General features: G+C 44.3%; 1 protein-coding gene across 2 annotated transcripts; it reads left to right on the forward strand.

Annotated features, from left to right (window-relative positions):
* The first annotated feature begins 9,453 nt into the window (after positions 1-9,453).
* SLC1A4 (solute carrier family 1 member 4) lies at positions 9,454-45,522 on the forward strand. 2 transcript variants are annotated; one of them, XM_034764217.1, is made up of 8 exons: positions 9,454-9,983; positions 23,942-23,984; positions 25,779-25,841; positions 32,386-32,552; positions 36,481-36,714; positions 37,397-37,591; positions 39,249-39,383; positions 42,273-45,522. In XM_034764217.1, exons 1-8 carry the CDS (start codon positions 9,454-9,456, stop codon positions 42,505-42,507), a joined length of 1,602 nt encoding a protein of 533 aa, XP_034620108.1. In that variant the 3' UTR covers positions 42,508-45,522. The 2 variants fall into 2 exon arrangements, with proteins under 2 accessions (XP_034620108.1, XP_034620110.1); XM_034764219.1 differs by lacking the exon at positions 23,942-23,984 and having other exon boundaries at positions 9,514-9,983.
* The last annotated feature ends 26,567 nt before the right edge of the window (positions 45,523-72,089 follow it).

The raw sequence follows: 72,089 nt of genomic DNA on the forward strand, positions 1-72,089 counted from the left end.
GTCCACCTGCTTACCAGCTTCTTTGCAATCCATCCCTCACTTCCTCAGCGTTCCTTAGGGTCTCTTTCCTATCACTGTCCCCTGCCATGCTGCCCTCACCAGGTACCTTTGTTTATCGTCTGCGTGTGTCCAAACCTGCCAAGTCGCACTCCCGGGAGTTTGTCAGCAAGTTTACAAGGTTTGAAAATGAAAGTGGCCGTTTGTTTACTGTGACCTAAACATTGCACTGGAAAGCGAGGCAGAGTGACATTGGCTCCTATGTGACATTTTGTTGTAATTATCTATTGCCTTCCAATGGTTCATAGGTTACTTTGACATTGTGCCGCATTCATGTTTCACCTGGCTTGCGTATCAGTGTTTTCACTTTCCCCCATATTTAGCTCTGTTTCTGTGCCAAGGGGAGGCAGCAAACAATTGTTTGCCCTTCTTCATCCATGCAAACAGATTTTTGTATCTCCCATTAAAGCGATTCATCCTGCATGTAACTTTCATTGCATAAAAGACAATAAGCCGTAAAAACACACTCTGGCATTGGGGCAGTGTTTGTAGTGTTTGGACAGAAACTAAGGACAGCAATTGAGTCTTGATAGTGCCGAGCCACTTTATAAACCCATACCTGAATGGAGCCAAGTTACCTGTGTTTACCCAAAGAGAGTTACTCCTTGGTAGAGAGGGAACCCTGGGCAAGGAAATAAAGGAAGAGTCACTTTCTGTACCTCTGCTGAGTGCTGGTGTGTGCCTACCTCTCTGTCTAAGGCAGGGATCAAGGATCTATCTGAAGTGGAGGTATGTGGGATCTTGCTCATTGAACCAATTATCCATCCCAGCTGCAGTAAAGGCTGCTTACTAATCCCTTCTTCACAAACTGATGACACAAAGCAAGGTCAATCATCAGTGATATGCATAGCTTGACTAAGAGAAAGCCCCCAAGGCACCCCTTACACCCCCACAACGTACAAGCTGCCAAAACTCCATGTCATACATATAGCAATGCATCATAGCACATAATCGCAGCTGGGAAGTGGAACAAAACACACAAGGACATGAGTGGATGCTTGCATAACCCCAGTATCCAGCTGTCTCTGTGGTCTTCTGGGTGGCAGGCGGGGGCCAGGGCTCGCTCCAGGCTGGGCCGGGGGAGAGACCCAGCTCCAAATATTGGTGGAGCAGGGCCCCTAGCCCTGAATATTCCTGGAGCCCAGGCATCACAAAAGAATATAACTCGCCGCCTATGCTTCTGTCCAGTGGTCACATTGCTGGACCTATGTCTGGCAGAGAGAAAGAGGAGTTGGCATGTGTCATTTGCTGACCTGCCTCTGTTCCTTCTGCATTGCCTAGTGGCTTCCTACAGCTGAGAGCTGGCCACCTTCTCAAGATGCCTGCATGGCCATTTGATCCACCCCCTTTAAACCCCTCACATGCCCACTGTGTCCTCCACCCTGGAGTTGGCCACAAGTGCAAGAGGGAGTACTTAAGGGAGTACTACACAGGCCATCATGTGATATAGGGTGGGCTTTGTTCTATGGAATAAGCCTGGAGGTACGACATGTGTGGGTTGCTTCTAGGGATGCACAGTACACACGCCTGCTTACCAATCGCCTTAGACCCAGAGTCTACCTCACACTGAGAGTCAGGGATAAAATATGTAAGAATAAGTATTATGTTTGCTACTTACATCTACTAAGTCAATGGTTTTCAACCTTTTTTCATTTGTGGACCCCTAAAAAATTTCGAATGGAGGTGCAGACCCTTTGGAATCTTAGACATAATCTGCTGGCCCCCAGAGTGTTCACGGATCACAGGCTGAAAAACACTATTCTACGGTAACGACAAACTTTCACGGACCCCTTAGACATAGTCCGCAGACCCTTGGGTTGACCACAGGTTGAAAACCACTGTACTAAGTCACACACTAAATAGTTTTAAAATAGCTCATACTATTGTTCTCCATAAGGTGGCTTTTTACTGAATGTTCTGTTCATTTTATGCAAATCAGGCTGATACTACACTTTTCCAAGTTATATTTAGCTTGGGTATTAATTTGGATGCCTAGGGCCAGCTCCTCAGCTAGTGTAATTCAACGTAACTCTACTGACTGCAACAGAGCGTAGCTGATATATGCCAGCTCAGAGTCTGCTAGTTTTTCCTTCTGTGATAATGCCCGTCTTCTGTATTTGCTAGAGTCTAAGTAAAAAACAAGAATATCAGATAAAGCACAACCTCTAGGAAACTAAATGCAATAGTAACATCCCACCACTGGGAGTGTGCATTATCAAGCCCTCATACAACCGAAGAAGAAATTGATACTCCACTTTTGACACACCTTCATTCAAACTATTAAAACTAAAACAGTTCCAGCATCAATTGAAGTTGTTCCTCTGTCTCTTTCTCTCTCCTCCTCTCTCCATCCAGAGCTTGAGGATGTCCTGTCACGCAGCTTAAGAGAGTTGACTACATTGCCTTTAAGACCAATTTGTTTTGAAAAGACTAAGGCCTGGTCCACACTAACCCCCCACTTCGAACTAAGATACGCAACTTCAGCTACGTGAATAACGTAGCTGAAGTCGAAGTACCTTAGTTCGAACTTACCGCGGGTCCAGACGCAGCAGGAAGGCTCCCCTGTCGATTCCGCGTACTCCTCTCGCGGAGCAGGAGTACCGGCGTCAACGGCGAGCACTTCCGGGATCGATCCCAGAAGATCGATTGCTTACCGCCGGACCCGGAGGTAAGTATAGACCTACCCTAAGCCCGGCACTCCCTACCCACCACTTGCTGGATACCGCATACCCAGCATTATGGAGAGTAGGGTGCCCAGATGTCCTGATTTTATAGGGACAGTCCCGATAGTCAGGGCTTTTTCTTATATAGGGACCTATTACTCCCCACCCCCGTCCTGATTTTTCACACTTGCTATCTGGTCACCCTAATGGGGAGACTTACACCTCCTATCTCTTACTGTGGTATGTTTCCTTGTTTGGGGGGGACTATACTTCCTGCTTGTTCCTCTTACTTCCTTCTTCCCGCTGTCCCCTTTCCTTGCCCCCAAAAGAACACTCCTTGAAGACCCCACAGAGGAGGACCCTGTTCCCCGCACTGGCTTTTCTACACTGGGGAACAGTCTGGTCTACTTCGCTTTTCAGTAGTCTCCTAAGGCCTGATTCTCATTTGCCCTAAGGCCCCTTTGCACCATTCTGGCAGCGTAAAAGGAACATTAAGCTGCACTGTGACTGTAATCTACACCTACCTCAAGTCCCTGCACATTTTCAAATGGCAAAAGCACACAGTAGCTTTGCAAATATCACTTGATTGCCCAAACTCCAACTAAATATAAACTGGACAGGCAGGGCTGGTTGATCTAGGGTGAATATTTAACTTTATTCCCAAAAGCGTGTGTTTAATCCGAATTTTTTCCACTGTGTGTGAGAACCTAAAAAGACTGAAAAGAAAGTGGATCGACCTGGACAGGATTACACTGGAGGGTTTTTTTTAATTGCTAGTAGTAATTCTTTATGTAGTAGGACATTAGGAATATTATTGGGACCTCACATTAGCAGGGGTTACAGGTCCTTGTTTTCATATAACTTGGAACCACCCTTATTCAAATAGCCCAGATCACTGTGTGGGGGGAGGATATACTCTGCAGAGAGTTTACAATGGGACCAGCACTACAAGGACTCTGGAAAAATGATTGCAGAGAGGTCCCTTTTGCAACAGTCCCCATTCTATATAGGGAGAGGTGCTTGATAGGAACAATTTATGGTAGGAAATCATCCAAATATTTTGGCACCGTAGGCATAATATTGTCTTTTTGCCCAGGTATACTCTTCACCCCAAGGAAGTGCTCTGTGCCTTCCCCAGATCTCACTAGCTCACTATGCTATGGCTTGGCTGAAGAGTTCAATGTGGAGATAACCCCTTTTTGCACGGTCTGTGGATAATCCCCTCAGAAGAGTGTCACCCTGTGGAAGGGCCCCTTCAGGACACTGTTCTCAATCATTCAAACAAACAAAAAATTGGAAAGAGGTCAACCTTCCAATAACTTCCGATTCCTAAAGGAATACTGGGGAATGCTGACAGCAAGCTCACGACACAGGCAGGTTTGTTCATAATAGAGGATCAGATCTGTAGCTGTGCCTCGGCAGTGGAGAGGGGCAGAAAGAAGCCAGATCCACACACAGCTACCAGTGTAGGAGAACTCCCAAATGGCACAATGCATGGCTGTAGCACTCTTCTCTCCGACGATGTACAGCTGGCATACAGCACCTTAGGGAGTTACACAACCAGCACAGATCGGAGCAGACACAAGGCTGCTCTAAACTATGCCAGGGCAGGGCAGATCTACCCTGAGAATCAGGGAGCCTGAAACAGCTGTCAGACAGCGTCCCCATTTCTGAAGTTCAGCATGGCAGAGAATCTCAGGCATCTTTCTTTCGATCTCTGAACTGATCACATCAGAAATAGGATGAGAATGGAAAGGATTTTAATGCAGATCCGATCCACTCTGCTTTTTATGGACTCCCCTGTCTACCCATGCTCTAACAGGGCTTAGCAATGTGCCAGTTTTTGTATCAACAAATTAAAATATGGGAAAAGCTAAGTGATTGTGGGGCAATCACTCATGTATCTGTTCACTTCACTGATCTACAGCCAACTCCTGAGAGTTGAAGGTGCTCAGCGCCTTACAGCAGACACTTAGTACCTTGCAGGTGTGGATCTATAAACAAGATCTTCCTTTGCCATCACTGCATGTCTAGGGCTGAATTTGGGAATTGTTATAGGTTGGATTCCTTGACCCCCTTTCCCCCCATTTTCTGTTATGCATGTAGTCTTGTCTACATATAAAACTTGCACTGACTTCTGGAATTGATTTTCAGTATGTTTGGTCTCCACATATATAGTGATACTGTGTATCAATATACTTACATAACTGAATACACACAAGAAAGAAAGACCATATACCTGATTTATCTATATGTATTCTAGTTCTGATGGGAACGCTTCATCAAAAAGATGCATATTTACAGCCTGCTTTAAAAATGATCCAACATTGGATTAGTCTGGTTTCTTTTGGCAGTTTGTTCCACAGACAAGCTCCTTCCCCCTAAAAGCATTTTATCTTACACAATATTTCATGCTGAGTTTTGTAAGTTGCATCATCCTAGAGAAGACCAGCTATCTTGGAGGAGGATCATGATAAAGCATTCTCACAGAAACTGGCATTCTAAGAAGCCCCCAAGAAGAACTTTCTAGAATCCAGGGACTTAGAGCAACTGAAAGCTCCATGAAGTCCTCTGTGGCCTTGAAATGTGAATCTTATTTACTTGGTCAAATCTTAGATACTACACTGACAGGCCCTATAGAAAACCTTAAAATAGATGACCTCTTTGGGCTATATGCATGTGTTAGTTTCACATGTAAGAAGGTGACGCCATCACGTCAATATGTCAACACTAATAACATTAGTACTCTGTTCCCTGATACCCTTCCTCTGAGGCTCACAAAGCACAGTCCAGACATTAGTTTAACCTTACAACCACCATGTGAAACAGGGAAGCACTGTGTTAGTATTTCCATTTTAAAGATGAATGGTAGAGAGAGACTAAGAGATTCTCCTAAGGTTACACAGGACAGCCATAGATGAGTTGAAAATTAAATCCAGGTCTCTATATTCTCATTCCTCTACCTTAACCACAGAACCCTTCTTCTCTACAACACAGCAAGCCAGAATATGAACGTTTAGCATATCTGTCACATAAATACCTTGCAATGCCAGCTACAAAAGTGCCATGCAAATGCCTGTTCTCACTTTCTGGTGACATTGTAAATAAGAAGAGGGCAGCATTATCTCTTGTAAATATAAACAAACTTGTTTGTCTTAGTGATTGGCTGAACAGGAAGTAAGACTGAGTGGACTTGTAGGCTCTGAAGTTTTGCATTGTTTTGTTTTTAAGTGCAGTTCTGAAACAAAAAAAAATCTACATTTGTAAGTTGCACTTTCACGATAAAGAGATTGCACTACAGTACTTCTATGAGGTGAACTGAAAAATGCTATTTCTTTTTGTTTATCATTTTTAGTGCAAATATTTGCAATAAAAATAATATACACTTTGATTTCAATTACAACACAGACTAAAATATATATGAAAATGCAGAAAAACATCCAAAATATTTAATAAATTTTAATTGGTATTCTATTGTTTAACAGTGTGATTAAAACAGCGATGAATCGTGATTAATTTTTTTGAGTTAATCGCAATTTTTAACTGCGATTAATTGACAACCCTAAATATTATATATTTTATTCAATAGTGGGGTGATTTTTTCTGCATTTATCAACAATGTAGTGTGTTTTTAAAACTTATTTTCTAATTAGAAAGCTTTTCAAGCTTTTCTCCATCCCAGGATGGCTAGAAACGTACACTTTTCTTTCTTTCTTTCTTTCTTTCTTTCTTTCTTTCTTTCTTTAATGCAATCTGAGATTCTTACCTAAACACATGAAGCTAGGAGAGGGGGTTTTGAGAACAACATCAAATATTGGAAAACTCATGATTTCATTGCAAAAGTTGGCAACACTATCACATAAAAATTTTTGTTCCCATTTTTTCCAAAGAAAAACATTAATAAAATATACAAAAATATATCTAATAGTAACAACATTGTTAAATCTATGATCTAACTGTGACTTCCATCGTTTTACTCCTGTGAGTTTGCTGGATTGTGCTCTACATACGTGCCTATGAGCACTCTTATATATTACAAGGTTACCTATTGTTATATTTCAGCACTCCTGGCAACTGTGTTCACTCTTGGCTTTCAAAACTCCTCTTGGATCTACGATCAGCCTCTTTCTGGGGAAAAGAGGGGCTTCCTCTCTACTCCCATACCCTTGAAGGAGGGTGTCAAAGAGTTCTCTCCTTGACCCTCTCCTCTTCTCCTTGTACATGCTCTCTATGGGATCTCATTGATTCATATGGTTTCAGCTGCCATCTCTGTGCTGATCACTCACAGATCTACTTCTCCACCCCGACCTCTCTCTCTCACTCCATTCTCACATCTCAGCCTGTCTTTCTAATATCTCCGCCTGGTTGTCTTCTCATTAACATAGAATGAGTAAAACTGTACTCCTGACTTTTCTTCCCAAGCTCTCTCCAGTCCCCCAATTTTCTGTCACTTTTGATAATGTCGTCTACCTCTCTATCACTCCGTCCTGTTACCTGGGAGATGATTTGACTCTTCCCTCTCTCTTGCCCTGCACATCCAAGCCATGAATAAATGTCACCAATTCTTCTCCCAGAACATTTCAAAGATCCGCCCTCCTCTTTTAGTCTAGACAGCCCAAACTGTTGTCCACATCCTCACCCTTCTTGATTACTGTAACCTGCTCTTCTCCCAGATCACAGTCCTCAGATCCACACAACATACTGTACCTATGATCATCTTTCTCTGACCATATCGTACCCCAATTTGATTCCTCCACTGGCTCCCCTTATTTCATCACCTCAAGTTCAATCTTCTTGTCCACACTTTTGAGGCCCTCCTGAGCTCCATCCCACCATACTTGTCTTGTGTCTTACCTCTTGTCTCACTCTGAATCATACTGCATCATACCTCACCGTCTCTGCTCCACCAGCAATGCTGGCCTGATGCACCCATCTGCCAGCTTCTCACCCAAACAACTCTGTGCCTTCTTCTATGTGGCCTCTTATGCTTACAGCATGCTACCTAACCTGACCTGGTAAACCTCTACCCTCAAATACTCACTCCGACACTCATGCCTGTAAGAAAGACAGGTAATGAAAGCATGACAGGTAGATGGGATTAGCTGGCACTTATTTTATATAAGTATTACTTTTAATACGGTATATTTGGTTGTATCATTCATCTACTGTGGTTCATATGTCACTTGCCCTTTTTTAGGCCCTGATTCTGTAAACCCTTGTGTACGTGCTTAACTTTACACACGAGTGCTCCCATTGAAGTTACAGTGCAAACTCACTGAGGATAGAAAGACCATATCTTTCTAACTTAGGTACGTGGGCGGCAGGATTCATAGGCCAGGGCAGGCTAAGCCTCCCCTGACTCAGGCTGTGGCACTGCCCATATTGTGCCCAGAGGCCCCACCCTCCCTCTCTACCTGAAGCCCACGGGGAGCTGGGGGCTCAGCTCTAGCTGGCAGCCCTGAACTTGGGCCCGCTGGTGGCCAGAGGTGGCCTGGGTTGGCACTGGGCCAGCCAGGGGAGAGGGGTCGGGCCAGTTGTGGGGGCTGGCTATTCAGCCCGGCACTGGCCTGGCACTCGGGGTGGGGGGAGGGGAGTGGCTCGGCCCAGCGCTAGGGCCGGCCCGGCACTCAGGGGGGCCGACTGCGGCAGGGGGTCCAGGGCTCCTCTGGCCGGGGGGGTGGGAAGAAGAGGGGGTAGCTCAGGGCTCCGGTGGGCAGTTCACCTGCCGCCCATACATATATGGTACATATATGGTCCCCATTACCATAATATCTGAGCACCTCACAATCTTTACTGTATTTATCTTCACAATACCCTCCAGTGCTATCCCCCCTTTTACAGATAGGAAATGGAGGCACAGAGAGTTTAAGTGATTTGCCCAGGGTCTCACAGGAAGTCTGTGGCACTGCAGGGAATTGCAGCTGGGTCTCCTAACACCTAAGGTAGCACCCAGTCCACTGAACCATCCTTCCTTTCTTTGTCTTTATATGTTAAGACAACTCCTAGAACAATGGGGCCCTGATCCTGAGTAGGCTCCCTGGATGATGTTGCAATAAAAATAATGCAGCACTTCCATTATTCTAGATGCGTTCTCCATCCTTTCTGTAAAGTCCAGGAGAACAAAGGAAAAGGTGGGAAAGATAAACAAGTTGTCCTTGATTCAAGGGAAAAGATATGCACGCCCAACTTCATTTCCGTGGGTTTTAACTTCTATTTGATGGAGCTCTTCTTTCCATCTGTTTCAAGGGTCCTTCGGAGCAGTTTTCAGTGTTAGTAGCCTGGCTGGAGATTGTAAATCTGCCTGCTCTGTGCTGTTCTACTCCAAGCAGGCTGTCAGCAGCAGGCAATGCCATCCCCATTCGCTGTTGCCTTGAGCCTGGGCCCACAGTGATGCTGGTGACTGATGTCTGTCCCTGTGTACGTGAAGGTCGAGTTTAGATTAGCATCCCCAGACAGGAGGCGGGTTTCACTGTAATGTGCTGTACAAGCCCAGTCAAAGCCGAGCCCTAGCCCTGTCTAGACACCGGACAGGAAGCCTGCGCGGTGCAACGGGCCGTGAGCCGAAGGCTGGCTCTGGGACTTGATGTGCCGCTGGAAGCATCTCAGGGGGGCCGGCCGGCCGGCGCGAGGGGCAGGGCCAGCCTTGCATCATCCCCGGCGGGCTGCAGCGGCGGCGCGGGCGCCTTGCCTAGCCGGGGCTGCAGCGGGCGGCCAGCACCGGCCAGGCGGCGGCATGGAGAAGCCGAGCGAGAGCTGGAACGGCCACGTGCAGGGCGACGCCCTGGCCGGGCTGGAGGCGGCGGCGGCCCGGGGGCTGCCCGCGGAGCCGGCCCGGCGGCGGGGCTGCGGCCGCTGCCTGAGGAAGCACAGCCTGGTCATCCTGACCGTGGCCGGCGTGCTGCTAGGGGTGGCCCTGGGCGCGGCCGTCCGCGGCGCCCACCTCAGCCGGGCGCAGGTGGCCGCCCTGGCCTTCCCCGGGGAGCTGCTGCTCCGCATGCTGCGGATGGTCATCCTGCCGCTGGTGGTCTGCAGCCTGGTCTCCGGCGCCGCCAGCCTGGACACCCGGGCCCTGGGCAAGCTGGGGGGCATCGCCGTCGCCTACTTCATGGGCACCACCCTGGTGGCCTCCGCGCTGGCCGTAGCCTTGGCCTTCATCATCCGACCGGGGGCCGGGGCCCAGGCGCTGAACACCAACGCCCTGGGGCTGGCCGACGCCCTGCCCACCAACAAAGAGACGGTGGACTCCTTCCTGGACCTCGCCAGGTACCTGTCAGCCCTCGGAGCTGGCTGCACAGCGTGGGCCCCACTCCTGGGGGGTGTCTGCTGCTGGAGCCTAGGACCCCCCCTGTTACATCAGCCCCAGCTAGTCCCTGGCGCTGACCGTGGCTAGCACTAGATGCTTCAGAGGAAGGATGTGCAGTAACCTGTCCCCAGGGAAAGTTTTCTCCTTAGTCCCTTAATTAGAGATTGGTTTATGCCCTGAAGCGGGAGGGTTTCTAGACTTTTTTAACTATTATAATTCCACTTATGACCTATGGAAGTGTCTGATCCCACTTTGACCTGCTAAGTTCTTGGCCTCAATAATATCTTGTAGTAGTGAGTTCCATTGGTTAGTTATGTGTTGTGTGAGAAAGTTATTTCCTTTGTCCAGTTTTGAATTTGGCCCCTTTTGGTTTCCTTGAAAGCCTCCTGGTTCTTGGGTGAATACAAGGTGTAGACCATTCATTATTCTGCATGCTTTTATCATGTCCCCTCTTATTCATAGCTCTAAGGTCAGAAGAGATCATCTGTCTGATGTCCTGTATAGCACAGGCAATGGGACTTCCACAGAATAATTCCTAGAGCATATCTTTTAGAAAAACATCCAGTATTGATTTAAAAATTGTCAGTGAAGGAGAATCCACCAGGTAAATTGTTCCAATGATTAATTACTTTCACCATTAAAAATTTATGCCTTATTTCCAGTCTGAGTTTGTCCCCTTTCAACTTCCAGCCATTGGATCATGTTATATCTTTCTGTTAGACTGAACAGCCCATTATTAAATATTTATTTCCCATGTAGGTACTTATAGATTGTAATTAAGTCACCCTTTAATCTTTGTTAAATTAACTAGATTAAGCTCTTGGAGTCTGTCACTATAAGGCATGTTTTCTAATTCTTTAATCATTCTCGTGGTGGTTCTTTGAATCCTCTCCAATATACCAACATCCTTCTTCAATTGTGGGTGCCAGAAATGGACACAGTATTCCATGGCAGTCGCACCAGTGCCAAACACAGAATTAAAATAGTCTCTCTACTCCTACTCAAGATTCCCCTGTCGAAGGCATCCCCTGTTGAAGGCAAACAATCCCAGTCTTTTCAATCTCTCTTCATATGAAAGTTTTTACTGCCCCCAAATCATTCTTGTTGCATATTTCCGAACTCCCTCTAATTCTGCAGTATCCTTTTTGAGATGGGGTGATGAAAACTGCTCACAGTATTCCAGTTAAGGCTATCCCATAGATTTATAGAGTGACATGATTGTATTATCCCATCCCGCTCCTTTTTCATCCTGACATTTGGTAGGTTCCTTCCACCTATTATAGCGAAAGGGGGCCAGCTGCAAAGTTTACATCCCCATGAGAACTTCCTTCAAAGGCAAGGCTCCCATTTCTAATTACATAGCAGTTATTCTTATTTTGTCTTAGTGCGTAGTAGCTGTTGTTATTTCATTTTAAATAGGTGCTGGGGGGGGGGAGGGCAGTGATCAGGATCTGCCTGTAACACTTCTACAGTTCACTATTTTTAGTGTGCAGATGCTGTGACAATCTGAATAAGAGAGATTTGTTTTTAAAAAAGACATTTCAGTGAAACACACAGAGCCAATATTTTCATCATCAAAGGGAGAGACTTTTAATACAGTATTCTCAAAATTACTTCCAACTGTAATCTCTTATTCATTGATTAATCTTTGTTCAGCACTTTGACAGTGTAACACACAATATATTAGCAGTATTCAGGGCCTGATAGTGTCATCTTACTCACACTGAGTAATGCTTTACTCTGTGAGTAGTCCCATTGCAGAGATTAACCAATGAGAAAATTGCTACATAATCTGAAAAACGTGGCAGAATGAATGAGAACCTGCAGGTTGGAGTGCAGTCTCCAAATAAAAATATACTGAGGGAAACTGATACAGCATCATGGGTGTAAATGTATGGAGATAAATTCCCTTTTATAAGAGTTGATAATCTCTTGTCTATATTTTGTCTATTTTTGGACTGGGGAGAAGAGTTACAATATAAAAGCAAAGTGACTGAGCACTTACGTTTAACAAACATGTTAGTTCAAAGGTTTGGTTGTTTTTCTTTTTCTTGTTTTTAAATATACATTTTGTTATTGTTGAGGGAAATGTGTTTATCGCTGGTGAAACTAGTGGCGAATCTGACAATACTTTGGGGCTCTCCATCCTGTTTTTGTTGTGCTATAAATGTGGATTCACACAGCCTTGTTAGCAGGTCCATTAGTGGTAATAACTGCAATTAGTGGTGCTGACTTACACTTTCAAAAGCATGCAAGTATTTAGCTACATTCCAGTCTTTCCTCATCCCATAATTCTCAAGGACTGATCGTGAGAAATCTTGAGAGTCCTAATTAAAAAATAAAAGTGGAGATAGGTAGAATGCCCATTGAGACGAATAGGAATTGATGGGCTGGGGAAACAAATCTAAGAAAAAGAAAAACAATTTGTTTAAAATGTAGAAAGAATCGACCTGTCACTGCTAAACTCTGAGAATCTAGAAGACCACTAAAATGACCCAAGCCTGAGGCTGCACATTCATAAGGTGCTGGGCATGTGTGTGGTGTTTTCTTGATGTATCATCCTGGAGTTCTGAGTGTTCTGAATGCATACACGATGGGCGGAGGCTGGGCACTTCCAAGGGTGCTTGGCAGGATTTCTGAAGTTCCACCTAAACTTGGGAGCAGTAGACAGATCCCCCCCAGAATCATCTAAATGCAGATGCTGAGTTTAAATGATGTAGATAGAGCTCAGAGTCAGGGGTTTGATAAGGTGTATTGTGATGGTTCTCAGGGTTCCCAGGACTGAGTCATCTTGTTCCCTACCTTCTGCCTCTTGCGAGAGGAAGTCTTGCTGTGATAGTGGGGTGTTCGATTCCTAAGGCCACCAGCCTTTTAGACGCTCACCCACTCTCCTCCAGGTTGTGCCAGTATCCTGTCTTTGCTGTGCAGGTAAACAAGAGGTGCACCAAAATCCCCTTGAAGTGATTCCCCCGTGAAATCCAGTCCCTGACACAGGCTACTCACGGAAATCCCAGATCCCCTGCTCCCAATGGAGCAGTGTACCCCACTTTACCAATTTTACCTTTAACCACTGCTGCTGTATCACACACAGCACTTATGAGTACTTATAATAAAACAAAATAATGTATTTTTAAAGAAGAATAGAGGTTCCACTAGAAACAAGAGAGTGATGGAAACAAATGGTTACAATACAAAACAAAATCTTAAAACGCAAACTAGGGCCCACCCTTATTAATAGTTACATTTTTCTATCTCATAAAGTAGGTTCCCCCCCGAAAGGTTTGGAGCTGGCTGGCTTCACAGGAACCAGGATCCAGTCTTTCATGAAACGGCCCCACTCCATGAGATGTCTCCTCAGTGAATGGCTGCAGAGTGTCTTTCTTCACCCGGTGATGGATCCATCCTGTGTCTTTAGTCACAGACAGGGTGACCCCCTTAATGTTCCTTTCTACCCCTAAGTGGTTTTGATTGTTTGCAGTTGTCTTTGATGGTTTTCCATTGACTATTCTGAGATGGGGCAAGGGTAGACAACTGAACCTTACATGACATCACTGGCTGACCAAGGAGGGATGACAACTCTCTCGTGCTTGAATGGGCCATCATCAGGCCATATGACTAACTTTTACTCCAATCCCATAGGCATAGTTTTCAATATAATTTTGTTATTCCTTAAATATTATGTATAAATACATCTCACAATGACCAAGTATTGATAAGTTACAAGCTTTCAGTAGAGATCTCACATGCTACCTTTTATGGGTAAATACCATGAAAGCAGTGTATTAGGTGTAGTGAGTTTGTCAGGTCTGAAACAGGAGCTGCTTGTAAAGAATAGTGGTGATCCCTTTGCCCAATGGGTGTCTGTGTCCCAGTTGTCAATGGAATTTAATCCTTCATGCTAAAAAAAAAAATACACATGCTGGCTCAATAAACAACACTAGTTTGCGCATTGATGCCATTTCTAGAGAAAAAGCATTAACTGATTCCCCCCCTCCCCCCTATTTTGGTTTATACAAACATAAGTGCCTATCTTATATTCAAGGTGCCCATACATAGTTTAATTTAATGAAATATCCTAAGATAATGGACTGCTCTTCCCATCCATATGAAGAAATACACACCAACCATAAAAACCTCCCCCAGCAGACAGAAAAACCCTTTCGTACCTCACCCAACCTGTCCTCAAATGTCCTGGAGAAAAGATGATCCATGCAGCATGCCCTGATGATTGACAGATCCAGCCTTTGGTGAATGAGGGAAGGGAGCAAATTCCAAAGTCAAGAATCCCTCGAGGAGCATGCTCTGGCAGCAGTGCTCCAACTCTGGCCCTCTGCATTGATTTCAGTCATGGCAACGCCCCACAGGGAGAGAAGCAGCCTGTCTCTCAAGTAATCAGTCCCTAGCAATAAGCACCGCTCTAAAACACATGGGGGGCCACTACGATGATGGGACAAAATCCAATTTGAAAATATCAGATGAAATGGACTGTTCCAACACACCGCCACTCCCCTACCCCACGCATCACCTCCAACACACTGGCCCGCTCAACATAGAATCCCACCCTGAAACCTGGAAACACCATCCCAAGATTATTGCTCTGTCCCCTCCCCAAACACCTGTTTTGTTTTTGTTTTTTAAAGAGCTTTGCACTGTGTCCAGAAGGTTAACAAATCTGGGCTCTGGCAGAGCAGGGGTAGAGCAAGTTATGTGAGGGACTTGCATGGAAAACATCACACTGGTTATTTCCCTCTCTCCCCAGTATTGCTTTTTAAAATGGTTTGCTGATCTCAGCTGTGGCAGAATGCTACAGGAGAGGAGGTCTTTAAGCTGGCAAAGCATCAAACCATTTAGGGCTTTACAGGTTCAAATCAAGACCTTGAACTGTGCCTGGAATCCAGCTGGCAGCCAGTGCAAATCACTTTCACACTGAAAGCACACAACACTGATGCACTATGATTTTTTTTTTTTTTAGTATGACACACTTCAGTTAAACACAAGGACACGTGGCATTGATTTTTTGGCTGTTATCTGTGGTGTCTGGAAATGTCCTTTGAGATTCTGCTACTCAGTTCAGTTCAAATTGGGGCAACAGCAAATGCCAAAATATGTAGGCTGGTCATAATTATATTCAGTCAAAAATCAATTAAAACATTTTCAGTGGTATCAAGACAGTTTATAATTAGCTTATGAAAATCAGACGGCTATGACCCACCTGAACATCAAGACTGGATCGGCTCTCTGAAAGATACACTCCAGCTCAACTAGAGGTTATGGGCTTGAGACAGGAGTTAGTGGAACAGTGAAATGCTATAGCTTGTTTTATGCAAGAGTTCAGACTAGAGGATCATAATGGTTCCTTCTGGCCGGATAAGCCATGTATCTGTGACTTGGACCATGAGGTGATTATTAATGGCATCATAAGTGGCACTCACACTCTTAGAGCACTTTTTAGGCACAACACAGAATTGAAAGCTAGTGTAAACCTTCCAGTGTGTGGAAATAGTGAATGGGAGCTGGGGCCCAGCCTGGAGGGTCAATATTTAACATGGAATCTCTGGAGTTTAGAAAAGCTGTCCTTTATCAGGACATGCCATTCTGTTGGGTTTTTTTTTTTTTTTTAAAGTCTGTTGGCTTGGTGGCCAGAGGTAGTGCTTTGCATTGTGCCATGGGAGTCTGGGGCTTGGCTCTGTTCCCAGACTTGGCCACTGTTCACTCATTCGCTAGGCCAGACCTCTGAAGAGGCGACACATACACACAGCTCCTGCAGAAGTAGTTCCTCCTGTGGTTTAACAGCAAGCTGACTAATGAGTGGATAGGTTCAAAGGGAGAAAAAGGGTTGGGGCTACATCTGAGCGAATACAGAGGCCTCCATCAATTTCCTTCTGAGAAATACAGGTTTAGAGGATGCTTTGTGTCCACTTTGCCCTTTCCTGTATCCTTGATTCTCCTATACTGCCATTAGATTCACTTGGGCTGGCATATAAAATGAGATCTGGTCCTGAGTTCGCTGATCTAGTTTCACACTGCAATTTTGAGGAAGGCTAGTGAGTGATTCTTTGGGGCACCTAAAATTCAAATTCAGGGATTAAGGCATGGATTTTCAGGTCTTTGCCAGCCTCCTGCTGCGGAAGTAGAGGCTAGCTGCTGGTGCTGGGATCCAGGCATAACTTCCAGCATATAGAAAAGTTCTGGGAAGACCATTATTGCATCCAGGTACAGTGTTCACCTTGTTCTGATGAGTTTTAGAATTTATACAGCGCTCTACAGATACAAATTAACATGTCATAAACTAGAGCTGGTCAAAAATTTTCTGCCTGAACAGTTTTCCATTGGAAAATACTGATCTGATCAAATTGAAACGTTTTGTAGCAACATTGATTTCACTGACATTTTCTATGAAAAATTATCAAAATTTCATTTCAATAAGAGCAAAACATTTCATTTTTACTTTATGATTTTGACTTTTATGTATTTTATACTTTAATATAAAAGTCTAAGTGAAATGTTTTGACCTTATAAAAATTAAATATTTATTGAAGGTCAAAACAAAAAAGAATATTTTTCTCCCCTCCCAGTTGGGGTGAAACCAGATTTCAAAATCTTGAAGTTTTCTGCAGGATGGAAGTTCCAATTTTCGGCTAGCTCTAGTTGTAACACCCCTGGGAGGAAGTGAAAAATTATCATCCCCATGTTATAGATGGAGAAATGGAACAGGCTGGATCGAGACCCCAGGACTCCGTATCAGAGCCAAGCTCAGAATGCAGGAGTACTTTTGCTCTTAGTCCCATTCTCAGTTGAGCTTGCAGAGAATACTCTGCCTGCCTGCAGTGGCCTTAAATCAACAATCTAGTGGCACTACATCTCACAGCCATGGATTAGTCCTGTAAATTGAGGCATGGGTTTCACAGATCCCGGTGACTAGCCCTAAGCAACTGTGGTGGAGTAATGGGCCTTAGAAACAATCAGCGACAAACTTTCAATCTGTTTTTGAAAGAGTTATAAAAATGAGAATAAATACCAACACTCTACTCTGAGACCAAAAGGGATAAAAGTCTTGCATTGTAATGACCATGATGGGGGATAGGGAATGGTGGGTTAGTAGTTACAATTATACAGTTGCTTGAACTGTGTATTTTCAAGAAATGCTAAACTCAGAGTGTCACTTATTGGCAACAGGCTATGTCCATTTCTGATACCTCATGATTGTTGTATACACTATGAAAAAGGGAATGTTGTAGGTTAAACAGGAAATGTTACAGTCTGCACTTGCTTTTTGCCGCATTCTGATTCAGAAACTAACATCCCCTATATTATTGGTGGAACCGATTCTTTGTAATTATTAGGGGATGGAACAGTAGCTGTTTTTACACGGTTGTGCATTTGTGAACAGGAGAAAAGCTTCCAAATGGCTGTATACCTATAACAGAGAAGACCCCAGTCTAATCTCCTCTAACAGTAGTTGTCTCCTTATCTAGGTTCCTTTTTAAATGATGAAATTAAGTTGGGGGACAGTGCTGTCTTGCATCAGGTATAGGGCGGTTATTTTGCAAGCTTCCTCACTGAGTTCTGCCAGTGCCCCAGACCTGAGGCTGTGCTGTCCTTTCATGCTGAATGATGCCCACGTGAGTGGTGGCTGTGTTTCTTTTTGCAAAATTTATACTGTGTTGTGACAAGTGGGGAGTTCTCTGCCCAGCTCGCAGCCATAGTCGCTGGCCTGGGCACTGAGGAGTGGCACAGTGGGAAGCATTCCTCCTCTTCAGAGCACAGAGGTGGTCTTCATTTGCTACCACTCCCCTGAGGCTAAAGTTGCTCCTATGTGTAAGGCAGCCCCTTTTTCTGGGGAGGGGAGGACCTGTACCGGATACTCTGGAGTGAAACAGGAATGAAACATGCACCATGTACGTTATGTAACTCTCTTCCTTCCCAGCACTGACAGCATTCAGTTTTACCACCTCAGTAGTGGTAGCAAGGACTGTACTATCACTGAACCACATGCTGGCAGGATAACCAGCGTATTCAGTATCAGACAATCCCAGTGTTTCCTCAAGGGTGGCCACCAGAGTGATAACACTCATGTGCTTTAGTAAGATGTAACAGGCACTTAGGGCTTGGGGTCTTTTTAGAGCAAACTAAACTTTTAATAAAAAGAACAGGAGTATTTGTGGCACCTTAGAGACTAACAAATTTATTTGAGCATAAGCTTTTGTGGGCTACAGTCCACTTCTTCGGATGCTGTAGCCCACGAAAGCTTATGCTCAAATAAATTTGTTAGTCTCTGAGGGTACATCTACACTACAGCGGGGAGTCGATTTAAGATACGCAAATTCAGCTACGTGAATAGCGTAGCTGAATTCGACGTATTGCAGCCGACTTACCCCGTTGTGAGGACGGCGGCAAAATCGACTTCTGCCGCTTTTTGTCGGCGGCGCTTACTACCACCTCCGCTGGTGGAGTTAGAGCGCCGATTCGGGGATCGATTGTCGCGTCCCAACGGGACGCGATAAATCGATCCCCAAGAGGTCGATTTCTACCTGCCAATTCAGGCGGGTAGTATAGACCAGACCTAAGGTGCCACAAATACTCCTGTTCTTTTTGTGGATACAGACTAACACGGCTGCTACTCTGAAACCTAAACTTTTAATGTTACACATTCAAAAAACCCATTAATCTAACCCTACTCCCCAGGCTCATCACACCCTTTATCCACAACTACTGTGGACCTTCTGGACCATTCCCCTGTGGTTCCCTTCCTGAGCTTGGATTGGCCCTGTTTCACAGGTTTCTAAGGGCTTGTCTGCCTGGGGAAATTGCTATTCTAGAATAACTTCCTATGTGGACACTCTTAATTACAGAAAGAAGGATTGTCAACATTTGAAAATTAATTCAGATTAAGGAATGGTGAGTATTTAAAGTGCAATCGCTGTTCAGAAGTATCTCCTGGTGTGGACACTCATATTCCAGAATAAGAGTGCCATATTCCTCTTTAACATAATCCACTTCTGAAGAATAACTTCCCTATTTAGACAAGCTCTAATTGGAGCAGCATACTGTGGGAAGCTGTCTATCCTTCATGGCCGAAAGTAGGCTAGGAAAAGAGCAATAGATGCGGGGGACCAGTAAGTGTGTGTGAGAGAGTGAATGTGTGTGTGTATTTTTGTGGGGATCCTGGCAGTTATTTTTTGTCTGATCACCTGAATTACTTCTGTTCTCCCTCCCCCTCCCCACCAAAAAAAAAATTATAGGGAAGCAGTGGATTCTAGTAGATTGAGCAGTGGACTGTGACTCAGGAGATCTGGGTTCTATTCCTGCCACTGGCCTAGCAGGTGACCTTTGGCAAGTCACTTCCTTTCACTGTGCCTCACGTTACCCCTCTGTAAAGTGTGGATAATGATACTGATCTCCTTTGTAAAGTGTAGAAGATCTGTGGTGCTCTATATAATTATTTATTACTTTGTTTCATAGGAACCCATGTAAATTCCAGGAGTAAATTGGTGCATTGAGAAAAAATGTTGTCCAGTGGTTGTATCTGATTTTCATGTGCAATTACACATTCGCCTAAGTGCCGTCCTTCCTTTATGGTGGCACACATGGATAGGAAGTATGTTTGTGCTTCTATGTGTGAATTTTCCATTTTGAATTGGGGACATAATGAACACAGACTTGTACTGACAGAACTGGGGCTGGCTTTCCAAGGTCTCTTAGTTTTGCTTCACTGCTCATGATAAACACTGCCTCTGATGTGAGCACATGACCAGCCCAAATAGCCTGTCAGTTGTGGGGTGGCATTTTCCTATGGAACACATTCGATTAAACTATTTACTGTGCTTTATGTGGGGGTGTTTGCACAGATTCACCCTCTGATGAAGTTGAAAGCCTGTGCACTTTCACACTGGCCTGTCTGTCATCAAAGGCTGATTTAATTCATATGATGACTTATCTTTGTGTAAAATCGCATCTCAGTGTATAGCTAATTAAACCACTTATTTGATAATAGGCTTTTATGACTAAAAATGTTTTTTCCTACATAGTAGATTGCACAACAAATAAGAATAACACATTAAATTAAATGCTTCCATGATAGTCTAAAGTGACTTTATTATTTGAGCGGACAAAACATCCAATGTAATGGGGTTCCTATTGATCTTTCAGTGTTAATTTCCTTTTGTAACCTAAAATGTTCTTTTCTGCCTTCAGGGTCAAAATCAGGTCAGGTGATTGGGGAAGTACAGTCACATTTCTGTGCACCGCATTCACCAATGTTCAGAATGACCTTGAAGCATTATCTAGCAGTTTGAGCCAAAAATTGCCACTTGCTTTGCTGAATTGGGGCTTTCAGCAGCACTAAGCCACCTACTAAAACCCACTGGGATTTAAGCACATGCTTAAATTTAAGTATGTGCTTAAGTACTGGGCCTAATGCTCTGATCCTACAAACAGTTACATGTGCACTTAACTAGATGCATATGAGTTGTCCCATGGAGGTCAATGGCACAACTCACATGCATCAAGTTAATCATGTGCATAACTGTTTGCAGTACTGGAGCCTGCTTGAATTTCTCTCCTTTTCTTTTCTTTTCTTTTCTTAGCTCAGCAAAATATTTATATTGTGAATTTCTATGAAATAAAATCATATTTCTCAGCTATAATGCGATCTGACTCAATAAGCCCCAAATTATTCCTATCATGCTTTCAATGCTGCTGACAAAAGCAACAGAAAGAGAGGCTCTGAGTGTTAACAGCCAGTTGTTTTGTGAAAGTCTGTGTATTTTGTAGTATCATCAAGGCTGTGGGAAAGTCCATACAGTGACTGGATAAAGGAGCTATGAATAGGAGAACACCAAACAGGTTATCAGTTGAGTTAATAGCATATGCTAGGCTATGTCTATGCTGCAGCTGTGCTGCTGTAAGTTCTCCCCTGTAGCTGCTCCATGCTGAAGGCCTGGGCGCGAGCTCGCCCTTTGGCATAATTAACCACCCCCAACGAGTGGCGATAACTATGTCGGCGGGAGATGCTCTCCCACTGACATAGCACTGTCCACACCCCTGCTTCTATTGGTGAAACTTATATTGGTCAGGGGTTGGGTTTTTTTCATACCCTGACCGACAAAAGTGCTAGTGTAGACATACCCTTATCTTCAACTAGCTTCTCTTTCCTTTCAAAGATGTAGCTTCTCTGTTTACTTTCCCTTTGCGGCTCCCTGGATTTGCTACCTTCCATTTCTTCCATACCCTAAGGCCTCAGCTACACTTAAAAGTTTTGCTGTAAAGCTGTACCTTTATAGTGTAGACAGAGGTCTACTGACATTACAGCTATACCCTCCTAGTGTAGATACAGTTATACTGACACAACTATGTTTTTGCTGGTATAGTGATTTGGTGAGTGAAATAAACTGTTCTGGCAAAAGCACTTTTTGGCCAGTATAACTAGTGACATAGCTATGTCAAAAAAAAAAAAAAAAATCACACCCCTAACTGACATATTGTGCCGCAAAACTTTTAAGTGTAGACTTGGCCTAAGCCAGACCTTTTCACCACAGTGCCCACAAACTTTACCCTCCGATTCCTGTCATGTCCTAAGTGATAAGCCTGACCGTTCCCCATCTCACTTCAAGACCCAAGGTAAATAAACAGCACAGCATGCATACTATGTGGTAGCTGCCTCAGGAACTTCCCTTCAGAATCATGCCAGATGGCAGTACGTCTCTAAAATATCTAAATCGAGTAGACACTTCTCTTTAAAGCTTTTCCTCTTTCTCAAAAAGGTCATTTACAGATAGGTGAAAGATCAAGCCTACAATTAGAAATGCGGGTAACTCACTACATGTGCATTTACATACGTAACATACAGATGAATATTACACACAGGCAGAGGGTACAGGCTTGTTAAGCATCAGTAGGATGAAAGGTAGGAGATGTAATAGAAACCTCAACATCCTATGTTACAGTTTTAAAGAACAGGATTGTTAAGTATTAACTGGGATGGTGACTGGTTAAAAGATAGGATCAAAGGATAGAAATAAACGGTCAGTGTTCACAGTGGAGAGAGGTAAATAGTAGGGTCCCTGAAGGAGCTGTACTTGGTCCAGTGCCGTTCAACGTATTCATAAATGATCTGGAAAAAGCGGTAACAGTGAAGTGGCAAACTTTGCAGATGATACAAAATTATTTGAGATAGTTAAGTCTCAGATCTGACTGCAAAGAGTTTACAAAGGGATCTCACAACACTGGGTGACTGGGCAACAAAATGACAGATGCAATTCAATGTTGATCAGTGCAAACTAAGCACATTGGAATACATAATCCCAACTATACATACAAAATGATGGGGTTTAAATTAGCTGTTGCCACTCAAGAAAGATATGTGAGACATCTGCTCAGTGAAAAAAGCTAGCAATGTTAGGAACCATTAGGAAAGGGATAGATGATATCATAATGCCACTACATAAGTCCCTGGTACACCCACACTTTGAATGCTGTGTGCCATTCTGTTCACCTCGTTTAAAAAAAAGATGTATTAGAATTGGAAAAGGTGCAGAGAAGGCAACAAAATTATTAGGGGTATGGAACAGCTTCCATATGTTCAGCTTAGAAAAGAGATGACTAAGTGGGGATATGCTAGAGGTCTATAAATCCATGAATGGCCTGGAGAAAGTGAATAGGGAAGTGTTGGCCAAGATGATCAGGGAGGCAACCCCATGTTCTGGGTATCCCTAAACCTTCAATTGGCAGAAGCTGGGACTGGACGGCAAGGGATGGATCACTTGATAAATTGCCCTCTTCTGTTCATTCCCTCTGAAGCATCTGGCATTGGCCACCGTTAGACACAAGATGCTGGAGTAGATGCCATTGGTCTGACCCAGAATGGCCCTTTTTACATTCTTATGAAAAAATCTCATATGAAGAGAGATTGAAAAGGTTGGGATCGTTTACCTGAGAAAAACTAAACAAATCAGAAGAGTCAAGAGAAAAGTATATAAAATAATGAATGGTCTTGAGAAGGTAGATTACGAGCTTCCATAACACAAGAACAAAGTGGCATTCAGTGAAATTAAAAGGTAGCACATTACAAAAAAAGAGCTATCGAACAAATGATTGTAAAATGGGTTCATGTTATGAAACTTGCATAGATCTGACATCTATTGGGATGCAAAACAAGTGTAATTTACCTACTGAGAGAACAGAAATGAAGTGTAGCAGTAAAAACAACTGATGGGAAGCAAAATGAAATAGGGAGTGCAGCTTTATCTTATAACCACCAACTATTTTTTTTTCCTGTTAGGCTTGTTTTACACACACACACACACACACACACACACACACACACACACACACACACTTTGAATGAGTTATTACTTTGCACGTCATACCCATTTTCAGGACTCTTACATCTGATGTGCAGTTTACACTACTATTTAAACCACCGTTGAATTTAGACTACAGATTTCCATGGGATTGCACCTTCTTAAACCTAGGATTTTTAACCACTTCAGTGCTGCAGGCAGCAGCTGTCTATGGTATTGTCAGGCTTTATACTGGGTACTTAGGGAAGCGGAGTTCCTGGATCTACTCAATGGCCCATGCAGTATTAAAGGGTGAAATGGTCCCCTGAAATTGATTTTGCTGATTATAATGATGTTCTTCAAGTTCTTGCTATGAAAAAAAAATCACATGAGAATTAGGAGAAAGAATGGGTATTAATTTAACTGTAATTCAATTACAATGCTGTTCAGTAATAAGGAAAGTAATAGTTTCACTTAGGCATAAAACTGGTGGAAGTTAATTAAATATACAGCATTTTAATGCCAAAATATTTGCCCTTGCTATAGGTTTGGTGTTTCTCCAAAATAAAAAGCCATGATACACTCATTTTATTCTTTAGACAGGAAATATTTTACTTCGTTTTGTTTTGTTTTTACAGAAACCTGTTTCCTTCCAACCTGGTTGTTGCAGCTTTTCGAACGGTAAGGCCCACGTAGCTTTCAGAAATGAGTTGCACTGAGCAGGCAGGCCAAAGGAATGCTGGCTTCTCATAAAAGACTGGAGATGTGGTAGATTGTAAAACAAAACAAAACAAAACCCCCACCGCAATAATTCACCACATTTTCAAAAGCACCTGCGGTAACTTGGCACCTAGCTCCCTTTGCAAGCCAGTATGAGTTAGGTGTCTGGCTTTACCTTTTGCTGCCTAATATTTTTCATTACATCACTTGTTCCCAGTTCAGTCTCATTTCTCATCTGACGTACAGTGCTATGAGCTAAGCGTGGTAGTACACTAGCTGGCACCAGAACGTATGAACTTATTTAAACTAGATGAGCCTGAGCTGTAATGTTTGAAGAAGATGTTGGTTTGGGCCCATTTCTAATTTTAGATGTATGTAAAAGATACTTACTGCTGAAGATACTGTATTGCTATAAGTCAGGGTAATTCTTTCAGATAGCCGAGCTGAAAAATAACCATTGTTAGCTCCATTGTGCTCTTTTCTTCAAAGCAAGATCGAACTCCAAAATCGGGTTTCATATAAAACCATAAAATAGCACAGGTCAAAATCTCATATGAAATAAAAGTGGGAAATATAGCCACAGTATTCCTTGGTGTAGTGGTATTCTGTAATAAGGTTTAAGTGAGGAGATTCTGCATTTCTTTACGCTGTCATTGACACAATTCACAATTATTCAAATTCTTTGTTTCCTTATTTAAAAAAATAAAAATCAAGAGCCTTGCTCCTGGGATGTGTTTAATTTGGGCGTCAAAGTACATTTATGGCCTTGTTTTTGTGTGTGTTAATTAATATTCTTGATATCTCAATCTAACTTACAGGTAAGTTTTAAGGGTGACACTTACATTTGTATATGTGGCCAATATAAACACCATATTCATTCCACTTAAGCCCTCAAAATAGGACGTTGGTGTTGCATAGGCCTTGTGCTTGTCCTCTGCATCAGGGTGAATTTCAGCTGGCTAGAGCTTTTCAGATAATGACTTCATTTACCTTAATTCTCTGGCCATTTGCTGTCTGTTTTTCAAAGAATACTAATTGAAATCAGTACATTTGTCTGAAAAGCTGCCAAAAATATATTTGAGAGACAAGGCTCAAAAGCTTCTCTCTCACCAACAGAAGTTGGTCCAATAAAAGCTATTACCTCACCCACCTCGTCTCTCTACTATCTTGGGACCAACACAGCTACAACACTGCATACCAAAAATACATGCCAATCCCAAAATACTCATCAGTTTTGAAAATGTAAGTCATGACTTTGAATTTAAAACTGTTTGGTATTTAAGAAATAGATATTTATAGACAATGTACTGTAGTGGGGAGGTTACAGCTATTGGACAACTTAAAGGAACACTGTCACTTTAAAGCTGTGCAGTAGAAGATTGTGCTCTGGTATCTCCACACAGGGAGGGAATTGTATACCTAATTGTTTCCTTTTCGTATGCGAGAAGAGCCAAAGTCAAGTTGGGTTAGTGGGCCTAATTCTGATCTCTATTGCACTGGTGTAAATTAGAAATAACTCCATTTATCCATTACCAGTAGAATTATTTCTGATTCTCACTAGTGTCCCCTCTCTCTATGCAAGTTTAGTTAGTTTGTAGAGATCCTTTTTATCCTGATTTAGAGCTTGGGCCCAGATCAAAACAATCTGGTGAAATCATACTGGTAACCTTACAGTGATAAAATGTTGTACTAACACAGTTAGGGTCACAGTGATAATCTGATGGACAGAAAACGTGTTGTTTTTTGTATTCACAGTATGCAACGGATTATAAGATAATAGTAAGAAACATCTCTGTTGGAAATGTTACGTTTGAGAAGGTAAGGCAGTTTCTATCTCTCTATCTATCGTACTTATATGGCCCGTGTTACTGTAGTATCTGAATGTTTCACAGTCTTTAATGTCTTTACCTCACAACATCCCTGAGAGGTAGGGAAGTGTTATTACTCCCATTTTATAGATGGGGAGCTGAGGCACAGAGAAGCCAAGTGACTTGCCCAGGGTCACACAGGAAGTCTGTGGAGGAGAAGGGAATTGAAATCACAGCTCCAGAGTCCGAGGTTAGTGCCCTACTCGCTGGAGGACTAATCCGTAGCCCTTAGTTTATTAGCCCTTATTCTTTATAAACAAATACAAGAGAAGCTCAGACGTGACTCTTTTCCTCCTTGCATTCTTTAAACCAGTAGGTTGGTTGGGATTGTTTCTAGTTACAGCTTCATTGCATCTTTATTTTATTTAGTCACTGATTTAAGGCAGAAACAGTTGGTTCAAGGGGATGAACATGACAAATTAAAGCAGAACAGAGGCATATCTGCAAGTAGCCAGAAAACTACATCTGATTTGCAGGTGCTGGAGATGGGAGCCGTCCTTATTTTCAAAAGTATGGCCTGTGGAGACGTTGGGTGTCCTTTCCAGAAGTGGTCAGCATTGGCCTACCTCTGCTCCCCACTCAGGGGAATCTTACCCATAGGGTGAGATTTTCAAACATGCCTGTTGTTAGTCTTGTAAACTTAGTATATTTGACCTGGAAGTTATTTAGAGACCAACACAAGATTCCAGGATATTATTTTTCATGGTCACTTTCCCAAGCATAACAGCACTTTCAGCCCATTCTGTTGGGCGGGGCAGGAGGGGGTGTTTATCACACTGAATTTTTTAATCAGTTAATGTTTAGCTTGAATTTGGAGTGTAACGGGCCCCTGCATGCATTTCCAGTTCAAGTCTAGGCTCTCACAGCCTTCACCAGCAGCAGCACCTCCGGCCTACTTCATAGCCTCTGGTACAGGGGGGTTGCCCACACTTCCTCTTGCTCTCTGCTAGCAATAGAGACTGGGGAAGGCAGTGGAGGAGAGGAGATAGGAGCTGGATCCTGTTAGTGCTGCAGCTACAGAGCCATGGCCTACCTCTCCCTCAGGTTTTCAGCACCTCCTTCGCCCCTTGCTGGTAGCTGTGGCAGCAGCCTTTACCCACAACCTAGACTGGCTTGAAGGTGCACTGGCCAGACTATTTTTCAACTCACCAGGATAATGAGACTGGGGATTCCCACTGCATTTCTTCTGTGGCTGGAGCCACGATTCTAATGTGCTCCAGCGGAGCAGCAGCTGTCGCTTGCCCTCTTCTGCTGGTTCTCATCCTGGCTGGCCCCTTGGGTCTGCAACCTGCTGGCATTTGGGATTCTCAGTTCTTGGCAGGGTGACCAGATGTCCCAATTTTATAGGGACAGTCCCGATTTTTGGGTCTTTTTCTTATATAGGCGCCTATTACCCCCCACCCCCATCCCGATTTTTCACGTTTGCTGTCTGGTCATCCTAGTTCTTGGAGGCAAGGAGAAGAGTATTTCCTCCACTGCAGGATCTGTACTTGGCAGCTACAAGCTTGTCAACTGCTTCCCTCATCCCCGTTTTGTTGTCGGGCCCCTCCCAGATCCTGCTGCCTCCAGAAGTCACTTTCTTCCCATTGGGTCAAATCCTGAGCAATGCTGACCCCTGAGAGATCAAACCCTTCCCCCCATTGACTGCAGTGGAAGTTGCAGGTACTCATTGTGATGATTCTCAGGGTACCCAGGACCAAGAGTCTCCACCGGCCTAGTAGCCACCCAAGCACTCTCCTCTGAGCTATTCCAGCCCTTACCTTGCCGTTCAGGTTATCAACAGGTGTACTCCAGTCCCTGTGTCCCTTTGAAGTGTTCAACCCCTTATCCGCTGAACACTCACAGAAATACCAGGTTTGGTGTCTACACACTCGCTTTTATGATCCAACTCAGGATCAGTACATTGCTTAAGATCACAGCACTGAGGTATATTTATAGAGAAAATAACAATAAGTTTATTATAAAAGAGTCAAGAGTCAAGTGATAGTGAGTAAGGAAACTGGAAACAAAAGGTTATATATAAAACAAAACTATAACACTCTTCCTAGAGACTAGACTAGACTTAACAAGTTATCTTGCCTAAAGAAGCTTATCTCACCCAAAGTCCTCTGCAGCCTTTCACCCAACGTTTCATCCCGTTTCCATGACTGTAAAGGCGCTGCCCATTTATTTCCTAAGTGCAGGATCCGGAGGCATCTTCTTTGCCTTCTGTTTATATCCCCAAAGTTCATGTATGTTTCAGAGACAGCATAACCCCCATGGTTTGTTTTCCTATGTGCTGCTGCTGCCCTGTTGGCTTTACCTCACTTTGATAACTTCTGTGTAAATGGGCAACCATTGTGTTCGCTTACAATGCTTAATTAACATCTCAACAGAGACAGGTGAATAGATATCTTTTGTTTGACAGCCTATTTCTCCATCTCTGTTGTGATACAGACTCTAAGAACACATTTCAATATATATACATAACTCCTTACATGATATCTGTACATACATTTCACAACGATATCAATGACCAAGGTGATCCTGGCTTTCATTTGAGACCTCGCATGACATTCTTTGGTAAACCAGAATCTACGTACCAGGATCAGGATTATCCTTGTAATCCCCTTGCCAGTTGTCATTAAGGAGTCCTAGCACCTTACTCCAGGAGTTTGCTCCCACTGAGTAAGCTGCAGTATTTAAAGTATTTCACTACATCTTGAAAAAGATGGGGAAATGAGAAATGCCCACTGATAAACTTTTTGAGGAAGATCCTCTTAATTCCAGTCTCTAAAACTGCCTGCCACTGAAAAGCCTTTTCTTTTCTAACATTAGAGTGCATCACCCCTAAGAAACTGCCCAACAAAGCAGCATTATGGACCCACAACAAAAATAACTTTCATGAGAGTTTTGTTCCCTGGTGATATACAGGACACACATCTTGTTGCCTTAATTTAGGCATTTAGCAGAAACATTATTGATCACTGTTCTGTTCCTCAAAACTCTCTGAAGATCCTACTGTTTATTTTTTAGCACACTGAATGAAATCTAAATCCCAGAAAGGGTCTGCTGAGAAATAGGCTATCCAATTTCAGTATGTAGTTAACCTCGAAAAAGATATACATGTGCAATATGGTGTAGGCAAGAAATATAACAATTAAAACATGATTAGTATTAACTATATCACAGTAGCATCTGTGAATCTCAGTCCAGGGCCCCACTGTGGTAGGCAATGTGTAAACAAGTAATAAAGGTGACAGTCCCTGCCCCTGGAAAGTAACCGAGAGGATGCAACAGCAGTACAAAACAGATAGATGGGGTGGAGTTGAGTGGGAACATGAGATAATAAAATGAACATAGCTGAGCAGAAATATAACTCCCCTCTAGCATAATCCACAGATACTACAGAGCCTGATCCAGTAGCCATTCAAATCAATGAGAGGCTTTCCAATGACTTCAGTGGGCTTTGGATCAGGCCCGTAATGTCCTTAACATTGGTTGCACAAAAAGGAGAAGAAGGAAAAACATTGCCCCATGTTAAATTGAATACTTTATATCTTGATGAAGAATACTGCTGTAAGGCACCTATCGCCTTCAGATCTAGTCTGGAGCCTATCTTGATTCTGACGCTATGTATTGTTAAAAAAAAAAAAAAAAGCACCCCTGTCCAAATGTAACTATCATCCATCCATAAGTAACATGACAGCAGAGTTGAAATTCAACTGCTGAATGGTGCTTTTAGTTTCCTTTTGTCTGACCACCCATCGCTAGAGGCACTAGGACCACTCCCAGCGAAATTAAAGAGGCTCCACCCTGGCATAATTCCAGTGTTTGGGAAAAAAACTTTTTATACGTGATGGGGAAAACTCTTTACAAGACATCACTGGCTATCACAGCCAGATATTATTATCAGACTAAGAATACTTGATAGTGTTGCAGGAAACACAGCGTTCCATCCAACAAGAGCCCTGCAAGGTGTAAAAATTAAAAGAGAAGAGAACAGAAGAGAATTCTACCCTTTAAGCTGCCAAAAGTCACATTCAAATCTTTTGAGAAAAAGAAAAAGAAACATGGTTTTCCAAGTGCATCCCAAAGCGTGCTGGGCAGGTGAATCCCAGTCAGATAAGTACAGTGGGCCTGAGTCCAGGCAGCTCACTGGGGTGTCAACTCCTGGCAAAATTTGGCCTGGTGCACTGGTAATGAAAATTCTTCTCTCATTTGAACCAGTGTAAATTCGGAGTAACGCCACTGTTTATGTAAATGAGCATACATAAGTAAATATACTTAAATAAATCCTTTCATGTGGAGGTGAGAAAACTTCAAAATTTCCTGTAAAACGAAAATTTCAAAAATGGAACATTTTGTTCTGATTTTAATGTTTAAAATTTTTATATTAGAAGATTTCAAAACAAAAAGTCATTTCAAAGTGAATAATCAAAATGTTCTGATAAGGTCATTTTGACCTTATTAAAATGATATTTTTTTCCAAAATGAAAATTCATCAAAATGAACACATTCCCATGAAAAGTTTCGATTTCAACAAAAGGGAATTTTCTGATGTAAAAAATGTTCAGTTGGAAAAAATTTTTAGCAGCTCTACTGACATTCCTTTTCTTTGCTGCCTGCAAGCAAACAGCCTGGAATCTGAGATTCAAGTTGGGTTCTTTCTGACCTGCGTATCACCTACTTCTGAGGGAATTCTACCCCAAACAATTAAAAATTCTGTGCACAATATTTTAAAATTCTGCCTATTTTAGTTGTCAAAATAACACAATATAATCACACCATTTTCAACTATTTGCTGACAAGTATTTTGAAATAAATTACCAAAAGGATTGAAAATGGTGTGATTATATTGTGACTGTGTTATTTTGACAATTAAAATATGCAGAACTTTGCAGAATTTAAATTTTTAAAATTTTTTGGTGCAGCATTCCCTCAAGAGTACCAGTGTTCTGTGTGGCGCAATCTGGGTGCGGGCAGCTCGGTCGGGGGTCTGGGTGCAGGGGGAATCTGGATGCACAGAAGCTTGATGCGGGGTTCTGGGTGCAGGGGGAATGGGACTCTGCAGGGGAGTCCAGGTGAAGGTGTTAAGGCTCGGGGTGGGGGGGCCTGGGGGAGTGGGGTTTGGTGGAGGGGTCAGTGTGCAGCTAGTTGGGGCTCAATGGGGTGGGGTTCTGGGGGGGGGCTCCTGGTGGGGTGGGGGTTGAGTGCACAGGCGGAGGAGGGATCACTGTACAGGGAGCTGCTCCCCCTGTCAGCCCAACCTCTATGCATCGAGACACCCTTGCACCCAACCTCCGCCATTTTTCAAACAAGGATTCGCTCTCTTAAAATTGCTGGTTTTATTTGAAGTGCATCAGTGTTCTGAATTTTTGTCTACATTTATTCTACATTTTAAACTTTTATCTGGGAATATCTTTATCTTTCTGGTGTTGAGCAGATGTCTACTTCAACTAGCCAGAAGTCTAAACCTTCTGTAAGTCACTGATCTAATCTTTTATTGTGCTTAGATGAGCTAATAAAACAACCTGGGATATTAAGAAGCATGTGTTGCCAATGGGAAAAAATGGTTTGTCAAAACGATTATATTTTTATTAAGCCATGAGAGCACTCAGTCAGATCCTATTTTGTTATTACGCCAAACAAGTCCACAGTTCTTCTAGGGAAATGAGTTCAAAAGGACTGACAGAGAGCGCTTGTCAGCACATCGTGAGCTCATTTATGTGTAAAGCTAGATCAGTTTCGTTATCCTCTTACTTGCAAAATTAGCGGAACTATTTCTGAGAACATGAAGCATGTTTTCATCTGCACCGCCTAAGTCTGATGGTGCTGACAGAGAAAGATGGATTAAGAATTTTTCACTATTTCCCACCTTTTTTCTAAAGACCACCTGTAGAATGTATCAGTAGCTAACCAGGGGTCTAGACTGCAGGAGGCTGTTTGCATAGATGAGTTATTATAGGAGGTGGAATAAGCGTGAATAGGTTTTGGTTCCTCACACAAAATAATGCTATGTATTATCAGTAGAGATGGGTAATTAGCTATGGCTGATACCTGCTTTACAAAAATATAGGAGTAGCTTCAATACTTGAAATATCTTACAGACCATGCTCCCTCTCAGAGCCATGGAGAAGAGACATTCTAACCTTTAACTGGTACCCCAGTTCTGTCCTGACCATGAGTGATTTGTCACCATTTTGACCTGTACCAGTCCTTCTGCCCTGATGCTTGCATAACTACCACTGGGAGTCAACGGGGAAGTTTGTATGCACAAGGACTGCAGGATCAGATCTTAACTAGTTCCCATGAATACTGAAACAGAAGCACATTCCCTTTTACTTCCTCTGCAGTGTTGCTGGGTTGCTTTGCGTAATGTCCCTTTCCATTCCTTGGGAGGTTCTGCCATGCTGACTTCAGACTTAGAGAGCAAAATAACAAGAGCTTCATTTTTATTCAATTCCACATCAGTATGCTGCCTAACAAACATGCTGTTTATTTTGATATCACAGATCCCTATTGGCACAGAGATTGAAGGGATGAATATTCTGGGACTGGTTTTGTTTGCTCTGGTTTTGGGAGTAGCTTTGAAAAAGCTTGGCCCAGAAGGAGAAGAACTGATTCGTTTCTTTAACTCATTCAATGAGGCAACTATGGTCTTGGTATCTTGGATTATGTGGTAAGTGTGGTTGTAAATACGTTACCATGACAGCAGTGCTTCCGGGCTTAGGAATGTCTGTCTTTACCTGCCTAGCTGTTTTTGATGCCACATCCATCACCAGAGTAAAGAGTGAGTGGCCTTCCATCCGTGCAATGAGTCTGGGTACTTGATGGCTGTTTTGCCCACTATATTTTCTCCTGTGTTTATCAGTGTTGCCTCTCGAAAATAAAGAATGCAGCCTCTTTCTTTGCACATGAGCAGTAGGCAGAAGGTCACTCACACCGTAGGCTGTCTCTTGAGAATGACAGACAGTCCTGTAGGAATCAGCTGCAGTACTCAATTTTGATTACTTTGAAAATCAAGCCCTATTTTTTTCTAAGCATCAGAAACCTGGGTGAGAACACAATTACATGCCTAATTTTATGCGATGTTACTGTGGCTGCACAAGCAAGTTGGGAATTTGTACATGCAAAACCCCAATTTGCATGCACAGTTGTAATAATTGCACATGCAAACTAGGTGCACAGTTGTGATCACATATTTTAGTTCATTCCTTTATCTTGTGATTATTTGAAACTCAGGCCCTGAATACAAATTAAGCTATAGCAATACACGCAGAAAAAAGAAGACGTTTAACAATAACTCAACATTATTTGGGTTCCAATGAATGTCTGCTACTGAAGAGAAGTGCTTGGTTACAGAACACAGAACTGACAAAACACAACTGAAAACCTCAGTCCCTTCATATAACAAGAGTAGTTAGGAGTTCCCATTAGAGTGACAAAATAGGTGAAAATCTTGACCCTATTGAAGTCAACAGGAGTTTTGTCATTGACTTCAGTGGAGCCAGGATTTCACCTTAGATCTTAGGTCTCAATTCATATAGGAAAGACTTCTTTCACGTTCCTGGGTGGGAAGGGAATGTGGGAGCCAGTACTTTCAACATACAGATAGGATCGTCAATTTTAGTTGGACGTATTCCTGGAGGTTTCATCACATGACGTAATCGTTAGTTAAAGATTAATCTTTACTTCCTGGAGACTCCAGGACAATCCTGGAGGCTTGGCAACCCTACCTACAAACCAACATCTCATTAACATTCCTAATCTCCCAGAGAGCCCTCCACAGCCCTGCACCCTCATCTGCTGGATGCCTATGTACTTTCTAAGGAGGCTGAACCTCTGCTGATAGTTTATTTTATCTCCTCTGCAGAGTTATAATTAGCGGGACCTCCCCTTCACCCACTTCTCTGGAGTCCATGCCTACATTTCTGTGTGACATTTGCCATGAGAGTTTTAGATCCCTGCTAAAGTATGAGGAGAACTAACTATCCTACTATCCAAAGTATAGAAATGAAAAACCATAAGTACAATTACAGTGAAAGATAGCTGGAATTCATTTGTCCCAACATTTTACAAAAGCTAAGGTCAATCTTAAATGTTTCCAAGATTATATATATTTTAATCCAGTGGAAATCTGTTTGTTTTTTTATTTCAGTTTTTAAAAAGTAAATATTCCCATGTGGTAGTTGCAACTTGACCAGTGCAACATTAAGACTATAAAGGAAAGTAAAAGTGAATCCATTGATTTGTTTTTCATTGTCTAAGCTGAGAGCAAAACAAGAAGTAAAGAAACAGTGGAAAGAAGAAAGTGGAATTTTAAACAGTCTTCCAGGTTTAATAATCTAAGGTGTAATTATTGATGGGGTAAGAGACGGTGTTAATTTTAGATCAGATTTGCCAGCTGAAAGACTCCATGTCCACATGGATAGGTTGGTTATGACTCTTCACAGTAAGCAACTCATACTTAGCAAAGACCTCTGAAAAGTTCTGCAGTTTCAAAGCATGTTTCCAAAACCACTCTGCTGGAAGTGTAACTTGTTTTACACCAGTTTAAGTGAAATCCAAACCAGAGCCCCAAATGTCATGCCTGCCATTCATTATGTACTGTATACTGAAGGGCTGGAGGTTACATCTTATGTAAGAAACCCAAACTGTTAAACTGTCTATGGGGAATATCATTCTGCCAAGCCCAATCAAACAATGCTTAGCCAATAGCATGTTACTCTAGGTGCTGAAACTGCTGTAGAACCACAACCATTCAAGAAAAAAGAACGAGGAGTACTTGTGGCACCTTAGAGACTAACAAATTTATTTGAGCATAAGCTTTTGTGGGCTAAAACCCAATTCATTGGATGCATGCAGTGGAAACTACAGTAGGAAGATATATATATATATACAGAGGACATGAAAAAATGGGTGTTGCCATACCAAGTATAATGAGAGTAATCAGTTAAGGTGGGCTATTATCAGCAGGAGAAAAAAAACTTTTGTAGTGATAATCAGGATTACCACTCTGAAACCTGTAACCATTCAAGAAGTCTCTCAAATTATGCTCTGTCCCTTTCTAACTCCATGTATATACATCCAGACAGGTGAGTTTTTTCACTTGAACTGCTATTTTTCCCTCCAAGAAATGGAATGGATTCAACAAAATATCTGACCTTATAAATACATTAGTTTCTGTCATTAGGGATTTAAATGTAAAAGTCTCAAAGCAGCTTAAGGCTTTCACTCTGGAGTGTAATTCCTAGGCTATCAAAAACTGATGGGTAGTGGTTCTTGTACTCAGCTCATTATGAAGCTAACTCTCCACGTTAATCAGCTGTGTGTAATCCTTTTCTTTGTGGATTATTGGACTGCTTCCGAGCCTGACATGGCAATGTACAGTAATTCTCACTTCTCCTCTTTCCTTCTCTAAGGCTATCGGTGTCCTCCGGATATTTATCCCAAATCTCTCACACTTTTTGAGTAACAGTTAGGGATGGGCAAAACTGTTCTTACAAGATAAGAAGTGTCTGGAATCTCCTCCCCTTCTGTGAATCAAACCCAACCACCAAACCTTTAAGGGCTGTTGTCAGCCAGTGGTTAAAGTAAATTGAAATAAGATGGGAAGCCTTCATCATACCAGCCAAGGAGGGGGAGCTGCTGCTCACACAGACCAGGGGGAGGACTGGGGCACTGTACAAGAGGTGACATTGGTTCGCTCCTGAGGGCCGGGGCAGATTGTGGGATGGAAGAGGAAGGGACATGTCAGTGGATCTACTCATATTCTGATCCACCAGCTGTTGCTTTGGGGGCCCAGGGACTGGAGTAAGCCTGGAAACTGGAGTAGTAGCTGCTGTGGTGTGCTGAGAATTTCTTCTCTCTTTGTCTCCAGGGAATTCCCCAGCATATAGCGAGGCTCCTTGAGCTGGAGATGTGTTTTGGGCCTAAATGCAGCTCCCAAGGAGCTCCCTTTGAGGACTGTAAACTGTTGCTGACAAAGGAAACCACAAACAAATTATTGATGTCTGAAGATTTGTTGTGTGTATAGAGCTATAGGCCAGAGTGAGACTCCAGACACTCAGTTGTTGTAGACAAATACTAGAATTAAATGCCTTCCCTGGACTTACCCTGTGCTTTCTGAGCTTCAGGAACTAACCTGGCATCCTCGCTGATGGAATAAAACTCCACAATAGACATCTTCTCCTCCACTCTCTCCTATGGGCATGCAATCTCCCGGATAGCTTCTGCCAACATTCCTGCACCATCTCCACTCCCGGCAGTGCCACTTACAGCCTTCCTGGATGTTTCTTTCAGGCCAGGGGCCAATGACAACTTATCCAGGCTGACAACATCCCCTTTAGCAACCAAGAGAAAACTCCGGTCCATTGTAAATTTGTTTATCATAAGTGTATCGAGCACATGGCCCTGTGTATTCTGTGGTTCTGGAGGCATGGAATTTACTTCAGATTCCACCCCTTCAGGAGGGGCAGAGTGCTGTACACAGGTTTCCTGGCAGGAAGAATTTGGTCCCTAAAAATGAAAGTGGTATGTGTCTTTTTTAAGGCTTGTTCCTCTTGCTTAATATTAATGAAAGACAATCCTTGTTTTTCTTTATGCAGGTATGTGCCTATTGGCATTACATTCCTTGTTGGAAGCAAGATTGTAGAAATGGAAGATATTGTCCTTCTGGTAACCAGCCTGGGAAAATACATCTTTGCCTCAATTCTGGGTCACGTCATCCATGGAGGAATCATTTTGCCGCTTATATATTTTGCATTCACACGCAAAAATCCTTTCAGCTTTCTCTTAGGACTTATAACACCATTTGCAACAGCCTTTGCCACTTGTTCAAGGTATGCTATTGTGCTTGTTTCTGATATGGAATAATGGTATGCTAAATCCATGTTTTAATTTGAACAAGTTTCAGATGCAAATATTGGCCCTGATCCTGCAAAGGACTGTGGTTAGGTGCACGGTATGCCCCTTACAGATTCCCACTGATGCCAGGGGGATACCAGGATGGGTAACTATACATCCGGGCATAACCTTTTGCAATATTGATGCCATTATTAGCAGTGATATGCAGCCCATATTTCAACAATTTCAGCGACACGGTGTGTGGGACTGGGGAATCTGTTTGCTTTCCCTTTAAAGAAAATCTTTTTCCTAACCATAACCAAGGAAGAAGGCAACACCACTTCGCAAACAAGCTGTGCTCTTGCTGAGAATAGTTATACATTGCTCTTGGCCAAGCTTTTCAGAAGGGATTAGTGATCTGGGGTGCCCAATTTGAGGCATTATAAAAGGTCCTGATTTTCAAAAAGTGCTGACCCCCGACCTACCCTTTGAAAATTAGGCCTTTTTAAGACATCTCAAGTCAGGCACCCAAAATCATTAGTTAGTGTTGAAAATCTTGGCCTAGAATTCTGTGTAGCAGTACTATGGAAATAATAAAAATACTAATAAACTGACAGCTTATGCACCGGGTTGGACAGGAATGTACTGCTCCATGTCTTATTTCCTGTTTGTTTCTAGCTCAGCTACTCTCCCATCAATGATCAAGTGTATTGAAGAAAACAATGGAGTAGACAAGAGGATCAGTAGGTTCATCCTTCCTATTGGGGCCACTGTGAACATGGATGGAGCTGCCATATTCCAGTGCGTGGCAGCTGTGTTTATTGCTCAGCTGAATAATGTTGACCTCAATGCTGGACAGATCTTTACTATTCTGTAAGTTGCTTGTGATTCAAACCACATCTCCCTGGCCCCCAAACGCCATGCTAAGCCTGGGGTCTTTCTGTTTTTAAACACAAATCATTTTTTAATACCTAGCAGTTCAAATTCCAGACCTACAGTTGCCAATTTTGGTTGGACGTATTCCTGGAGATTTCATCACATGGCATAATCTTTGATTCCTGGAGATTCCAGGACAACCCAAACCAGACCTCTGAACTGCAGTCTGTAAATTGCTGTGGAACATATTATCCAACAATACAACAGGAGTCTTTCAAGCTTTATAAATCTCATTTTGACATGTACTGAAATGTAGGGAGGTTTGATAGATGTGGAGATTAAGGGCTAGATCTGAATCTTAAATGGATACTGAGCATCTCAAAAACACCATTTGTGCAGAACTCTTCCCTCCATCTCAAGCTCCCCTTTCCCCATCCTCTGGCCATCAAGCTAGGTAATTCCATGGCCTCTCCTATGCCCCTGCCCTCCGTATCCTCCTTAACCCCTTATTCTCTTTTACCTTTCGTGTTTGGATACCAATAAGTCACTTCTTTCTTTACAACCAATCCAAACCCTGTCCTTTCCTTCCCGTCCTCACTGCTAATAGCTGTGTTCCTCCCTGCCTTGATAATTTCCCACTTTGTCTACGGTAACTTCCCTTTCTCTGGCCTTTCCAGTGCCCATGCCGCTGCCCTCCCGTCGATCCAGAGTGCTGCCCTTGAGTTCATCATCCGCATGCAGCACTCTGACCATATTGCTCCCCTGGCGCTCCGTTTGGCCGCTCCACATCGCCTTCTGTGTCCGTTTCATACGCCTTGCCCTCACGTGCTGGGTGCCTCTGCCCTGGCCTGTGTCCCATCCCTAGCTTTCCACGACTGCCTTGTTCGGAGCCTTTACTCCGCCTATCACTTTGCACGTTCCTTTTGTGCCCTCCTGTTTTGTCTATCAATACTGCACCCATCCCTGTGCTAATCAAACACCTTCTCCCGCAAGCACCCTCATGCTGGGCTGTCCCTTCCACACCTGAAATACCCTATATACCATGAGCCGTCTTTTTCCTCCTTCAGATCCCTCCCCAAGACCCTCCAAAATCCCTCAGTGATCCCACAAATCATTTTAACACCCCTAAGCCACCAACATTCTGCATCCCGCAGACATCCCTGGGACATATTCTGGGTGCTCTGCTTCCTTCCAGCCATCCCTATTCCTGTTATTTGCTTCCTTCCCTTGCTCTTTTGCCTGCACGTTGTCCATTTGGATCACTTCCACTCCTCTGGGCAGGAACAGGTCTAATTCTGACTGCAAAGCATCCAGCACACTTAGATTGCTGTTATCATTTTTCATGTAAATGGCAGAGATACACCGTGATGCACGTTGCTCATCTGAAAATACACTGGTAGTATTTTCTTTACTTGGATAGCTAGTTTTGATTCTTGCAGAATAACAGTACTCAGTACCCAACAGTATTAATTTCTATTATTGGACATCTGCAGAATACATGGCCCGATACGGAAGAATTTGTTGACAAAGAAGTTACATTTGCCCCCCTCCTTTTGCTTTGGTTAAAATTGACACTGTAGGAAAATAGGCACCGTAACCATTGAATGAGTGTGTTACTGAAACTGCACTAACTCATGTTTGAAAACATTCTCAGTGTGACGGCCACTGCAGCCAGCGTTGGAGCGGCTGGAGTCCCAGCTGGAGGAGTTCTGACCATTGCTATTATCCTGGAGGCCATTGGACTTCCCACCAACGATCTATCCTTGATATTAGCAGTGGACTGGATTGTGTAAGTACTGTATAATATAAATCTGCTGCTACATATGTAATTGGAAGCACAGGACTGGGGGAACAAAAGCAATAGTCTAGAAAATAAAAACGGAAATCACACAGTTGTATATCGAGTTTACACACACACACTCTCTCTCTCTCTTCACCAGAAAAGGCCAAGAATAACATAATTCAGTTTCAATTAAATAAGAACTGGGTGGCAGATCCTAAAGTACTTATTCAACTTGTACTTCATCTTTGCTGAGATGAAATTCCCATAGATGCTAGTTCCCTTAAGAGGAATTATTTAGAGCTGTACAAAGGGTCTTGCTAGAAATTAGATGGAAGAGAAAGAGAACTGAGGCTGAATAATGGAGAAAGCTTCCTAAGTATTGGATTCATTAGGTGGTGTGACGGTCTCCTGGGGAAAGCAGTACACATCCTGTTGCTTCAGACATTTAAAACTAGGTTAGACAAAGGACTGGGAACAATCCTACATTGGCAGAAGAGTGGAGTCAGGGGACAAGCAGTGATCATAAGAGCTGATATTGCTGCATGAACATGTTATTGGATAGGAGCAATTTTCATCAGGAGTTTCGTTAGCTATTTTTGCACCTCTCCTTTCTTTGCTGTTGGAAAGGGCCAGATAAGGCCCAAATTCTGACGTTCTTATTCAGTTCTGCTCAGTTCTTACCAAGACAAATCTCTCTTCTGAAATCAGGGGAAATTATCCCACAGCCTAACAGATCCCAGCGTGAAGAGTCTGATCCTGCTATTCAGACTAACTTTCTTCTCGTGACTCCTAGATTTACCCTCTTGTACCGCCCTAAATAACTCCTCTCCCGGGGGAAAGGTTAAAAGACTCCATTTGTATAGCTCAGTTAAGTGACACGGGGACCATCTGCGAATACCTGAGAGGTGTAGATAGCTCTCCTGTCACTTTAACTGAGCTATCCAAAATGGGGCTCTTCGCCTTTCCACTCAACCAACCTCTTACCCCCTTTAATCATTGCTGTCTGCCTGTGAACTCCCCCCAATTGGTGCCCATGCCTAGCTACAGCAAAGTTTCACCCGCTGACTCTGAACCCCTCTGTGCCCCGATGGCCGGAAAATTTATCAATCAATCTTAATAACCTAGAAAGCCTAACATTAAAGTACTTTAACACTGACCTTGGAGTGCTAGTGAAATAACAGGTTTACAGGGCGCTGACCTAGTCTGCAGTCAAGACCATTGGCTAGAGAAGCCTATTGAGGCAAATCCTTGGCTCAGGTTATTGTTGGATGCACAAGGCAAGGGAAAAGGGCAACAATCATTCTTCCTTTCCACCTCACCTCCACCCGCTCTGTCCTCATTGTGCAGGGCCAGCCATAGTTGGGGTCCTTGTGCTTCCTAGAGGCACTGGCCTTGTCACCTAGGGCACTAGCCACTTTAAAAGGGGTTGTGGGAGGAGGCAAAGCAGTAGCCCCACCCCCCTCCCTCTACACGTCGTCACACATGACGCACCTTCCTGACCGGTGTGACAGTGGCTGCACCGTCCTCTGTGGGCCTGGGAGCTGCAGGAGTCGTGGTGCATAGGGCTTCCCAGTGTTCCCTCTAGGTCTGGATGGCTCTGAGCCCACTCTTCATTGAGGACTAAACTGCACTCTCTGTGTATCACCTGCCTCCTCCACACAGTTCCCTTCCCTTCGTAGTACACAGCAATGCATTGCTGTCAGCACTGCACGGGAAGCAGCCTGGTTGTTGCAGCTGATGTGGTTATAATGATGAGGATGGTGGGGCGGGAGGGAAGTAACCTTGTGACTCATTTTATTGCAAAGCGTTGAATAAACAAGTAGTACCAAGTCACAAGTTAAGCACATGGTGCAATTAGGCCATGAGCAGACTAAGTGAGGTCCCAAAGCAGAGAGGGAAGAAATGTGCCTTTCTTAGCAGATAGCTGTTGTTTTAATCCTCTCTCCCACTTCAGAGTGACAACGTGATCTGGAAACCTCCTTTCATTACACTGTAGCCTTGTCACATTCGCTTGTGGTGCATGGCCAAGGGGCATCAGGATGGGACATGGTGCCAAAGCTCAGACAGCAGCACTAGTGATGGGGGAACCCTTTGTGCCTGATTTCATACTCACCTGGACATCATGGGGTGGAAGGTCTGACTCAGGCTAGAACATCACCAGGTTTCACTGCGCTTAGAGGAGGCTGGAAAAGGAATGGAGCAAAGGCAGCGAAACAATCCAGTGAAAGCTGGGCCCGGTGGGACAGAGGCACTAATGAAAAGGAGCTCAGTGGGGGAGAAGGAAAGACATGAACAGAGCCTGTCTACGTCCTGGAACAGGGCCCCCACATGTGCTCGCTGAGCTTTTGGGTGATGTAGATATTACAGGCTTCCCTTTAGTTAAAAACAAAGAGCCCAATTCATCCATATCTAAACTTGGCAGCCTGCCCCACCTCTGTGATGGAAGACTAGCAGTGGGCCATGAGTGGCCATTCAGGGGACGCAAGGTCAGGAATGGATTCAGGGCTCTCTCTTCCTGTGCTGGTGGAGACAACTGTGGAGGGAGGGAAGTGGAAGCAATGGGATAGTGGAGAAAGCCCATCTGTCTCAGGGGAGATCCCTTGTGTCCCGCCCCTGTCTAGAGGTGAAGTGTTACACTGGCAGCTGAAGAGGAAGCATAGAGATTGAGAACAGCCAATGCTAAGAGTTGGAGCCACCCATAAAACACGCTACATTTCTATAATACTTAAACTATGATGATACCTATAGAGAACAGCTAATGCCACTGTCAATCCACAGTATTCCTTCTGTCTCCATTGACTTCAGTGGTATTACACTAGGGATGAATTTGGCCCCATATATTGAATTGTATTGCTTAAGTTAAAAGGGTGCCTATGTGCTTTTGCCATTGACCAGGGACCGAACCACCACTGTTGTGAACGTTGAAGGAGATGCCCTGGGAGCAGGTATCCTTCATTATCTGAATCAAAAAGAAAAGACGTCGAAAGAGCAGGAGCTAAATGAAGTCAATGTAGAAGCGATTCCCAACTGCAAATCTGAAGGGGAAACATCACCTCTGGTAACACACAGGAACCAAGTCCCCACCCCAGCCAGCACTGCGGAGCCAGAGTCAAAAGAATCAGTACTGTGAACTTGAGGAAAACTTGCAAACAGGTTGACTGCTGCCTTGTTAACATGCTAGACCATTTGCACTGCTGTTAGGGACTAGCTGTGTGTTCACCTTTTGAGTTTCAGTGGCAATGATTTGAAGCTACAGACTTGTTAGGCGTATGTCTGTCTGTCTCTCCCTGGAGAGAGCAATCACTTCACAATGATGTTATGATGTTTCCTACAACACAGGTATGTGTGTGGTGTGTGTACATGCATACATGTATATGACAACAGTACCAATAAGGATTCTTTTTTGGGTTTAAAAAGATATTTATTAGTAAAAGTCCATGGGGAGGGGAAAAGAGGCTAAACAGAGAGGACATACTGGTTGTAGATGGAATTTGCACCACAAACAGGTCTGAGAACTAGGGGATCCCGAATGGCAGGGTAATGTTATGCAGGAACCAGTACTTTCTCAGAAACACCTATTTAATAGTATCAAGTGGGAAAAGAAATGCACTTTCTATAACACACACACACCCTCCTTGTCCTTTGTGCACACATTACAGCAAATAAATACTGAAGACTAGTAATTTTAAAATCCAAATTAATAGCTCAGAGGAATCTGATCTTCATTCTATTGCCAGGCAACTTTATCAAAACATCCCCAGGAAGCAGACAGTGTGGCAGCTTTGGCTCTCTATTCTCCTAGCTGTCAGTGATAGAAATCAACCCCACCACTTTAAACTCTAAAATAACAAAGATTGGAGTCAGACAAAAGATCTGCTTTACTCCCTATTTAAAACCGACAAACCACTTTTAAGCCAGTTTTGGCAAAGTAATTACACGAACTTCTATAGTTACAGTATAACTGTGTCTACAAGAGAATTGTCTATAAAAACACTGAGTGACAAAGACTTCAGCTCTACGCACCTAACCACACACGTGCATCTACTGCCACTCGAAACTGTTCATGTTTCTTTAATGGCTCAAGTCAGACGTCCTGGGACACATCCTTTTCCAAGCAACATTTCTCAGACGAGAAAGGAATATAAAAACTCAAAATGTGGAAACTGATGAAAAATCCAAAGCATTATCCCCTGGATGGCCAGAGTAGGGACTACTGATGGCATGAGACGGGACGGCGTGTGGAGTCCACTGATTCCTGCTGGCTCTTGGGACGGCTGTGCCTCCCCCTCTTTGTACGCTGCCCTGGTGTCCCTGTCCCTTCGAACAGCAGAGCCAGCTTGACGGTTGTGCTGCTGTTGGACCCCTTGTCTGCAGCAGTTCACTCTTATCGTGTCCATTCTTGCCACAGGAGGTAGAAGAAGCCATAGGCCAGGACCTAATGGTGCAAGTTTTAATTCCTACAGGGTATTCTGCCTGAAATTGAACCAGCTGCTCCCTGACTTCTACACTGCCCCCACAGGGCCAGAGCCACAGCTCATTGAAAGCAATGGCCAGACTGCCACAAAGACAGGGTCCCAGAATGAACACTGTTCAAATGGTGGGGCTTCCCTTTCCTCACACGTCAATGCAATGCAGAGCCCCAGCTCCTCTCCGTGTGAGTCTCCCAGGCATGATTAGCATGATTATTGCTTGTGGAACAGAGGGGAGCAGTTGTGCTATTGTTGGCTTGTCTCAGCAATGAACATTGATCCTGGATAAAAAGCAGCAATTCTCTCCCGTAGTCTTCCTTTACCAACTGCTACACAAGGTGTACAGAGGGATCACAGCCCACACCAATGAAACGCAGCCACCTGTGAGGTGAAATGAATTGTGCACAGCAATGCTACACGCATGCTTAAGATAGGAAGCGACGAATGAGTCAGTCAGCTCTGAAATTGCACATAGAATTTATTCTTTTGATTTAAACCCATGTTCAGAAAAAAAGAGCACATGACACTCCTTGACTCGTTTTAAAAATACAGTGGTATAAAAAGACTCTGTGCTCACCACCCAGCACTTGACAGTAATATCACAATCTTACAATCCCCTGTAAGATTCCTCCCAGTTCCTCTCAGCTCAGGAACACAAAAGGGACCTTACCGCCTGTCCTGAAGGTCAATACACTAGGGATATTTTGGACCAACGTGGGGTACGACTCTTAGATTGGCAGGCCCCTGACAGAATACCCTGCCCCCCTCTCTCTGGGGTGCCAACCCAGTTGTCCCTATTCCACAGTCCCAACTGTGGCAGCATAGCGTGTTCATTAGGTCCCAGGCCATTGAGGGCCTTATAGGGCAAAGCGCATCATTCAGATTCTACACGGTACCTGATAGGTTGCCTGGGCCGATCCAAAAGCATGGGTGTTGTGTTCCCCACGGGACATACCCTGTAACAAACAAGCTGTGGAATTCTGCACCAGCTTCAGTTTAGATTTTAGATGGCGCCTCATATAAAGCACATTGTATTAGTTACATTGAGGGAGGTAGGCCAATTACTGGAGTTGGAATTTAACCAAGGCTAACACTCCTGCTTGTGCAAAAAAGTGCCAGAGGATTTGTATGGACCACAAGATTGTTCAGGACCATTCTTCTTAATGTTCAAGAAATCTGGAATCTTGCAGGTAGCAAAACTATTTTAAGCTTGTAAAATGAGCCAGTCCTTTCATTATTCTAATGTAGCAAGAAACATCCAAGAGATTCCCTGGAAAATCACTTTCTCGGTGCCAAACTACACATGTCTTTTGATAATCCTTGTCATAAGTAATATTTCTCATTGTCTGATCTTATACATGATGTTAGTTGCCTTAAACATTGTGCAGTCCTATATGACGGCTTTGTCATTTCTACTTGGGTGTTCCTTTTGTTTGTACTCTTTGAGTTGCATGTACTATGCAAAATTGTAATGGATCCAAGGTTATAGTATCTTTAATGCAAATGAGATTGTACATTTTAGCATCTGTCCTTGTTGTAACATGGGGCCTGATCCAAAACACAATTAAGTTGATGAGAAACTTTCTGTTTACTTCACTTGACGTTAAATCGGGTCCTTAAAATAACATCATTACCAAAAAAATTATATAAAAGGTCCTGGAAGTGTCTTCACTGTTCTTATTGTGTCGGACTGGCCTGGTATTCGGCTATAGTACTTATGATGCACCAGACCATATTACACACAGAACACAATATTTCAGAGCACTTTACAGAAGTGTGGCAAAGGGACTGCATGTTGGCAGACAAAGCAGCTGTGTGCGCTCGGCAGCCAGGCCAATAAAACCAATCACATCTGTACTGCTGCCAGCACAGATCACCAGGATTTCTTTGAACTATTGATACGATCTGTAAACAATTCCAATTCCTTTGCATGAATGTGTATAATTGAGTTGTACAATTTCACTGGTCCCTTCCTTGATTTGGCTCCGGGCTGAAAACGTGGAGTCAATTGATTTTCCTTCCATTAATATACCAGTTCCCTTGTATGAATCAGAAGGGGCAATTGCTGTCCCTTCTCCTTGGAGCCAGCATACTCCACAGGGGTTGAAAGATAGCCCTCCCTCAACAGACTCCAGGCTGCTATGGCATCTTCTGAGGTTGTGCCCTCCCTTTCCTGTGGTTGCACTCTCTAAGGGGAGGGAGCCAGGGACCAGGATCATGGATAACGGCATAGTTTAGGTGCTAAGGCCCTCACTTAACCCTATTCAGCACTGTTGCAGCTGCATGGATTTCATTGAGGTTACTACTGATTTATACCAGTGAGAGGGGAGGCAGAGAGGGACCATAGGTGGGATTAGAAGATCTACCAGGTTATCCACAGCTATCTCAGGGTATGTCTACACTATGAAATTAGGTCGAATTTATAGAAGCCAGTTTTATAGAAATCGGTTGTATACAGCCGATTGTGTGTGTCCCCACATAAAATGCTCTAAGTGCATTAAGTCGGCGGACCGCGTCCACAGTACCGAGGCTAGCGTCGACTTCCGGAGCGTTGCACTATGGGTAGCTATCCCACAGTTCCCGCAGTCTCCGCCGCCCATTGGAATTCTGGGTTGAGATCCCAATGCCTGAATGATGCAAAACAGTGTCGCGGTGGGTTCTGGGTACATGTCGTCAGGCCCCTCTCCCTCCGTCAGAGCAACGGCAGACAATCGATTCGCGCCTTTTTACCTGGGTTACTTGTGCAGACAACATACCACGCCAAGCATGGAGCCCGCTCACCTCAGCTCACCGTCACCATATGTCCTCTGGGTGCCGGCAGACGTGGTACTGCATTGCTACACAGCAGCAGCTAATTGCCTTTTGGCAGTAGACGGTGCAGTATGACTGGTAGCCTTCATCGGCGATCAGGTGCTGGCAGACATGGGGCTGCATTGCTACACAGCAGCAGCCCCTTGCCTTTTGGCAGTAGATGGTGTATTACGACTGGTATCCATCGTCATCATACTGCAGTTCAATCAGATGATGCCTGAAACTCCGTATGTCCCCCAGTCATATTCTGCTGCCTTCCCAATAATGATGGCAGCTATCAGTCGAAGTACACTATTTTCTGCCAAGCGCCCAGTATTTTCTGCCAAGCACCCAGAAGATGCCGAGGGCTATCAGTCATGCTGCACCGTTGGCTGCCAGCTTAAGATGTAAAAAATAGATTTGTTCTTTATTCATTTGCTTCCCCCTCCCTCCGTGAAATCAACGGCCTGCTAAACCCAGGGTTTTGAGTTAAATCTTTGGGGGGGCCATTCTGCGTGACAGTTGTTTGTGTTTCTCCCTGATGCACAGCCACCTTTGTTGATTTTAATTCCCTGTACCTGTACACCATGTCGTCACTCGCCCCTCCCTCCCTCCCACCCTCCGTCAGACAATAGTTTCGCGCCTTTTTTCATACCAGACGCCATAGCACTGGGATCATGGAGCCTGCTCAGATCACCGCGGCAATTATGAGCACTATGAACACCACGCGCATTGTCCTGGAGTATATGCAGAGCCAGGACGTGCCAAAGCAAAACCAGGACCAGCCGATGAGGCGATTGCAGCGTGGCGACGAGAGTGATGAGGAAATTGACATGGACATAGACCTCACAGAAGGTACAGGCCCCAGTAATGTGCAAATCATGGTGTTACTGGGGCAGGTTTATGCCGTGGAACGCCGATTCTGGGCCCGGGAAACAAGCACAGACTGGTGGGACTGCATTGTGTTGCAGGTGTGGGACGATTCCCAGTGGCTATGAAACTTTCGCATGCGTAAGGGCACTTTCGTGGAACTTCATGACTTGCTTTCCCCTGCCCTGAAGCGCCAGAATACCAGGATGAGAGCAGCCCTCACAGTTGAGAAGCGAGTGGCGATAGCCCTGTGGAAGCTTGCAACGCCAGACAGCTACCGGTCAGTCGGGAATCAATTTGGAATGGGCAAATCTACTGTGGGGGCTGCTGTGATCCAAGTTGCCAGGGCAATCAAAGACCTGGTGATATCAAGGGTAGTGACTCTGGGAAATGTGCAGGCCATAGTGGATGGCTTTGCTGCAATGGGATTCCCAACTCTGGTGGGGCGATAGACGGAACCCATATCCCTATCTTGTCACTGGAGCACCAAGCCAACGAGTACATAAACCACAAGGGGTACTTTTTAATGCTGCTGCAAGCCCAGGTGGATCACAAGGGACGTTTCACCAACATCAACGTGGGATGGCCGGGAAAGGTACATGATGCTCGTGTCTTCAGGCACTCTGGTCTGTTTCGAAAGCTGGAGGAAGGGACTTTCTTCCCGGACCAGAAAATAACCGTTGGGGATGTTGAAATGCCTATCGTGATCCTTGGGGACCCAGCCTACCCCTTAATGCCATGGCTCATGAAGCTGTACACAGGCAGCCTGGACAGTAGTCAGGACCTGTTCAACTACAGGCTTAGCAAGTGCCAAATGGTGGTGGAATGTGCATTTGGACGTTTAAAAGCGCGCCGGCGCAGCTTACTGACTCGCTCAGACCTCAGCAAAAAGAATATCCCCATTGTTATTGCTGCTTGCTGTGCGCTCCACAATATCAGTGAGAGTAAGGGGGAGACATTCATGGTGGGGTGGGAGGTTGAGGCAAATCACCTGGCCACTGATTACGCGCAGCCAGACACCAGGGCGGTTAGAAGAGCACAGCAGGGTGCGGTGCGCATCAGAGAAGCTTTTTAAAACGAGTTTTGTGACTGGCCAGGCTACGGTGTGAAACTTCTGTTTGTTTCTCCTTGATGAACCCTCCGCCCCTCCCCCCACCCGGTTCACTCTACTTCCCTGTAAACCAACCACTCCCCCTCCCATCCCCCCTTCGAGCACCGCTTGCAGAGGCAATAAAGTCATTGTTACTTCACATTCATGCATTCTTTATTAATTCATCACACAACTAGGGGGATAATTGCCAAGGTAGCCCGGGATGGGTGGGGGAGGAAGGAAGGAAAAGGACACACTGCAGTTTAAAACTTTAATTCTTATTGAAGGCCAGCCTTCTGATGCTCGGACAATCATCTGGGATGGAGTGACTGGGTGGCCGGAGGCCCCCGCACCGTGTTCTTGGGCGTCTGGGTGAGGAGGCTATGGAACTTGGGGAGGAGGGCTGTTGTTACACAGGGGCTGTAACGGCGGTCTCTGCTCCTGCTGCCTTCCCTGCAGCTCAACCATATGCTGGAGCATATCAGTTTGATGCTCCAGCAGCCGGAGCATCGACTCTTGCCTTCTGTCTGCAAGCTGACGCCACCTATCATCTTCAGCCTGCCACTTGCTCTGTTTAGCCCGCGATTCAGCCCGCCACCTCTCCTCTTGTTCATATTGTGCTTTTCTGTAGTCTGACATTGACTGCCTCCGCGCATTCTGCTGTGCTCTGTCAGCGTGGGAGGACATCTGGAGCTCCGAGAACATATCATCCCGAGTCCGCCGTTTTCTTCTTCTAATCTTCGCTAGCCTCTGTGAAGGAGAAACCTTTGCAGCTGGTGGAGGAGAAGGAAGAAGTGGTTAAAAAAGACACATTTTAGAGAACAATGGGTACACTCTTTCACGTTACATTTTGCTGTTCACATTACACAGCACGTGCTTTCGCTACAAGGTCGCATTTTTCCTCTTATATTGAGGGCCTGCCGGTTTGGTGTGAGAGATCACTCACGCAGTGCCAGGCAACAGATTTCGGCTTGCAGGCAGCCATGGTAAGCCACAGTCTTTTGGCTTTTTTAACCTTCTTAACATGTGGGAATGGTTTCAAACAGTAGCGCCCTCATTTCCCATACCAAGCACCTGTTGGGTTGGCCATTTCAAATGGGTTTGCAATGTAAAAGGAGGGGCTGCGGTTTCCGGGTTAACATGCAGCACAAACCCAACTACCCCCCCTCAACCCAATTCTCTGGGATGATCACTTCACCCTCTCCCCCCCACCGCGTGGCTAACAGCAGGGAACATTTCTGTTCAGCCGAGCAGGAACGGGCACCTCTGAATGTCCCCTTAATAAAATCACCCCATTTCAACCGTGAATGATATCACTCTCCTGAGGATAACAAAGAGAGATAAGGAATGGATGTCTGCATGCCAGCAAACACCGGGACCATACGCTGCCATGCTTTGTTATGCAATAATTCCAGACTACGTGCTACTGGCCTGGCGTGGTAAAGTGTCCTACCATGGCGGATGGGATAAGGCAGCCCTCCCCAGAAACCTTTTGCAAAGGCTTTGGGAGTACGTGAAGGAGCGCTTTCTGGAGATGTCCCTGGAGGATTTCCGCTCCATCCCCATACACGTTAACAGACTTTTCCAGTAGCTGTACTGGCCGCGATTACCAGGGCAAATTAATCATTAATCATTAAACACGCTTGCTTTTAAACTATGTGTAATATTTACAAAGGTGCACTCACCAGAGGTCCCCTGTGTGCCCTCAGGGTTTGGGAGCACGCCTTGGGTGAGTTCGGGGGTTACTGGTTCCAGGTCCAGGGTGATAAACATATCCTGGCTGTTGGGGAAACCGGTTTCTCCGCTTCCTTGCTGCTGTGAGCTATCTACATTATCTTCATCCTCATCTTCCTCGTATCCCGAACCCGCTTCCCTGTTGCGTGTTTCTCCATTGACAGAGTCATAGCACACGGTTGGTGTAGTGGTGGCTGCACGCCCTAGGATCGCATGCAGCTCCACGTAGAAGCAGCATGTTTGCGGCTCTGCCCCGGACCTTCCGTTTGCCTCTCTGGCTTTGTGGTAGGCTTGCCTTAGCTCCTTAATTTTCACGCGGCACTGCTGTGCGTCCCTGTTATGGCCTCTGTCCTTCATGGCCTTTGAGACCTTTTCTAATATTTTGCCATTTTGTTTACTGCTACGGAGTTCAGCTAGCACTGATTCATTTCCCCATATGGTGAGCAGATCCCGTACCTCCCGTTCGGTCCATGATGGAGCTCTTTTGCGATCCTGGGACTCCATCAGCACAGATAACCGTGATGAGCTCTGCGTGGTCACCTGTGCTCTCCTCGCTGGGCAAACAGGAAATGAAATTCAAAAGTTGGAGGGGCTTTTCCTGTCTACCTGGTCAGTGCATCTGAGTTGAGAGTGCTGTCCAGCGCGGTCACAATGAAGCATTGTGGGATAGCTCCCAGAGGCCAATAACGTCGAATTCCATCCACACTACCCCAATTCCGACCCGCAAAGGCCGATTTTAGCGCTAATCCCCTCGTCGGAGGTGGAGTGAAGAAACCAGTTTAAAGGGCCCTTTAAGTCAAAAAAAAGGGCTTCGTTGTGTGAACTTAATTCGAATTAATGCTGCTAAATTTGACCTAAACTCGTAGTGTAGAGCAGGTCTCAGATTCTCTGGTTTAGTGGTGGGTTTCTCTGACACAAGACCATTGTTTTCTTGATATCACTCCTGGAAACGTTATTCCACAAAGCGATATTTCCACAGTATGACCTCACCAGCCTATTCCAGCCAGTAATGCTCGTGCAAATACTGATTGCAGAGGTGGCTGGCACTTCTGAGTGTGACATCAGAGAAGAGAGTGCCACATTGTTGTTCAGCGGGTAGAGGTTCTTTTGGAGACTTCAAGTAACCTGCCTTTGCTTTGGGTAGGAGGCTACCTCTGTAATGGGAAATATCTAAAGTTTCCTAGTTCGAACAGTTCAAGAAGTTATATAAACAGGAGTATTCTAGTCCTTCTTAGGATAGCAGGTGTCCGCATATAGGGACCTGTGGGTTTCACTGTCAGTGTGAGGAGCAATCTTTATATTGCAGTTCCAAAGTGCTGCTGTTTTTATTATGTCGTTGTGGTGTGGCCCTTTTCCCAATTAAGTCTGTCAGTTTGCTGTGATTCCACTGTGGGATGTACTACGGGAGAGAATGCTTCCAGTTTAGAGAGAGAGCCTGTGAGAGGCAGGGTGGGCTAGAGATAAGTATGGGATTGGTGGCCAGGAACCCCTGAGGTCTAGTCCCAGTTCTGCCACTGACTCAAGTCACTTAACTTGTCTGACCCAGATTCTCATTTACACTAGGTCGATACTAGAAGCGCTACATTGGCGCAACTTCAGTGATGCGGCTGCTCCACAGTAGTGTGTCTGGTGAAGACGCTCTATGTCAATGGGAGAGCGCTCTCCCATCAGCACAATCACTCCACTTCTGTGAGAGGCGGAAGCTATGTCGGCGTCAGCGCTTAGGTCGCTGTCATTTGCATCGCTCGGGGGGTGGGGTGTCTTTTTCACACTCCTGAGCGACGTAAGTTACATCAACTCAAGAGGTAGTGTAGACCTGCCCTAAGACGCCTTTACAACAATTTGGCACTGGGACTTCAATGTCTGTTTAAACTTCCAGCATGATGTAAAGAGGCCTTAGGTTAAAAAAGAGAATCTCTCTCTCTCTCCTCGTTTCCCTCTGCAAATGGAGACAGCACAGTACGAAGCCACACCTGTGTGTGTGAGTCGCTGTTCGTGCCTCGGAAGCATTGCAAGGAGTGAGTCTGAAACACAATTTCAACACATGAAGTGCTCCAATAGCCTCCTGATGCACCGTCTGCCAAGGCTTAGCGCTGTGAGAGAACGGCTCAGTCATCGTAAATGGCCATTTTCTAGAAGGGGGTGTGCCACATATCCTTCCTGGTTCTGTGAAAAATAGTTCCTAGAAGAAGAATAGAGGAAAGAGAAGCAAAATGGTTATAAACACTACACAAGCAAAGTGGTTATAAACAACACACACACACTCACTCTCTCTCTCTGTGTATGGAAATGAAGCCGTACACGGTTATCCTGGGAAAGAGGAATTTTTCCCCTGCTGGTGTGACAGGGGTTGCCTAACAAGCTGCTTCTACTTTAAGCAGAGGAAGTGTCAATATGCGTCACTCGTGAGAAACATTTGAATAAAGTCATTATTGTTAGTCGTTGAGTTGTAGTGGTGCCATCAGGCTGCATGAAATGCAGTAATTGTGAGAACTTAAGATCCTCCTGGGACGTCCCTCACGGTTGGTGAGAATGGCTATGCCTGCCTGATAGACGCACGCTTAGACTGAGGATGAACGGTGCTCAATAGTTTTGGACGGAAAGCTCCAGGAAGCAGAGACTGTGTTTACAGGTGTGTATTGTACAGCGCTGTGCACATTGTTGGCCCTCAAGAAAGAATGAAAACAAGGGCTGCTAGCCACGACCAAATCAACTGATAAAACCAAACCTCTGCCACCTTCTTGCTGGATAATTTGGCTCCTATGGCATGGTTGCTTATCTGCTGAATCCCTTTTTCTTATGAAAACGTATGTCATATGCCGCAGGAAACAAATAAAGGATGAAGCGTTAGGCAGCTATTGAAGAAAGAGCTTCATCTGTCAGGCAGTCCACACACCAAATCCAAAATTTTAGGGCACTGGGCGCTGTGTCCTTTCCTTGTGTTACATACCACACTTCTGAGGCACGGATACACAAGGTGCCTTTTGCAGAGAGTCAAGTTGGAGAATGCTCTGGGGCTGAATCTATATTCACAGCAGTCCACAAGCACAGCCCAGTTCTGTTTGGCACAGCCCACTGACAACGTTCTTCATGTTGAAATCCATCCTTTGCCTCTCAGCCTCTGCAGATGCCACCTATGTAAATAACTCCTCCCAACAGAGTAAGGAACAAGCACAGGACTGGGAGATGGGAAACTTAGGGACAGATCCTCAGCTGGTGTAAATTGCCTGAGATCCATTGACTTCAGTGGGGCCCTGCCACGTTACACCTGCTGAAGGTCTTCCCCCTAAATTCTAATCCTGCAACTGATTCACTGTGTGGAGCTGGACAAATCACTGAAATCCTCCATCACTCAGTTTCTTTATCTGTAAAATAAGAATAACAATACTTACCTGATAGGGGTAGGGTGAGGAGCAAGGAGTTAAAATGTCTGTAAAGTGCTCTGAAGATGCTAAGCCCTAAATATTAATAACAATGAATAAAACATGCTAATTAGCCAAAGGGCTGGTCTACACTAGGGGGTGGGATCGATCTAAGATACGCAACTTCAGCTACACTATGTAGCTGAAGTCGAAGTATCTTAGATCGAATTACCTGAGGTCCAAATGGCGTGGGATGGACGGCCGCGGCTCCCCCATCAACTGTGCTACCGCCGCTCGCTCTGGTGGAGTTCCGGAATCGACGGTGAGCATGTTCGGGGATCGATATATCGCGTCTTAACGAGACGCGATATATCGATCCCAGATAAATCGATTGCTACCCGCCAATACGGGACTGAACATGATCAATCTGTTGTGCAGCAATTCAAGTCACTGGTGCAGTGTACAAGGTGCAGTGTGTTCTTTATCTGACAGATAAAGGCATCGATCTCTTACAGGTTAGATTCACTGTGCTAGTTCAGTGGATGCTTGTGGGGCAATTTCAGATTTGCTGGCATGCCAAAAGGGGTGTGGTTTGGTCAAACAAGGGAGTGCAATACCCTGTGAAATCACAGCCCTCCATCCTGACAGATCCTGGATTACATGAAGGCCAAATCAAGTGGAATAACAACTGCTCATTTAGAGCCACAAGGCAGAGTAAGTACTGGGGAAATGTATTTCCCCACATATATCTGCTAATATAAGGGTCCCCATGCACACCCTAACGCTGGTGAACGAGGATAGGGATTTAGGGCAGTGGCTGGATGGTTTAAGTTATATAAACATTTTCTGGAAGCTTGGGAAAAATATAATCCTGCTCTCATGTGTCTCTTTATCATTCTAATTACATATGGATGAGCAGTGACCTCATTGAGGGAAACATTAGATGTCACATTGAGGGGATTTCCTGTGTACTAGGCAATAGCCACCATACGCTAAACCAGTGGCTCTCAAACTTTTGTACTGGTGACCCCTTTCACATAGCAAGCCTCTGAGTGCGACCCCCCCATATAAATTAAATTTATTATTTATATATATATATATATATATATATATATATATAACACCATTATAAATGCTGGAGGCAAAGCGGAGTTTGGGGTGGAGGCTGACAGCTCGCAACCCCCCATGTAATACCTCACGCCCCCCTGAGGGGTCCCGACCCCCAGTTTGAGAACCCCCTGCGCTAAACAAACTCCCAAGGTCAAAGAGGTGATGAGATGTTAGACAAAGGCTAGAGTAGAAGCTTTACAACTGTGAAGGTAATAAAGGAATCCATTCATCGGAGATATGCGGGAGGGGACACTCTTTGCTTGTGAGGAAGGAGGAGCTGGGGGTGGGAAGAGATTGAGGGGAATGTGGGGGTTGATAGAGAAGGGAATGGGCTGAGAGGCAAAGGTGGCCATGTTTGCTATGGGCAAATGGACAGGGCCATGTATGGGCTATAGTGGAAAAGATTGCAGGAATTTGCATATTCCAGGCTTGAGGAAATGCAAATCCCTGCACTCTGGCAAAGATTTGTGGGGGGGCCAGGCAGAGTGCAGAGATTTGTCTGGTATACAATTATTGAGAAATAAGCAGACAGAGTATGCCAATTCCAGGCCTCTGATAAGCCGCTACTGGCTATTAGCCATTAACACAGAGAAATAACAGTACAATTCTGGATCACTGACTGTCCCACTTTTCTATATGCTGAATGGCTGAGGCAAAAGCTTCTCCATATAAAGCTTTTATATAAACCAGAAAGAGGAGTTTGTTGAGTGTATTGATGAGAACCATGTTCAGTTGCCACTTCATTTTCATGGAGGAGAGAAGGCGGCAAGGGAAATGATTCCAAGACCTTTCCCAATGTTGGACAGCACATTGAAGGAGCTTGCCCTCTATATATTCCTCGTGATGCAAATGGCTCAGAATTTGTCTAGCTACAATAACGCCATCTTCACACCTGAAGAAGTTATACAGCTCACACTGATATTAATTCTTCACGCATCCATTGTGCCGCCCACACACAGATAGCTACGGACATTTGTGATGGGCAAGTACTATCGTCCCCTTTAACGGGTGCAGAAATGAACGCACAGCAACGTGAACTGACTTGCCAAAGGTCCCCCAGAAAGTCTGAGACAGAGCTAGGAATAGAACTCAGCTCTCCTGACTTCCAATCTGGTGCATTAGCTAGAAGCCTCTCCTTCCCCTCAAAATAAGGAATATGTAGTGGATGCAGAACATCATTCTGGGGTTAATAAATTGGGCAGGGAATATTACTGTTTGAAGTTGAGAAAATATGTCACAGACTCTGGTTTATACTGGGTGGAAAACTAAAAGTGAAGAGTTAACATGTAACGGTTCATCTTTCCTTTGAGCTCGAGTTCCCACAAGCTAAGAAACATGAAATGAGGGTCTCATTCATTTGACACATATTCCCTTGGTTACGTCCCGACAGGTCTGATTCTGAGGTTCTGAGCATCCTCAAACAACATCGTGTGCTATTCATATTTTACCACTGATTTCAGTGAGAGCTGAGGGTCCTCAGAGGATGAGACCCCATATGCCTCACTCAACAAAAATGCACAGTAGGCTTTTCCAGGTAGGCAAGTTCCCAAAGGGCCACAGAAGTTGGCTGCAAGGCAGGCTGGCCTACTCATACAAAAGGTCAACCTGCTACAGAAACCTGACAGGAAACAACTGCAAAGGCAACCCTGTATTAAAGCAACATGAATGTTATGGTTTTAAACCCACAGAGGCCAGGAAATACAGCATGAAGGCTCTCACGATAACGTTCGCTCTACCCTTTTGCAACTCTGCGTTATGACAAGGTCTTTCATCACATAGTCGCATAAGGCTGATCAGAGCAACATACTATTTAGCTAATATTTACTTTATGAACAAAGACGAACTATGTGTACATAAAACCTATGCTAACTGCAGTACAAATTGCAGAACTAAATATGAGATCTTTCCAGAATGCTTTGCTACAAGGAAATTTTATACACATGGCCAAAACCCCCTAAGTATTAAACACATTCACACAAAAAGAACAGTATTCATATTGTATAATCATGAAAATAGCCTCAAATATTAACTAATACACACTGGAGCTTACATCAGTACTAACAGAAACTCGAATTGCTGGGCCAGATCTTCATCTGTCATAAGTCACCATAGCCCCCGTTGATTTTGATGGACTTGACTTCAATAGAGATACCTCAATTTACACCAGCTGAGGATCTGTCCCAATATTTTTTGCATTTTAAGAAGCTACTGTTCATAAAAATGCCTATCGTGTAATAAAGAGGAAAGGGGTGCGTATTTTCAAAGATTGTGGGACATAACCAGAGGCATCTTCATCATGGGGCACTCATCATTAGCCAAGTAGCCATGTAAACTAGATCCACTCAAAGAAGACTAGTTCTGGAGATGAATCAGCCCTGATCCCCAAGAAGGTGGCCCTAATTCCTTGGATTCATTTCCCCACTCTTTATTCTGCCTGCAGAGGTGACTCCTGCCATAGTAGTTGCTGCCATGGGGAAGAGATCAGAGCTAGGACCAGGGCCCTTTAGTGCAGTGTTAGTAAAGTTACCACTGTCTCCTCTGACTTGGCTCACCAGTGCTGGAGTGTCTTGTGGCCTGCTGCAGGGAGATGGAGCCATGGATTCCAACTCTGGGGGAGGGGCGGGGCTGAACAGCTGCCTAGAGACAACATGACCAGACCTGAAGAGCAATTCACCCTTGGGAGCTAAGCAGGGTTCCATGGTTAATGGTCCCAATCAAGCCAGCTAAGTTCTGTCCGGCCCCTCACTGTGATGCATGGTAGGCTCTATGTTACCAATACCGCCTTACGGACCAGCACAACTGCTCACAAGTGGAAGAAATGGGTTCATGAGCTGGCCCTATCTCATTACCTATTTCACATTACTTTCCATCCGACACTTTATTTACACTGGTTAACATCTATCTTGATGATCTCTGTAACACCTTTGTAAGGCTTGTACATAAAAACATGCATCATGGCTTAGGGAGAGCCTGCCTAGTCGCACAAGGAACCCAATACTCATCCGTGGTATGTTAATGGGCGGTGTTTCTGTTTCTCTGGAGACCCTCGTGTTTAGGGGAAACTGATCATGACCCACTCATACTTTGGGGGGTTGACCAATAGGCTCGACTCAGGGGCACCAGACACATCTACAAAGTATAAAGTGTCTAATTCTAAACAAGAGCTATGAAACCTGCCTTATTGTGTTTTGGCCTGATTCCCTGTTCACTGTCTGGCTGTTGACTATAACTATGCACCCACAGGTATGTGACTCAGTTGACACTGGAGATAAAGAGGAGTATGTGAGAAGCTGGTATCAAAGTGGAACCTGATTCAAGGCAAGGGGAAAAGTGAGTTTCTTTCCTTTACCCTGTCAACTCCTCACCATTAATGTTTCAGCCTTTGTGTGGGTGGGTTTTGTTTCTTTACATAGACACAAATTGTCCCTATTTAGGAGGGACAGGTGGGTCTTATATTTTTATATGTTAAGTAATTTGATTAATTCCTTTAATAAATCACAAAAAACTCCAACATCCGTACTAGAGCTTTTCAATGGTGACTGAACTAATATCCCTCAGATACAAGTATCTGCCTTGAGACCAAAACTAATGTTGCTTATACTTATAATAATAACTACTCCATTAAATATATGTGTCTCTATCTATCTATCTATCTATCTATCTAGCTAGCTAGCTAGCTAGTGCTGTTGTGTGCACTTTGTGAATGTCTGTAACTAATAGTATTTTAAAGATATTCTCTGGTTTGACCGTTGTGACTCCATAAAAGCCTAGTTATTATCCAGCTAGCTCAGATCTGTATGTGTGCGCACAGCTTCATAAAGGACCTTATTGTTGTATATGTAGCTAAGTGAATTTTGGGTAGCTATGATTCTGTTTTCTGTGTACTGAACCTTTAAATGTAAAAAAGTCCCCCTGCCTGTCTAGTGGGGAAGGTAGTTCTGCAGGTCAAATCAAGATGGTTGTCACAGAGGCAGTGACACTGCTCATGCACTCGCTCTCTCATTGAACGTTATCATTTGTTCGTTCTTTGGTGGTTTCCTTAATCTGAAATAAAAGTCATCTAGACACAGTTTGCGCTTTGTATGTAGAAAACATAACACGTCACTGGGCCTACATTCCTAATCTCAGATCTTGTTCAGACAAAACTCCCAGAAGACTTGAGCAGGGGACTGCAGGTTTGAACCCCCAAAGTCCCAGTCCTAAAATCTCTACTCTAGAAAATTGCTATTGACTTTATTGAGAGTGTGCCTAAGGACAGAGTGAAAACTGAGTAGGGATCTTGGGATTTAGCTGCTTTCAGGTCCTAAACCCTTGCTCCTGCATTGTTCAGACATACATCAGTGATGATAGCTGCACATCATTCCACCCACCGTTGGCCACACGCATCTCTGGGCAGCCCGAAGCTGCATTACATTTCTGCACAGCCCACTGCAGCAAGAACCCTTCTTTAAGGGGGCTTCTTGGGACAGCCACTGTTTGCCGATGTGGGGAGGAGGACAGGCTTTCAGAGACACTGACCAGTGCGGAATCAAAGAGGGGCATTTGTAAACATTTTAAAACAAAAAATATTGAAAAAAATTTAATGAAATTTTTGAGATTTTTTTTTCTCTAAATGTTAGAACAAAGGAAAAAAGTTTTGAGAAAATATTTGTAACTTTTTTTCCTATTCTTCCTAACCAGCTCAAGTTGTTGCTCTAAAAACACAGAGCACTTAACTGACTCATGTGAAGGGCAACATTTGTTATACGTTTACAACAAAAGCAGCTGCCACGGTTATAGCTTAATCTCTGAGACATCCTCTGTTGGGAGGCCATATCCAGGTTCGATAGGGCGATGGACCAGTCTTTTTCCAGGTCAGATCTCTATGAAGCTCCTGTGCTGATGGGTTAAATGGTTGCAAGAGAGAGATGCCATATTTTTTCCTCTGTATTTTGCTGCCAAGTGAATGGCTGGGGTCTAAAACGGGTTTTGGTATAATTCTGCTGTTAGTTATGGAATCGTGAAAGTTACAGACAACAGAGGTTGTTGCTTTTCTACTAAAAATAAAATTGCGCTCCTGCTTTGTATTTTTCTTTTGCTAGCACCTGTGTTTATTTTTCAAGTCTATTTATTAGGAAAGAGCTGTAGTAGTGGATTTATAATGCTATCTGGCTTATGTGGCAACAGTTTATCCTCCTGAAAGGACAGATGCCCTTTGAGAGTTTCCCTTTTTCCCCCCTTCTTTTTTTTTTTTTTAAGCACTAGTTCTCCAATACAGAAAACAAATGGATGCACTTTATCTTAATGTCCAAGATAGTGTGTGTGGCAGAGAGATTGAGAGAATTGGAGAAGAAGGAGGATGGGTGTGACAAGATAAGAAGGATCTCTACCACTGCTTAACATTCCTTTCCTTGGGCAGCAGGTGGGAGTCTCATAACCCATTCTTAGGGCCAGATTCTACACAGGTGTAAATCAGTGTAACCCCCAGACTTCAGCAGAGCTGCTCTGCTTTACACCAACCTGTTAAACAACATGGGCCTTGGGTATTTTTTCACCAGAAGTCAGATTTTTAAAATAAGTGCTAATACAGTACTCCGAGATTCTGCAGGTGAGATGCGACTCATAGTAAATCATACAGCTCTTCATAATAGAATTGCCCCCCTTGTTGTGCGTGCTTTGATCGTTAGGAAAATAGTTAACAATGGTTATCATTAAATCACCACTGTTTGACCTAACTCTGCGATGCATGGGAAGGAACACCCATTGTTTCTGTCTGGCAGCTGCAGGCACAGGCAGACATCACTGCCTTGGTTTACATTTGATTCACTCTTTGAATGTTATTGTCACAATTATGCAGACTAGGCTGCTGCAATTTATGCCAGGGACCAGGCTGATTATACAAGCTGGCTCCAGAATCCAGAGGCCATCTATGTTGCATTAAGCCCCCAGAGCCATAATAGGATTAATACTTCTTTGGAGAAGGGTGATCAGAAGTGCTGGGTTACTATCATCATCATCAGATCACACAAATATATACAATCATGAAGCATTATATCCATTGCTCTATACTATGGTGTAATGCACTGTAATTAGATGAAGGCGACTGAAGCCACCAGATTCAGAGAGAGGCCTATAAAATTTGTACCTTGAATATCACAAACTGGTTGATCTAGGTCAGGGGTTCTCAAACTGGGGGTCGGGACCCCTCCAGGGGTCGCCAGGGTATTACATGGGGGGTCGCGGGCTGTCAGCCTTCACCCCGAACTCCGCTTTGCCTCCAGCATTTATAATAGTGTTAAATATATTAAAAAGTGTTTTTAATTTATAAGGAGGGGGTCGCACTCAGAGGCTTGCTGTGTGAAAGGGGTCACCAGTACAAAAGTCTGAGAACCACTGATCTAGGTCATGCGTGACGAATCAGCATTGTTTTCCTGCTAGTGCATCTTTAATCAAAATAATTCAACTGAGTACGCTTCCCGCAGACTCTGATTTTGTTTCCTTTGGCCTTGTATTTTGTGGGTTTGTTTTTAGAACACAGTTCTTCTTTTTCAGGGCCTCTTCCTTTTCTTCAGCTCTATCCAAAAAGGCACGTAAGGTCCAAAATCTAATGCAAATGACCTTCCTGGTCAACAGGGCCGGCCCACAACATTTTGGTACCTGAGGCGGGGAGCTCAAATGACGCCCCCATGCCGCCTCGCTTGGACCAAAACTTTGAAAGGTCTCAATTCTGCCTTCTTCCTGTTCTATTCCTCTCGTGGTACTGCTCTGCTACCTACCCCAATAAAGGAGAACTAACAACTTTAAATGCCTTGTTCAAAAATTTTAAGTAACACTTAACTTTCAAATGCCTGAATGGAAAATGTAACTTTTCTCGTCTGCATAGTAAACACTGGCATTTTTATCTGTTTGAATAATCAAAGTGGTGCTTTCCGTGCCTTCTTGGTTGCAAAGATTTGAACTGCTTCCTGAAGGTCCACAGTCTGGGCCAGCTCATGCTCTATTGAGATGGTTGCAAGGCCGACCAGCCTCTCCTGTGTCATTGTGGAGCGTAGATGTGTTTTTATTAACTTCAGCTTGGAGAAGCTGCGTTCTCCACTGGCAACTGTTACAGGAAGTGTTAGAAGTATGTGGAGAGCAACAAAAGCATTTGGAAAGAAGGTGGTCATCTTATTTGTGCACATATATTCTAGAACCACCTTTGGAGTTGATCCTGCTGAAATGTATCTTGAAAGGGCTTTCAGTTCATCACCTAAATAACTCGCATCAATATTGCACATGTCATCATGTGTCAACACTGTCTCTAGTGCCCTGCATTACTGGTGTATTTCTTCTTCAAGTATAGTGAGGAGTTTTGGAATATCATACAACATCCCAAATATACTGCTGTGTTCCTTGAGCTGCATGAAATGTTCTTCAGCTGACTGTATTGCACAATCTAGCACCTGGTTAAAGAATTCAACTTTGAATTGTTGTTTGGGGTCTCTTATGGGATTATCCCGTGCCTCGTAATCAAAATGTCTTCATCTTCGGTGACTCTTGTATTCTTGAATGGGTGGGAAAATAGCTTCAGTGTGAAGTTCCTCTGCCAACTTCTGTGCACTCTTCAGAACATTTTGAAATCCCGCATCTGACCGATAAGACTGTAGGTATGACTTTGCTTTGTCCAGTTGTTCCATTGCTCCAGACATATCAAGGTCAACACCTTGGAGTCTCTTGCTTACAACATTTATTTCAAACAGTATGTCATGCCACGACACTAAGCCACACAGAAATTTGAAGTTATGTATGTTTCTGGTGATTCCATTTCCCTCCGTCACTGTTCTCCCACGAACAGTTCCTGTCATAGCATTATCCTTCATAATGGCAACGATGGCATCATCTATCTTCCCAATTTGGTGTTTGGTAGGCTTTATCGCCTCCACTTGACTTTCCCATCGTGTGGCACTCAGTGGTTTCAGTGTCAGAGAGGATGTTCCCAGATGTTGCTTCAAAATTTGCCATCGATGAGTTGATGCAGAGAAAAATACATAGATGCTTTAAATTACATTAAAAAATTCAGCAGCTCACTAGAAGCTGATGCTGCATCACTGACCACCAAGTTCAATCAATGAAAACTGCACGGGACAAAAAAAGCTCGAGGGTTTAACTCTCAGTTCCGTGTCTGCACTCCTCTGTTCTTTCCTCTCATGTTGGCACTATTATCATAGCCCTGACCTCTCATGTCAGTTATCGCAATTCCCATATCTTCCAGCTTTTTAAGCACATTTGTCACACCAGCTCCTGAAGTATCATCAATGTCAATAAATTCTAGAAAATGCTCTCTGACAGTCACCATTGCAGGGACATTTTCACTAGGTTCTGTTATTGTTACAAAATGCACCATTAACGTATGGCTGATGTCAGGTGTGCAGTCCAGAATAACAGAGTAATATCTTGCTGACTTCAGATCTGCCACAATCTTCTGTTTGACTTTTGTTGCCAGTAAAGTTATGATCTCATTTTGAATTGTTTTTCCAAGGTAGTGGTGTATGTACATTTCTTGGGTGGTGATTCTTCTTAGATGCTCCTGGAGTACAGCATCAAACTCAGCCACCAGCTCCACAATTTTAAGGAAGTTTCCATTATTTGGCACATACCGCTGATCTGAAGCGCCACACAGTGCTTGGTTTTGGGTAGCAAGCATTCTCACAATGGCAATGAGCCTTTTCAGAACATTTTGCCAGTAAAGAGACTCTGATGCAATCTTCTCTTGATGCTAATAATCTATGGTTGCCTTTAACCTTAGACTCATCTCAAGCTCTTTCCACATATAGAATGCGCTCTGGTGATTTGCTGCCTTCTCATGGCATGCCAGATTTCTAGCCAGATTTTTCCGGTCCTTTGTTCCTGTAGAACCCAATGTGGCTGGAACATTAGACTGGGAGAGTTTGCAAAAAAAAAGGATGCAGCATTCTGGGTTTTTGAGTACATAAGCCATGGCCTCTCCACTTTGTCACCATTGGGGATTTCACGCCAGTAATGTGTTGGATGGAAACTTCTATTTTCATTATCTTTGGGGAACATAAAGTTTTTCACTTGCTGTGGCCCATGCAGTACAAGGAAGTCCCTCAGGCTACTGCTCAAGTGGGTCCACAGTCCTGGATCATCTAGACTTAAGGAATTAAACTCAGCAGCAGCTGTTTCTTGCGCCTCCACCACACTCTTCTCTGATCTACACTTTTCTTCAGGAATGTGCATGGTTACATCCATTTGAGATGGAGATATGGATGCTGCAGTAGCTGCCAGATCACCTGCACTCTGACTAACTGGAAGATCAGGCATCTCCTCACCACTCACATCCTCACTGGGGCCGGAAGGCTCACCGTGAACATTTGTGTCTATGTATCTCAGGAGAGCTCCTTCCTGATTAGAGATAAAAGCTTCCTTTGCTTTATTTCTTTTTCTGAATGCTGCCCCAGAGGGGCGTTTTCTTCTTTCACTCATGACTGCTGTTCTGTGCCAGCTATAGTTGCTCTCAACACTCAGTTGAAGGGGACAAATAAGCAGGCTGGTAGCAGGGCCTGAGTGAGGGAAGATATCAGCGTCTTAAGGGCCTAACTGGCTCCTACTACTTCAGTTGACTGCCTGTTCTCCTCAAGTGGGTTCAGGGAAGCAGCAGGAAACAGGAAGCTCCCTGAGAAGCTGGTGTTAATCAGTCCAGGCTCCTGGGGGTGCTAGAGAGGTACATAAGAGGCTCCTCCTCTTCTCTCTTCCTACAGTTTCTGCTGCTTTCTGTTATTCCCTCTCACCTTTTCTCCTGCCTGCCTGTTATGTCTCTTGTGCCCTCCTTCCTCCAACACAGCACTCCACCATCTCTGTGCATCTAGAGCAGAGAGAATACATGTGCACCAGCAGCAGACACAATTTTCTACACTCTGGGTCCTACTGGCGCCCCCGTATAGTCTGGCACCTGAGGCGGCCACTTCAGTTCGCCTCATGGTAAGGCCAACACTGCTGACCAATACACATTGTCAAACTGGTGTCGCTAAAAAAACAAAAACAAAAAACCAACCTTGCGGCTTTGCCCAGTCAAAAAAATTAAAATGTCACTTATTATCCAAGCCTTTACTTGCAGATACCAATCCCATGTCTATTAACATTCACATAGATTAAAAGCTGCCACTTCCCTCTGATTTGATCCCTTTCATTTCACAAGAGTGTGTCAATCTCATCCATACTGGGATGGACTGTATCACCTATTCCTGCTCTGTAACTAACAGAGGCCCTTATATGTCAATGTTGGCCCTGTCTGAATCTGTTTATTTGGGAATTTTAAAACACAATTCAAAAGGGAAGCAGTTAGCAATAACAAAAGGAAAACTCTAAACCAGACTTCCAAACTCTGTGTTTAATCACCAAGGCGACCAAGCAGCCTTTGGAGCAAGGGGTACACCATGTGGCCAGACAGGAGAAGTGCAATCTCTTTATTTATTCTCCTTTTCTTTAGCTCATTCTTGTCCTCTCCGTTCAGCTGAGGAGTTGAATAGTGAAAAACTGGAATTTTCCTGCCACTAATTTTTGGTTCTTTTTATTGGTCTTCTAGTTTCTGTGCTTTTAGGTTGCACTTTGGATAAAAAGTTTGAAAACGTGACCACCAGGAAGGCTAGAAACTTTTTTTTTTAAAGGCTAAAAATCAACAAAAAATGCTGAGATTCCTGCCAATCACTTGACTGTAGGAGCTGGGGGTTTAAGAAAGACACCAAATTGTCATGAGACTCATGATAATCACAAGAACTGGCAATCCTGTCAGTGGGCCAATGCCCACCTGCTGGATGTTTACATCCAGCCCATGCAACATACTGGGATTATGCAGAATTTAAGATTTCATTTGTAAGTTACATTTTTAGATCCTGTGGTTGCAAAGACAGACATATGAATGTGAACTGAGGTAGGGCTGTGTTTTTGAAACGGCTGACGGATGAACTAAAACAATGGCTCTGAGGGATGTGTGAACTGCTCCCTTTTGGCCACATGGGGCTGTTGACTCTGAGGCCTATCAATGATAATTCCAATGGTAAATTAAGTATCAGGCTGCTAGCTTTGGTGATGATATGGTGATGGAGAAGCGCTCTCTCTCTCTGAGATATTTCTTCTAGGGCTCCCATTACTGATGGATGGTGGTAGATCTTGGGGTCATGATGGTCACCCATCATATCCATTTATAAAACTAAGCCATTATAGGTGTTGGAAGCCTGAAGTTCTCTTTTCTCTGACCCCTCAGTGCCTAAGCCCACCTGCTGACTGGAACTGTGCCTAAGAGCAGGTGTGAGGAGGAAAGAAGTTAGCAGGGGAGAGGAAGGGAGAAATGAGACACCTTTGGGGTTCTCTGCTCCCATCCAGGAAAGGAGGGCAGGGAGATTAAAGGGCTGGTTTGGTTTCCAAACTGCAGCCAGAAGCAGCCTCTTCCCCTCACTGCCGGCTTCTTCCAGACGGAACACGGGGCTGGGGCAGAGAGGGGCTCGGGAAGAAGACACACTGCACAGGCAGCAGTGGGGAGAGGAGGAGCAGCCCACATGATGCTCAGGGAGCTGGAGATGGGAGGAATAAGAAAGGTATGATACACAGGGGAGTGCTGGTAGGAGACTGCTCTTCATCTCCTGCTGTTTGACATGGCTCAGGCTTGCACAAGATTATACCCGTCATGTAGCAAGGGTTGTTATCTTCTGGCTCCAGTAACTACGGTTTCCCAGGAGGAGGGGCTCTTTGTGGAGAATTACCCTTTGGGGCCTGCAGTGAGATGTGGGGAATGAAGCCCAGATGGGGTAATTGGGAGAAAAGGCACTAAGAGCGGTCTACCATTAAATCCATAATCCAAACCTTACTCCTGTTCAGCCTCAAAGCTGAACCCCAGACACGAGCATTAATCTAAACAGCATCTGCACGCTGCCTCCCCAGCTCAGCTGTAGTAACCAGCAGCCTCTGACATTTGTGTGACTGTCCCTAGTGGCAGCTCCTACATTCATCGCGCCAGCCCACAGAAGTTAATAAAAAATCCAGTTTGGCCCTGCTCACCAAATGAGTGCGACAACCCTGCGTTATGTGCTGTGAGAGGAACAGAGCCCTGTCCGATCAAGGCAGCCAAAGAGTCAGTGAGCAGCACAGGTGCCAGCAAACAGCTGTAAATGGGAGATGGGGAAGGGAGTCCATGAGATTCAGCGTTGTTTTTGTTTTTCCTGGACAGGACTTTAGGCGGGAAGGCTCTGACAGATACAGAGGCAGCAGTGGTAGTGATCCAAGCAGTGGAAGAGACAATGAAGATGTGGAAGCTGCGGGATTTATGTGATCCTGGAGTAGGTAACTGAGAAGAGCTTCGTTTGTATGAAGTGCCGCCTGATAGGGATGATGGAAGAGAAGATCCGAGGCTTGGAGATGCAGGTGGAAACTATGGTTGAGTTTCGAAGGGAGTTCAAGCAGATGATGGAGGGAAGGCAAGAGGAGGCTGGAGGGAAAAGTCAAGACTTGCTGATGCAAGCTGGACAGAAGAACTCTTGAGGGGAGACTGCTGGGTGAGGAAAGTATGTGACTACAAGAACCAGGTAGAGGAAAAGACTGGCTAGTGGAGGAGAAATAGAGCTCAGGAACAAGTTTGCTGAGTTGGAAAATGAAGAAGGTCACAGTAGGCAGTAACTCAGTGTGGGAGGGCAAGGAAGAAGAGAAGAGCAGCTAGTCCTATACGAAGAGGAGAAGAGCCAATGGAGATACCCAGAGTTCAGAACCCCAGAATGATACAGGATGACTCTCAGAAGATTGCAAGAGAGAATAAAAGCCAAAAGGACTTGCAGCCAGAAAGAACGGGAGGAAGGCCAGGAAATCACACCATCATCAGGAAAAGGCAGGTCTACATGCTTTGTGATTCCCTACTCAGCAGAACAGACAGGCCTGTCACCAGAGCTGATCCGGAAAACAGAGCGTGTGCTGGGACAGGGACAAGTCGCCTCTTCCGGGGAGCTGCCCGACGTGAATGCCGCCTGGATGCGGCACCCCAAAACCACTCCCACACCCCAACCCCCAGTCCTGAGCCCCCTCCCGCACCCAAACTCCCTCCCAGACCCCGCGCCCTGCACCCCCTCCTGCACCCCAACCCCCTTCCCGCACGCCAAACCCCTCATGGCTGTTCCTCCACCTACAAACAACAGGAACATGTCGCCACTTCCAGGGAGCCACGTGGAGCTACGTAGGGACCCTGCCGGCCTCACACCAACCGGACTTTCTATGAAGATTAGAAATGCCAGTTTGTAGAGCTTTCTGATTGGTACTGGTCTGGATAACACAACTTTTACTGTAGAAGTAATGAGGAATAAAAGTCAGAAATGGTCACAAGAAAAATAAATACAAAACGCAACTAATGCCTAACTTAACAAACTATGTTAGATTAAAAGCGAAGTTTCTCTCACCATATGCTCACAATGGTCTTACTGGCCAAACTTCTTAGGCCTGGATCCCTTCTTCTGTTTAATGGCTGCTTCCTTTGTCCCTTCTCATGCAGTGAATCAATGGCGAGAGACAGGGAGGAAGAGGGGTGCCTTGGGGTGCCTTCTTTTTATAGTCCTGTGCCCCCTTTGAGAAGCATTTCCAGCTGGGAAGGGAATTCCATGCTGTTTCTTTGCTAAGATGTAGGTTGTTTTGCCCCTGCTCCCTTTCCTGCCAAAAAATGGCCCAGCAGCCTTGTTTACACCTGGCTGAGGCATCAGCTTGTCCTTTGTCTGCGAGGAACTGGTTTGGCCACTCCCCAGACTTCTCTGGAAAACATACTTTTAGTCGTGCTCTCAGCTTATGTTTATAAATTCACGAATGTGCTTTTTGTCATGATATTATTGAGCAGCAAATGATGAGTTTTTAAATGCTCTCTCACAAGGTGTACTTTACAATACACCAGTATGTAGGGTGAGGACACGGTACATTCTGTCACAATTACCCTTTGCCAATCCTTGGAGACCTTACATTCAGGCAGGGCTTGAAGGTGCACCTGTGCTCACTATATCAGAATCCTACATGTTAGGGCAGTGGTTCTCATGCAGGGGTACACAGAGGTCTTCAAGGGGGTACATCAACTCATCTAGATATTTGCCTAGTTTTACAATAGGCTACCTAAGAAAGCACTAGCAAAGTCAGTACAGACTAAAATTTCAGAGAGACGACGACTTGTTTATATGGCTCCATATACTATACACTGAAATGTAAATACAATATTTATATTCCAATTGATTGATTTTATAATTCTATGGTAAAAATGAGAAAGGAAGCCATTTTTCAGTAATGGTGTGCTGTGACACTTCGGTATTTGTAGGTCTGATTCTGTAAGCAAGTAGTTTTTAAGTGAGGTGAAACTTGGGGGTACACAAGACTCCTGGAAGGGGTACAGTAGTCTGGGAAGGTTGAGAAACTCTGTGCTAGGGCACCATATTGGGCTGTTGAACTCTCTGAAGAGTCATAACAATTAAAATTTTTCAGCAGCACTTTTGGCAAATAAAGAGGGTCTGTTCTAGCTGGTGTAAATCAGTGTAGGTCCACTGAAGACAATAGTCAATATACCAGCTGAAGATCTGGCCCGGCTTATTTTGCCTACCATTGGGTTCCTCTCAGCACAAGATGAATTCCGATGCAAGGCTGATGAGATATTGAAAGAGTTAATGGAGTTAGAGCAATCCTTGATGACATCCTACCATTTGGTTGACCAAAGGAGTAGGGCCGGCTCCAGGGTTTTTGCCGCCCCAAGTGGTGGGAAAAAAAAAAAAGCCGCGATCGCGACGGTGGCAGCTCCACCACGCCGCTTTCTTCTTCAGCAGCAATTCAGTGGCAGGTCCTTCCCTCCGAGAGGGACCGAGGGACGCGCCACTGAATTGCCGCCGAAGACCCCGACATGCCGCCCCTTCCCCTTGGCTGCCCCAAGCACCTGCTTGCTGGGTTGGTGCCTGGAGCCGGCCCTGCAAAGGAGGATCAGGATGCAAACCTTCCTGATAGAGGTCACATGACAAAGGAACACAACAACTCAGCTCAGAAAACGAGGACTGGCAATCCCACAAATAGCTTTCAACAGTTTTAGATAAGTTTTGGTATGATTAATTACATGACCACGTTTGCACCAACCTTTGAACTTGTCTGAAAATCAACACAGTTGCCAAAGCAAGACAATGGATTTCCTGGAGGATAAGCAACAAGCTATTGATTTCCAGAATTTCACGGATTTGTTCACAATGGAAACAGCTCCAGGATTTGCCTACTTTGATCCTAATAAAAAGCTGATTCTAAAAGCATGCATCGGAGATTAGACATGGTGCTGTACAGCTCCAGTAAGACTAACCACTATATCATGCATCAAAATAACTCATAGCAACATAGGAATATTATAAAAAAATAGAAGAGGAACAATCTGCAATTTTGTTTGACTGTAAATGCTTCCAAGAGCATGTGTTTGGCTGCAGTGTAACCACTGACCCACTTGAAGCAGTCCTGAAGAACTGCTCACACTACGGAGAGTAATTGTCTAGTTACAGAGATGTAGTGTCAGATCTTCAACGGGTGTAAACTGACCTGGCTCCATTGAGGTCAATGGAACAACACCAGTTTACACCAGCTGAGAATCTGGCATATAATATCCCCATTGATATTATACCGGAAGAGATGTAGCAGGTACTGATAACACTGGTGAAGAAATGGACACATCTTGCACGCCAATGTCTTCCAGCAAGCAATCACAAAACAACAGAAATTAGAGACAACCAAAAAGGATGAACTAAAGAAAGTTTTAAATGAGTAATAATAGTGATGGATGGCCAGACATTAAAAAGACATGTCATTGAAGGACACTGGTATCATACTAACCGGCTCTCGCTCTTGGAAATAGTTATTTCACAGGAAGACAGACATGCTATGGTACCAGAAATGTATAAACACACCGTGTTATCCACAAAGCAATGCTCCCGCTAAGAAGATACCCCAAAGGGGCTGCTAGATGAAGCTAAAGCTGTTGGCAAAGCCCTCTATTTCATTTGGTTGGAATATTGGAACATATTTGCTATTATGCAATTTACTCTCCACAATGGACAGGGGGAGAGGTAACTTTAATTTTTCAGTGTAATTCATCTTGTATGTGTTGTAATCTAGAAGGCACCACTCACATACCACAGTATTAGGTGTGGATAAGAGCCTAGAAAAGAATCTCATCAGAAACTAGGCAGGTTGAGCATATGGATGGGTTAAGGAGGAGGTTGAAGACAGATGGAAGAATATGGCAACTAGGAAAAATAAATATGAAAAAGCAGAAAGGAAATACCTTAATGCTAGAACAAACTAAGGCAAGGAATACATGGCTATGTAACTGCTGATTCTCTGGATCTGTTCCCGTGACTATCCAAAGGAGAGAAAGATAGTTTATTGTCTGCTGATTACAAAGGAAGAGGAATTGTCACATCTTTACGATATATGCCTGTCAAACGTTTGGTCCAATAAATTGCTCCCTGCTGTGTTTGACTGAATTCTGGTTATTGTTATTTGTTAAACATGCCTCCACCCAGAAAACCAGCAGCCATGCGGCTAAAGGGCTATCCTGAGCCTAACCCTAGAGAGCTGTGGTGCTGCAAACTTTTTAGTACGAACCCAAGGACTCTCAAGGGTCTCTTGCCTTACTCAGGGAAAGGATGGTAAGGATGGCAGCTTGGGAGAATTCCCTTGGAAAGGTAGGGAGTGCCACGCCCACATGTCGTAAGGCTGGCATGATCCTCAGGGCTTGTCTACACTTTAAATGCTCCAGTGGCACAGCTGTAGCGCTTCAGTGTAGACACTACCTATGCCAATAGGAGGGGTTCCCCTGTCAATATAGGTAATCCACCTCCCCGAGAGACTTACCGCTGTTTACACCGGGGATTAGATTGGCATAACCACGTCACTCAGCGCAGTATGGATTTTTCACATGTCTGAGTGACATAGCTGAGTCAACCTAATTTTTTAGGGTAGACCAGGCCTCAGACTGGAGAATTATTCTGTTTAACTTATTCTACTTTCTTGTAATAAACACAATGCCTTGAGAAGACGACTTTGCTGACTGTAAAAGGTTTATTTTTCCTTGCCGGTTCATTCCTCTAGTTTCTAAAGTTTTGTGTAGAGGCTGGGCTGTGGGGTCAGGGGTATGTCAGAGGTGGGGTTAGTCCAACAAAATTTGTCAGATAAAATACAGGGAGTCCCTGTATATATTGGGTTTGCATTCTTGAAAAGGGCGATAGATACTGAAACGACATATACTGGGGGATTTTTCCCCATAAGAAATAATGGA

The sequence above is a fragment of the Trachemys scripta genome, chromosome 3 (genome assembly GCF_013100865.1).
Source record: "Trachemys scripta elegans isolate TJP31775 chromosome 3, CAS_Tse_1.0, whole genome shotgun sequence".
NCBI classification, from domain to species: Eukaryota; Metazoa; Chordata; order Testudines; family Emydidae; genus Trachemys; species Trachemys scripta.

Bases quoted from the DNA above. Each gene is read 5' to 3' on its own strand.
- SLC1A4 (XM_034764217.1), top strand. From the start codon at position 9,454: ATGGAGAAGCCGAGCGAGAGCTGGAACGGCCACGTGCAGGGCGACGCC. The intron at 32,553-36,480 runs GTAAGTGTGGTT...TTCTTTATGCAG, and splicing joins TTGGTATCTTGGATTATGTG to GTATGTGCCTATTGGCATTA. The intron at 39,384-42,272 runs GTAAGTACTGTA...GCCATTGACCAG, and splicing joins TTAGCAGTGGACTGGATTGT to GGACCGAACCACCACTGTTG.